We start from the raw sequence: 69,461 nt of genomic DNA, 5'->3' as shown, positions 1-69,461 counted from the left end.
CAGACCACACCATTCTTCTTTGTGCTTCCTCCTTCCCTCTCTCCCACTCCCCACTCGCAGTCCTGAAAGCCTCTTTCAGCCAAGGACACCTCTGTGCTGCGCCTCTTCCCCTCCTCCCATCTCAGCCGGTTCTGGTGATACAAGGTTCTGGTTCTCACCATCAGACGTTGGAAGTTCTAAGTTTTCACGTGAGGACCTAGGCAGCAGGGGTGAGGACAGAATGGCGCAGCAGCACCTGGGAAACATGCAGATCTGATTTCCTTGGGGTTTACCGAAGAAAGGTGACCTTCTGCTGCATACCAAAGTATCTCGGGGTGTATATGGCAGGGCTTTGTGCTGAACCACCTGCCCTGGGTACAGGGCGCATCTTTACACTTCTTCTTGAACTGGCATACATAGGGGAGTCTCTCTTTCTCTACCGGACCTTAGGAGGAATTGTGGAAGGCAAAGATCAGACAGGTGAGAGCCAGTACCCATCCAGGGGAGCATCCTCCTTGCCCATGTTGTTTATACAAAATAACTGATTTTATAATTGCTTTTGAAAGATTTTATTTATTTATTTTTAGAGAGGGGGAAGGAGAAACAGAGGGAGAGAAACATCAGCGTGTCATTGCCTCTCACGGGTCCTCTACTGGGGGCCTCGCCTACAACCCAGGTATGTGCCCTGACCAGGAATCAAATCTGCGACCCTTTGGTTTGAAGGCCTGCACTCAGGGCTCTGAGCTACACCAGCCAGGATAATAAGTGTTTTTATAATTGTTCAATTGTAATTGTCCTAATTAAAGTGATTATTTGAGGGATATACTGAATATGCTGATAGTGAAAATGTACCTCCACAAGCACCAGTGGTGTTTGTTCCCAACACCACTCACCACTCCCTTAAAGACCCAAATTTACCTCCCAAAGCAGCCCATATAGTGCTGGATAATTTAATAGAAAAATTAAGCAGGAAATAGGAAATGTTTTTTTCCAGATCTGACCAGCCCAAGAGGAAAGACTTGAAGGTGCCAACACCTGGAGTTCCCCAACAAACAGCCCAACCTGACCACCCTACAATGAAGCTACAAGTTGACAGACTCCATCCACTGTTCAGAACTTCCAATCAGCTTTTATTTTAGTCTTCCACTGTTAAACAAAGTTCTGTCCTATCTTGAACAGGACAGACCTGTATAACCAAAAAAATTCCCAAATTGACAGCCACTACATTAAGTAAAAGAGCAGAAGTTAAGTGACTTTGGACTTTATAAGAATAACATCTCCAAAATATTGATAAAAAAATTTCCAACCTAGAATTATATAACTGGCCAAACTATGAATCCAGTGTGAAGGATCCAGTGTGAAGAAGTAGACATGTATAGACATGAATTTATTAAACATTTTCTTTCCATGCATCTTTTATTAAGAAGCTATTAGAAGAATATGTTAGGGCTGGGACTAAGTAAAGTGCATGAAGTGCTTTTTTGCCTTGGGAGCACAATTTAAAGGGCAATAAAAAAATTAGTGATTAGGATAAAGAATATTTTTTAAAAGATTTTATTTATTTATTTATAGACAGAGGGGAAGGGAGGGAGAAAGAGAGGGAGAGAAATATCAATGTGTGGTTGCCTCCTGCACTCCCCCAACTGGGGACCCAGCCTGCAACCCAGGCATGTGTCCTGACTGGGAATTGAACTGGTGACCCTTTGGTTCACAGGCTGGTGCTCAATCCATTGAGCCACAGCAGCTAGGGCAGGATAGAGAATATTTTAATGCAATATTTTAAAAATAAAATTAATAGAAAAAGTTTATGATGAACAAAACATCAAAATGTTAAATACATGACCCAGTAGGGCTGGGCTGAGGTGAGGTAAGTGAGGCCAGCTCATGCAGGTGCAGGGGTGGATCCCATTTTTAACTGACCATTTTGATATTCTGTTGCTTGTACAGATCAGCCTTACTTAAAGTAGGATAGTACTGCATAAGGATAGATGTACAAAAAGATGTGTTATTGGGATCACCTTGGAGCCTGATTATCATAAGGACAAAATTATGTTACAGTTTTATTGGGTGGAAAGAGGTTATAGGAATGTGTGTGAATGGTATGTTGGGGGTGGATATGAGAATTAAACCCCCATTTTCCATGGTTGGTAGTTAATAGATTATACTGCTAAATGGAAGAGCCAAGAAGTACTATTAACATGCTATTGAAAGATATGGGGATAAATACTTAAAAATGGATAAAAGATATGAAAGTTATTCCTTTTGTGGAGGGGAAATAAGATAAGGGCAAAACAGGGACCTGGAGACTGCTATTTGTCTTAAATGTTGCTGAACCAGTTGACTTATGTGCATATATGACTAGTAGAAAAATTAAAATAAGTAAATCAATGTTTGACATTTCAAATAAAAGCCTCTGAAGTACTCATGGGGAAAGCAGAAGTTTATTGGACTTCTTACATGAAGTTATGATTCAGTATTATTTTTACTTTGGATTACATGTGGAGGTGGGTGCTAAACTCTCTCAGTGATAAGTAGGGCCTATAACAATCTTCCTGAGCTGGTACAGTTTTCAGGAGAGATAGGTGCTCCTTCTCATGTAACCCTCACTACATAACAGGGCATGAAATATCCCTAGGTGAGGGATACTGACAGATGAAAGAAACTGAGGCTCAGAAAGGGAAAGTAACCAGTCTGAGCTAGTCACTCCACAGTAAATGGCATTGGGGTAGACTGGCTGCCAGATCCTTCTGCCAATGAGACCAAGGATCATACCAGGAAACTGGTGTTAGCTCCCTAGACTGTAGTTGCACACTGGTCCCTTTTGGCCAGGTCCCCACATTTGCTGTCTAGTTCTGGTTTGACCTGCATCCCCATTACATGTTGGTGGCTGAAGCTGTTCCCTGACAGATGTGAAAACCCTCCATCTTGCTGGTTGCAATACCTACAAACTCTGTCCTTAAAGTCAGGCTTCCTGTCTCAACCATTCCATTGTTTTTGTGCTTGCCTTTTCATGGCTGAACTACAGACCCACACATCTATGTAGCCTGGGGTCTGGCCTTCAATGCTCTGATGTGCTGCACGGTACTTCAGAGAGGGTCAATACTATTAAATTTGGAAGGATCAGGGAGTTTTCTCTAGTTTGAGGCAAGAAGGAAACTTTTCATGAGGCTAGGAGAACCTGATGCAGCTAAAGGACTGTAGCAACTGGAATCTGCAATCGGGGCCACCATTTCTAGGCATTATGTCCCCCAACACAGCTTTGACTTCTGTGGCCTGCTTTCTTCTCTGCTTTTTCTGCTTTTTTTCCTTCTTTCCCACATATCCTCTTCCAGAGATGATTTAAAGGAACAAAGTCTTTACATAAAGCCTCTTTGGCTCCCCACTAGTCAGGACTGACCAGAGCGTATGGTTGTCCAATCCTCTGGCTTGAGTTGTCTCTGAGAGGGGCCAGTTTCTGGCCTAAGGTCCTCTTTAGTGCATGTTTACTATAATACCATCCCTTTCTGATTTGTCCCCATGTCAGCCAGAGTTTCTGAGACTTAGCCAAGAAACTTCCCTTTTTTGGAGCTATAGGTGATTGGATTCAATCTCCATTCCCTCTTTTGTCCTTGGAGGTCCGAGAGTGAGACTAAAGTTCCAACCCTCTAATCACTTGTTGGTTCCTTTGATGTCCAGCTGCCATTCTTAGGTGACCTAGAAGCTTTCCAAAGGATACCTCATTTATATAACTAAAGATGCTTTTGTGGTTATCCACACTTAGAAAAATTCCAAGGATTTAGGAGCTCTGTGCCAGGAAGGGGACAAGGGCAAAGACTGAATATATTTCTTATTATAAAAATTACAACATCACAGAAGTTAACGTAGTTAACTGCTTTACAACTGAGACTGAGCCTCACTGAAACAACTTGCAAAAAAATCACACAACTTTTAAGTGACAGGACCACTGGAACCTGTCCACATCTTTAAGGCTTGAATGAAGGCAATACAGCATAATGAAAAGAGAAAAAGATTTGGAAAATACTCCTTAGCTTAGTTCTTGCCTCTATTCCAGTTGTAGGGCCTAAATTTCTCAGGTTCACTTTCCTCTTCTAACAAATGAAATGTTCTGTAGAAGAGGTTTGAGAACAAAATGAATTGTGTATACAAAACACCTGTCATGTAGCACCGAGAAGCATATTTCACTTCCACGCCTTCCATCACCCTGCCATCTAGATCCAGGTTTAGTCATCTTCCTACTACATCATGCTCTTCCCAGCCCAATGCAGGAAACAGGCAGGGACATGAATAACTATGATGGAAGAGAGAAGGCAGTCAGTGCTGTATGAGCCCATGAGCTTTGCTAGGATAGCCAAGCAGCACTTCATGGAGGCTGAGATATTAAATCTGGACCTGAAATGTTTTGTCACATTTCAAGAGATGGAAAATAGATGGGAGGTTCCTGAGATTCCACATTTAGTAGCTAGATAAAGCACTGGGCAAATGATGGGTGTGTAAGTATTCAATAGACTAAAAGGCTGCACTGTGTGTGAAATGGGATTATTTAGGCCATGCCTACTGTACTAGATTCTAGGCTAGCCCTCTCCACAGTGCTTAAACTGACAATCCAGACTGAGGTGGGATAGTCAGTTTAAGCACTCCAAGGAGCCCTCCCCCTTGGACTCTCCACTCCATCTGGTGGTCATCAAGAGCACAGGCCCCAGTTGGAGGGGCTGACCCTCATCAAGGATGCATGTCTTTCAGAAGGGATGGTGGGAATAGGGGCAGTGGCGTGGGCTGTGAAGCCTATGAGCAACACTACTTCTCCCCTGCCCCCCAATCCAGGAAAAATTGGCAGGAGAGAGAAAGGCCCAATATCTTGCCTTCAGCTCCTCACACCAGCTGGGATTCTATTTTTAACTGGCACTGTCCTGGTTGACAGCTTGGAACGCCTTCTCCCTCTGTTTTTACTTTGTCCTGCCTCTTGCAGCCCGGAGCTCAGTAGAAACTGATGGATAGGAGCTGCCTTAGTGCTGGTAAGCAGAAAAACCACTCTCCCTTCTCGCTGTCCTTCGCTCCCCCCAGCCTTTGACCAGCATAGTTAGTGTGTAGACTACAGAGACATTATTAACTATGAAGCTAATGAGGCTTAAATTTCAGGACTCCTCACTCACACAGGCCTCTTCAAAGGTCCTGCTCAGTCTCCTAGTGATTTTGTATCTGTATTTTTGGTATTCTATTTCTTAAAAAAGGGCTCCCAATTTCATAAGTTCTGGGCACCACAAAAGTTGGGTCTGCCTCCTAATGAGTATGGCTTCTTTCCCATCTCCAACTCAGTGTCTGTTTTAAAAGGGTTATTTCTGTCTTGTACTTATTTACTGTATGACCTTGAGTGGTTTTCTTTCCTACTCTGGGTCTCAGTTCTCCCAACTGTTACAAGATGAAATGTCAAGGAAGCCCTCTCCCAACATACCATACCTGTGATTATCCATGTGTGTCCCCTTGGGGAGCTCTTCTGTTCCTCCCTGTTTGCCACTGTGTGTGTGAAGGGGAGGATGTTGCTGTCTCTGCCTCTCTGGGGCTGGATCAGTCTTATAGTCAAAAGGAAGGCTGGGCTCTGGGAATCCTATTCAGCCCCAGCCCTCCCCATCCCCCTTTGTTGTTGCTGGCCAGTAAGGGTGCTTCCATGGAGCAGAAGTTTGGCCAGGTTTTGCTGTCAGAGAAGAGTGCATTGAAAAGGCTTTACTCTTTAATTAGCTTCTGTACCCTTGTCATGGTCTGACCCTTGGTTTTTAAACACACATTGGATAAACTGAGTCTCATTATACAGTGTTTCCTCTTTTATCTTTTCATGAAGTATTTAATAAGTATCTATTAATATAATACCTTAACAATGACATGACTTTAGGAGAATGTGCTCAGAACTCATGATGTGCCATGGATATCCTACCTCCTACACTCATCCTATTCCCAGCTACTACCTGTGACATGGGTGTGTAGGTGGGTCCAGGAAGACAATCCAGAGAAAACACACAGCCTCGTCCAGCCTCAGACTATGGGCTTTTTGGCAGGGGGTCCTGCTGTGCATGACTTGACAAGGAAACCCGTGCTTCCTCATCTGACCCAAAAAAGGCCAGAATGGAAGTTTAGGAGGAAGTCAAGTCATTTATTGTTTCTTGAAGACATCAGGTGGGGAGCAGTGGGCAGGGACATAGTATTTAACTGGAAAGTAATAAAAGGACTTTTTAGTTCAAAACAGCCTATTGGTCAGGGATCTGTGAGATTAGGTTGGTGTTCCCAGGACTGACTGGGGGAAGGGTACTGTGAGGTCAAACTCAGCAGAGCCTGGAGCATCTCAGGAATCAGCCCAGTGTCAGGCTCCAGATCCCTAAGTGAATCTGTGTCATTACTATATGTGTGTAAGAGGCAGGTCTCCCTTGTCATAGGGGTCCCACAGTGGAAGGACAGTCCACAACTCGTGATGCTGTGTCTGGGTCATCAAGCGTGCCTCCTTTTCTGTGTGGGGGTCCGGCTTGCTTACTTTGTGTTGATAAGCCACTTTTCCCTGTGCACTGGGATTAGGCCATGACATTAGGTGTCTGTCTTTTGTGTCATTTGGTATGTTGGTCTGTGTCTCTTGTGTGTCCGGGTGGGTCAGTGATTGTAAAAGTAGGTCTGCCCTGCCTTAACCCCCCGCTTGACCTCTACCCCTCAGCCAGGCCCCAGGGTGCTGACAGTGGTGTAGCTCAGCCGGGACAGTGAAGCAATGGAGGGGGTGGGAGGGTCCTCCTCTGGAAGAGGCCTGGGGCGAGCTCGTGGAGGCCGAGGGCAGCAGCGGGCACATGTGTCGAGACAGGCCTGGCGAAAGCGGCGGTGCATGAAGCAGTAGACCAGGGGGTTGACACAAGCCGAGGCATAGCTCAGCAAATGGATGAAAGAAATGGGCGCACCTGAAAGTGCTCGGCGCGCTCCAGGGTCGTCGAAGGCCCGCCAGGTATTTGCGCTGTACACTGGCAACCAACACATGAAAAAAAGCACAACGATCACCAGCAACATTCGCACCACACGCTTCTTCGCCAAAAGCTTGGCTTGGGTGGGCCGGTGGCTGGAACCTGGCCCGGTAGTGGGTGCAGTCAGCGCAGACAGCTCCAGTGCAGGCCGGGAGCGTGGAAGCTGCACGTAACAGCCATCACCGTCCTCACCAGCCAGCCGGGTCTCAGTCCGGCAACGCCCGTTCGGTAGCGCAGCACCTGAGCACAAGAGAGTGGGCGCTCAGAGCAGAAGACAGTTCTCACAACCTCCAGACCAACCCACCTGAACCCCCCATTTCCAGCATCTTCATCCCTAGGCCCTGCCCCTTTCCAAAGCCCCGCCCCTTTTGGATTTTACCCACCAGGTCCTGCCGCACCAGGCAGCCCTCCTTGGCTTCGGACTTGGCTCTGGCTCTCGCTGTCACTGTCACCATCAAAACGAAGCCCTAAGTAGAGCTCGCGGGAAATAAGCCCGTAGGCCACGGCCATAACCACGCCCGGGATGAAGAACAAGAGCAGGAGCAGCAGCACCGACCTGGAGACAGAGCACAGACCAATCACGCGGGTCTCTGTCCAGCCATAATCACAGATAGAAGAAGAGCCAAGAACTGGTGTTTCTAGGATTTGGGAGTGCTGCTGGGAAGGCTTAGAGAACTTCAGAGAGGCCTGAAATGGGAGTCCCAGAGTGGTGGATGCAGAAACGGAATCGAAGTGGTAATTCTTGCAATAGCTGGAGGAAGATTCTGGAGAATGGTCCTAAGCATCTGATGGAGATAGAGAAGGGATTCCCAGGAACGGGCAAGGCACCCTCACCAGGTTTGGCGAACCCTTGCACTGGGCCAGCGATGCATGCATTGCAGCGCCCGGGGCCCCATGGGCTGCACAACGGTGTACACCGGGTAGGGCACCATGAGCAGTCCGGACAGCATCCACGTGGCTACAATCACACGAGCAGCGTGGGAGCGCGTCTGCCACACGCGCGCCTGCAGTGGTCGGCAGATGGCGCTGTACCGTTCCAATGCGATGGCCACGAGGCTGAGTGTGGACACACTCACGGACACCCCTAAGCAAGGGAAGAGGAAGAGGTCACCTCAGAAACCTGAACTACACATTCACCAATGTGACTTCCTCATCTATCTTCCGGAAACAGCCCGGACATCGGGTAAGGACTGGGGAAGAGGAAAGGGGAAAGGGGGCCAGGGTGGTTGTCTCACCTACCCATGAGGTAGGCAACCGCCTTGCAGACGACTGTGCCAAAGATGAATGTGCCCATGAGATTGGGCAGGAGGGTGAAGGGCATGCAGGCCACTGCCAGTAGGAGATCGCTGACCGCCAGTGAGAGCAGGAAGGTGTTGGTGACGGTCCTCAGGCGGCGGCTCAGTCCCAGGACCACAATGATGAGCACATTTCCTCCAACACTCATCAGGAAGATCGCTGCATAAAGGGTGACCCTAATGGCAAGCTCCAATTCTGAGTAAAAAAAGGAAGAGGTGGCAAAAAAGGTCTAGCCCAGACTTAGCCAGACCCTTCAATCTCATCCCCAACCTCCACTACCCACCCAGATCCCCTGTTTCCCAAGAATACTGCCACCCACTCAGTACATGGTGAACTTGAATCTTTTATCCTTCTAACCACTAGAGGCTTAATTACATTGGCCTAATTTTACCCTTCCTTAAGAAAGTCTATCTCTTCTCAAGCTTTACATCAAATCTCTTTGAGGCCAAACCTCTTGAAAGAATTATATTCATCTTTCTGTTCACTTCTCAGTCCATTATATTCAGTGCCCCATCTGTCTCCCCATCACTCTTTGGACACTTCTTCCCAAGGTCACTAAGCTTTAAGTCTTACAGGAGACCTTTAAATCCAAAGGTCTCCTGTAAGCCTATTCTACTTAACCTTCCTGAAGTATTTGACACATCAGGTCACATCCTCATTGTCTAAAAAAAAAAAAAGGCAACAAAAAACAAAACACCTTCACCTACTCTCTACTGTCTGCAACCTTTCAGCATGCGAAGATTCTCAGAGAACTGCCCTCTTCCTCCTTCCACCTCCTCTCTGCAACGCACCCACTGAAGCTACTGGATGACTCAGTTTCTTAAAGGCATCATGTGCACTCATGACTCCCTTCTTTGCTCACATTGGTTTCACAGCATGGAATGCTCTTTCAACAACCCCCATCTCTCATCACAAATTTGTTTTCTGTACCTGGTGAATTTCTATTTACCAATGTCCTTAACACTGAGATCAAGTACCCTGTTTTCTGTATGGCCTTTCTGAACACCTCATTTGGAATTAATCTCTCCTTCCTCTGACCAATGCATGTTCCTTACACATCTATTAGAACCCTTTTTACTTTCTGCCTTATATATTAGTCATCTCCAAACATTCATTTGCACTCAACAAACATTTACATGCCAGGCACTTGGGGTAGAGATGAACATGAAAACAGGGAGGGATACTTAGATATATAAACAGATAATTGCCACACAGTATAGTGAGGCATGGAGGTTGAGGTATACACAAAGCGCTGTGGGAACTCACAAGAGGGACACTAGAGTTGCTGGGTTAGGCAGAGGGCTGACTCCATTCAGTGCATCATTGAGTATTAGGAGATGGATTTATCTTTGGGGCTTCATATCAAAGCCAAGAAGATCCAGACAAAATTGGTTCTTGTCCATGTCACTCATGGCTTCAGCATGAGGGAGACCAGAGTTTAAAGGGAAAGAGGAGAGGGGCAGAGCCTTCTAGGTTGGGGAAGGGAAGGACTCAGAGCTGCTACTCTCTCTTCCTCAGCCCATACATTTGCTGATTTGCCTTAGCCACCAAATTAAGCTGTTTTCTTATCACAAATTCCAACTTATTCAGAAACTGTGGTAGAGGTTAAGTAAATGTTATTTACAACAGATCCCTGAACTAAACCCAGTAGTGACATTACTTGCTCAGAGCACACAGAAAGTAAGGGGCAGAACCAGAATAAAAGCCAAGTCTCCAGATCTCTAAAACACTTTGCCTCCTACTGCTCTTTGGCTCCTCTGTCATTCTTCATGCTGGCTTCTTTTTCCAATCAAACCTCAATCTCGGTGCTTCTTTCTCCCTCACTTTGTTTTGTCTCATGATACTTCTCACTGAATTGCAATGTTTAAATATCTGTCTCCTTCACTAGACTATGAGCTTCTTGTGTTCAGCAGCAATGTCCATCTCATTTTCCAGCATATCCCTAGCACTTGGCATAACGTCCCTTTCAGAGGAGGTGTCAACACTTGCTTGTTAGTGAATCTGGAATGAATCTCTGTCACTCTGCATACAAATGCACCTGCTTTGTCCTTCCTCATCCATCCTTCACCTCTGTGCCTCTAAAGCTCAATCATGCCCTCTCCTCTCTGCTTCTGTTTTCTTTGGAGACAGAACTAATATGCTGTCTCAAAAAAAAAAACCAAACAAACAAACCAGAGCAGACAATATTTAAGTGAGTGTAAATATGAGATGTTAACATGTTAAGATGTTAAGTGAGATGTCAATAGGATTGAGTCAATCTGATTTGAGTGTTTATGGATAATATCTGAATGTGTAAGGGTAGTATCTGGAGAAGGGTTACTTAAATGAGTACAGGTAATATCTAATTGTGTGTAGATAATGATAAAATAAAAGTGAGTGTGTTAATGGATGAGTGACATCTAAATGATTTGGGCAATAATAATGTGAATGTGGGTAACATCTGTTTTCCTGTGGGTAGCATCTAAGTGAACATGGGTACTACTCAAGTCTGTGTCTAGATGGATTACACCTGAATAGTGTGGGTAGTATCCAAATTTCTACTGGCAACACTGTTGTGAGCCTGGGTAACATGCACCTGTGGAGGTAATATCTGAGCAAATGTGGCTAACAGAGCCTTTGTGGTTAACTTCTGATGGCCTGTGTAACATCCAGCTGTGTGTGGGCAACAGCATCCAGATGAGTGAGGCCAATTCTTGCACCTGTGACCTGAATCACTTCACTGAAATAATTTCACAGAATCACTTCATATTCTGCTTTCTCAGGGTCATTTGCTCTATTCACTACCCCCATTATCTTCTGCACCTTCAGCCCTGATGGACTTTACTTTCTTTGCCTGCTTTTTCAAAGATTTTACTTATTTATTTTTAGAGAGAGAGGATGGGAAGGAGAAAGAGATGGAGAAAAACATGTGAGAGAGAAACATTGATCAGTTGCCTTTCACACACCCTCAACTGGGGACCTGGCCCACAACCCAGCATGTGCCCTGACTGGAAATCAAACTTACAACCTTCCAGTTCACAGGCTGGTACTCAATTCACTGAACAACACCAGCCAGGGCCTTTGCCTGGCTTTTTAACATTGGTCTTTTTCAGGGTTTTGTCCCAGTACCTCTTTTTTCATTCTACAGAAAATTTGATCTATTCTCATTGCTTCAGTTACCTCCTCTAGGCAAAGACCTTTGAAGTCTGTGTTTCCAGCTCATACCTCTCCCCCTAGGTAACAGACCCCTGGGTTCAGTAGTTTACTGGGCAACCCCATCTGAGTATCTCACCAGCATTTAAACTCATTGGGTTCCAAATGGAATAAATTATAATCTTCTCTTTTAAACCTGATTCTCTTCCTTTGTAACCCTTCTCATTATACAGCACTGATATCCATTCAATTGTCCAAGCCAAAAACCTGAATGTCATCCCTTGATTTCTTCCTCCATCTCCATTTCTCATAAAGCACTAAATTCTGTTTATTTTACTTCCAGAAGTGCCTCTCAGATTCATTCATTTCTTTCCATCTTCCTGCCAGTACTTTAGTCTAAGCCAGCATAATCTTTCACCAGGACTGGTATAACATAATAGCCTCCTAAAGTGTCCACCCACCTTCATTCTCTGCCTTCCATGTTTTGTCCTCCAATCCATCCCGGCAGTACTGCTGAAACTTTCAGTAGTTCCCAGTGCTCTTAAGATGCAATTGACACTCCTTAGCCAGGTCTGAAAAGCTCTCCATAAACCTTTTATGGTAGTCTTCATTCTGAATGTTCATTACTCCTCTTTTATGGTATATGTTTCAGGCTCCCAGAAACTATGCCACACCGAACAATAGTGCCATGGATTTCAACTTTGGGCTATGACATACATTGTTCCTCTGCTAGAGATGCTTTTTGTTTTTTCTGTTTGTTCACTTAGCTGGCTTTCCCCCATCTTTTAAAATTTTTATTCAGTTCATTCTTCACCTTCTCAGGAGGTCAACTTTGATTCCCAAGGCTAAGCTAAGCAAGAGGTTCTCCTCTCCTATGTTCCCACAGCTTCCTCAAGGCACTTCTCACTTTGTGCTGCAATCCCCTGCTTTCTTCTCTGTCTCTTCCACTAAACTGCGAGCTCAATGAAATAGGAATTGTGTCTGTTTTGGTGCCTCATGCATTCTCTGGCTTAATAAATAGTTGTTGAATGAAAAAAATTTAAGTGAGAATATGTAATAGCTGGTCTGAAAAAACATGCATTATTTTGCTGGGTAAAAAAAAATACTTGAATTATAATGTATTCCTACTTTCCTTTCTTGGGCTTGTAATAATTTCCTTCTGCTTAATTAACACTGTTTTCTCTCCTGAAATCCCATTCCTTCTTTTTCTGCCTAATAAATTCCAACTTCAAAACCCAGCTCCCAGGTTCCCTTTGTGAAGTTCTCAAACCCCATCTCCTTTGGGTGCTGATAATTTGGACCCTCTTGTGGGACTTCCCATGCTGACTGTGATTTTTTTTTCTGTTGGTTTTGTGTCCCTTTTGCACTTGACTATGGATCAATGAAGGTCCAGACTGAGTCTAGTTCATCCCTGTGTCCCCAGCATCTAATTCAGGAACTACAATGGCAGGTGCCCGAAAAACATTTAAGGAAAGGCACAAGAAATGGAAAATATATCTTGAGCCAGATCATCAAAAAAAATTAGGATGCTGACTGATGGGAAGAGTGAAAGTTATTTTGGGGACTGGGTGAATGGATATCATCTGAAGGGGAAAGGGTTGATGAGAGGGAGGGGGCAGCCAGGCTCTAGGAGGGTGAAACCTAAGGCAAGGCAGGTTGGAGAGGAGGCTTCGAAGGGACTTGGAGACAGAATAAAAAGAGAGGGTTCAGAGCCTTGAGAAGAATTTTAAGTTGGGAGGCAGAGGGATTTGAGGATGAGTGAAATGGAGACAGGCAGCCTAATTTCCAGCCTAATAATCCAAGCTTGAGGATCTCTTTAGGAAAGCTGGAGGTTGGGGTAGGGAGCACAGATTATAACTCTAATTTCCCACTCAGGTCTTGCAGAATGCTTTCTCCCCCAAACAATTCCCTTGTTTTCCCCAATCTTGCTTTTTTTCCACTTTCTTTCCTTCCCCATTGTGGCTCTCTGTATGAACTGTATGTAAAGGAAAAGAGAGACAGGAGGATTGGCAAGAGGTCCTTGCTTCCCCACCACCATCTGTGTCTAGGAGGGGGCTGTGTGTTGGCGGAGGGGGTTGTGTTCTGGGGTTTACCAGAAGCTCTGGGTGGGATCAGGGGACCAGGGTGTGAAGGGGCTCTGACAAGGTGTGTGAAGCTGGGATGGAGTTTTGTGAGCTGCAGGGGACAAATGTTTCAGGAGAACTGTTTTGGGCCTGAGGTAGTGTCCTGAGGGCACGGGTGTGGGTGTTTGAGGAGGCAGTGTGGGGGCAGTGGGGTCCCTCTATTTGTATTGTGGAGGGCAGTAAGAAGGAGCTTTTGGAGGGGGCTTAGGGAGGCACCCACCTCGTGTCCCGTTTCCACGGCCGCGAGGCAGCTCGCAGCTGAGGTTGCCGGTACCGCTGCTGTTGAGGAGGGGAGGCGCTGGGCGGCACAGGGAAGCTCCTGGCCCGGGTCCGGATCCTGGCATGCTCCGGTTCAGCTTCAGCAGCTCCATGGCCCTAGCCCAGCCGCCGCCTCCCCCAGCTCGGCCAGGCGGGCTCCAGACACTGCTCCACCTGCTCCAGCCGATTCCGCGGAGGCTGCAGCCCCGCCTGGTCCCGCCCCCAACCTTGGCCCCTGCCCACCACTCCTCCGCGGTGTTCCCCGCCCGGGCTCGAGTCCCCGGCTCGGATAGGCAGCTATCCCACCTCGCCAGCTCAGGACGTGCCCCCCTCGTGACCGTCCTTCAGGCTCTCCCCCTTTTTCTATCTCTCTGCTCTTAGACACTTCTTCCCCCCCCCCCCACCTCCCCGCAGCACGGTCCCCGGCTCCGGGGAATTGTGTGTGTTCGTGTGTGAGCGCGCGCGCGCGCGTGTTGGCAGGGTGCAGTTGGGGGGTGGATGGAGAGATTTCGAGGAGGGAGCTTTCGGGGTGGGGAGAGTAAGAGGCGTGGGTAAGAGAGTAAGGGACGGCTGAAGCGGGCTCTAGCATCTTTTCCTGGTGTTCGGGGGCCTGGTGTAGAGGTGGCAACCGAGGGCGCACATGCTTTAGCCCACGCGGAGCACCATGGTTACCGTACTCTACACCGCAGTGGCCGCGGTGACTCTCTACCGTAGTTTCCTGCAGCTTCTCGCTGCTGGGCTGGGGTAGGTAGTCCCTGCATCTGCCCCCGCACCCTGCACCTGCCACTTTCTACCGCGGGCCCAACACACAGGCTTCCAAGTAAAGCTCCCAAAAAACCCTCTGCAGCGGACGAAGATGGAGCTCCAGAGGCAGCATTTGACCCCGGGAACCCTGGCAGGGAAAGGGCTGTCTTGGAGGCAGAGTCTGACTTGGGTGTTGAGAGCAGCGGGGGTGGTGGTGAGAACTGCCTAGGAAAAACGGCGGTGAGATGGGGTGACGGTGCGGTAGGGTTGCAATCCAGCCCAGCACAAGCATATGTGGGGAGAGGGCGGCTGGCTTTCTCAGTGGTCGCCAGGCAGCACCCACCGTCCCCCGACACACTGACGCTCGGTGTTTGCTCCCCGCGCAGGTGGAACGGCCTGTGTAGGGCGGCAGGTTTCCACGGGAGGGGCTGGAAGGGTGCAGCGGGCACAAAGCTGATGGGGGCATGCGCGGGACTGAGGTGGGTTCAGCTCCCTGGGCAGGACTTGCCTCCTCTAATATTTTAGTGCAAAAAGCAGACTAGACTGCGGATGAGGTCCGAGTATGTGGAAAATTCACTGAATCCTATCCAGTCTTTTGGGGAAGACCTGGTCCAGCCAGCGCTGAGTTTAAAGGGGCTGGGCCTCTGGAGGATTTAAGCCTGAGGTGGGTGGGTATGTTCTCACCTGCACCATGTACTTTTCTCCTGGCACTGCCGGCCTTCCCCACCAGAGAGCCTGGCCAGAGGAGCCTGATTTGCTGTTTGTTCAGCTCCAGCACAGGTGGGGCCTCAGATAACCTGCTGGACTTTTCCCACGTTGTGTGAACGTAGGGTGTGGGCGTCAGGGAGCAAAGGAAATGTAGGGGTGAGAGGAGTGAAAACAGGAGAAGTAGACGAACATTCACTTATTCAGCTACATATGTGCCAGGTAGAAGGCTGTGTACTAGCTGTCCCATACAGTATGTGCCTGAGTGGGTTCCACTCTAGTGGGGTAAGGAAGTGGGTGGGGAAGAACAATAGGTAAGTCAATGATTACAAGGTGTGGCCCACCAAGATTATATTATACAACACACACCAAGATGCAAAAATCAGAACTGTAGGGGTCATTCTGAATTCCTGTTCCTTCATGCTTCTTCATCCTGGTGTGGATGCTGTGATGAAAAGCCCAGACTCCTCTCCAGAAATGAAGGCTTTATTCTCCAGCAGCTGAGAGGGCTGTTGGAAGAGAGCCCTCAACTGTCAGGCCCTTCAGGGATTGCCTGAGCTGAAGAAAGCCGCCTCATGGAAGGTCATGTTCACTTTCTGGGACATCTTGCATCCAATGACGGATGAGTAGAGAGGCATAAAAGTTCAGCCCCCTCACCCCAACATAGGACAACTGTTAAACACATTTTCAGCTCCTTGTTGGAGCTGACTGGGGCCTTTGTTGGGACAGAATTACTGCTCAGCTTCTCTGCCCAATTTTCCTTTCACCCTCTTTCTTACACAGGTGTTGACTCCAAGAGCACTCCTTAGTAAACATCCTGCACAGTATTTCTGTTTTAGAGTCCACTTCCTGGGAACATAACTTCCTTACTCCCATATTTAATCATTCATAAAGCCTTGTTGATTTTAGCTACTGAGTGTTTCTTGAATCGGCCTGCTTGTATCTTCACTGACATCACCCCACTATTTCTTGCTCATTCTCCTAACCTCATAAGTGGTCTACAACATTTTACTGATGCCTCCTTACATCCATCCTCCACCTTACAGCTAGAGTGATAGGTTCAGAATACAAATCTGATCATGCCAGTCTTCTGATCTCTGCTTTTGGTATAGATAACATCTTTTAACAGAGTCTATGAAGCTTGCATGCCTGGACTCCTTCTGACATCCCTAACCACTTTTCCAAGTCACCATGCTTCCCGTTCTGTCTACTGTAGACACAGTGGCCTTCCTTTAGTCCATTTTTTTGGATATATGTCCTCCAGTTATGTGGATTTTGCACAAGCTTTCCCTCCTTATCTAATTAACTCCCACTCATCCTTCCTATCTCAGCTCAAGGTCTCAGCATTTCTCAGGGATGTTTTCCTTCTGTGCTAGGCAGAATTATAAGAATGACCCTCAGTGACTCTCACTCTTGTATAATCTCCTTCCCTCGAGTGTGGCTAAAACCTGTGAATAAGATACTATTCCCAAGATTAAGTTATATCGCAAAAGGGATTTTGCAGATGTCATTAATGTTACTAATCAGTTGACTTCACAATAGAGAGATTATCCAAGTAGCCCTAACTAAATCACATGAATCTTTCACTCAAAATAAGCCAGCCTCCTACTTCATAGAGAAAATGGTAACTATCAGAAAGCAACTCCCACTAGCAAATCTATTCCATTTTAAACATGTTAAATTCCAGAGATTTATTAAACATCCAAGTAGGAATTCTGGTAGGAAGCTGAATATACAGGTTGCATAGGAAGTAATGCAAACTGCAGAATTAATGGAAATGTGTTGTACAAGAAGAAATGAGGAACCAGGTCAGAAGTCTGGAAAAGGCCATTATTTAAAGGCTAGATAGAGAAATACCCGCTTGCAAAAGAGACCAAGAGGAGCAGAGGAATGGAAGGAAAATAAGGGGGAAAAGGCATCATAAAAGTGAAAGGAGAAAGTGCTGAACTAATTCAAAAACTGTTCCTGCACCAGGACAATGAGGGCATAGAAATGTGCTCTGAATTTAGTGACCTGGAGACCTTTGACAGCTTTGGAAAAAAGTGCCGTTGTGGTGAGGTTGTAAGAGAGGTTAATTACTAGTGCAAAAATTCTGAGAAGGCAGGAAGCTATGGAACCCAGAGCACATGTGGAGGGTTCTAGATAGGAGTAGAGATTCAAATGTAAGTTAGTAGAAGAGAATAATTAGAGATGAAAATAAATCATGGCCAAACAGATAACAACTGTATTTCCTAGTTTTTTGGCAGCTAAGTGTGGCTTTATGACCATGTCCTGAACAGTGGTTGTGGGTGAAAGTAATAAATTCAGCTCCCAGATCAAGGTCTTGAAGGAGAGGAGTAGACTCTTTCTTCCTCATTGTCTTTTCTTGCAGATCTAATGTGGATGTGATGATAAGCCACCTTTCTTTAGTCATGCATTGAAGGTAATGCACTAAGGATGGCAGAGTGACAAGGTGGAAGGAACCTGGGTCTTCTATACTCTCAAGCCATTTTACCACCCTTGGTTCTCAAGTATGAAAAAGAAAGAAACTACAGTTTTAAGCCCCACAGTTCTTTTTGCCTCTTGTGTCATAGCAACTTGATCTGTATCCTAATTAAGATAGGACGTATGTAGATTTGGTGAGACAAAGCTGCAATCTGAGAGTTTCTATTTGGAGAGTTTCTCTGAGGTTGGAGATCTGGTTACATTGAATAGTGTGTGTGTATGTGTATAGTCTGTCCATAAAATATCCAGCCATGTACTATGAAAAATAGAGACATTTGTTGAAGAAGATACAAGATGCAAGAAACATTGTACATAGAACAAGGACACCTCAGTCTCCTTCAAAGCAGGCACCTTGGGAACTCACACAGTTCTCCCAACTGCAGCACATGTTCCTTTTGCTCTAGTAGTAGAAGCTGTGGAACAAATTTTGCCATGATGTGTTTCACGCCAACATCCTGCATCAAAATCTCAGACACAGTAGTTTTTATAATCTCCAAATCAACTTCCAGTTCTTCTACTGTGAGTCACTGATCTTTGTTGATTGCTGCTCATGCACATTCAATATTCTCAGATGTTCAGCTTGTTGTATGCCTTCTAAAACATGGATCACCTTCAAGATTCTCAAACATTTTTGAAGCATTTGTGTCATACTTTTATTTGTTTTGTATTCATTCTATCATCTCCAAAAACTTTCTGAATCATCCCAATAGTTTCTGTGGAGGAATATTCAAGCTTAATGCAAAATTTGATGCAGATTCATTGCTTTACTCACTCAGTAATTTTGAATGTGATGGCCACACAGTACACATGCTTATTCAACAGCATCTACTGCCTCCACTGACTAGTACAGTGAAGTCGTCATTGTTCACACATGCTCAATCCAGCCTAGTCTCCGTGGCTGCCAGGTTACATCAATGTCATGTAAACCATTCTCGTTATACTAACAATGGCTGGAATATAGATATGTGTATATATATATATGTATGTATATATATATATATATATATATATATATATATATGATTAAAAGTTTAGGAGTCAAGATAGTTTGAAACACTATATATAATGGGAAAGGGAGATGGAGACCAGAGGAAGGTAGTAAGATAATTAGGTAAATAAGAAGGTAGTAAGGTAATTAGGTGTTGAGGACCCACTGAAAAAGAATTTCTAGTGGTATGAGTTTTTCCAGCAGAGCTCAGATGGTCAGATGCAAGCATGGAGAATGTTGATGGTTCCAGTTCATCCAAAGTTGAGATTTTATTAGGTGGGTGGGATAGAAAAACAAAGGGACAAGGGTGAAATAATGGGCCATGAAATCTCAGCTGAACATGGAGAAGACAGAACAATGAAGTAGGTGACAAAGTCTAAAGTGAATTAATAAGTGGGCTTCAGAGGTGTGGAAGTTGCCAGCAGCAGGAAAGGGAAGAGTGAAGATCTGAGTGTCAAGGAGCAGGGGTCTATTGGGAGTGAAGAAGCAACACTGGTGAGTGCAGAGGGTCCTAGATCTATGTACACGGGCTGTGAGGGGATAAGAAGCCACTGCTCTCTGCACCATCTTTATAGGACTGCTGGTTATAGTCAACATGGGAGTTGGGAGAGTGTTTAAAGAAGTTGAAGATACAAGAGTTTGCTGATGTTAGAAAAGGAGTTTCAGAGGACAAACTCTTTTGAAAGGCTTTCCTTAACCCCACAGATCTAGGTTAGGTGCTTCTCCAGTACCTCACATGATGGTAATTCTTACAATTACAAGTTTTATACTTGTCCTTTTGCTGTTTATATTTCAAGGGCCTGCTTCTGGCCCTTTCTCCTACAGTTTCTCAAACCACTCTCACTACTTATTTTCTATCTTTTCTTTATGCTCAAGAAACCTTAAATTACTTATAGTTTCAAGGTGCATTCCATATTGTCCATTAGCCTTGTGCCTTGCTTATATTCTTCCCTCTAGCTAAAGGCAGATGGATGATAGGTGGTGAGGGCCAGGAGATGGTGGGCACAGATGGTTTCAAGAAGATGGTTTGTAAAGAGGGATCCCACCAAGTAATATAGGTACAGTGGAGAAATGGGATATACCATGAGCAGAGGAAGGAATGAAAATGCAGTGCTGACAAGGTCAGAATTTATTTCTCAAAATCAGGAAATCCTATCTATGCCAAGGATTAAGCCAGCATCCAGAGAGACTGGGATTGCTCAGGGCCAGGAAATGGGAACTATAGATCAAACTAAGGAGGGAACTGCAAAGTTAGTATGGGCAGCTAGAGGAGAGATGCCTGGACCCTTGTCTCAGAACAAGTTAGAGACCTAAGAGGTCAAGGAAGCAAGTGCAAGGTGTCCTGAAGCAGGGCCAGGCTCAGTCCTGCAGGAAGTTGCCTTTCTGACTCAAGACTTGACCTGCCAAGGTTGTCGGGTTTTTGTTTTTGTTTTGTTTTTGTGTTCCCTCCCTCCACCCCTCTGTTTTAGAAGTGGGTACCAGCCCACCTAGCTTGACAGCTTGACTCCTGTGGGTAGGACAATTTACCTTTTTCTCTGGAAGTCTCAATCACCCAGCTACTGCCCTACTGGCCCAACTGGCTCATGGTCCTTTCAATATTCTATATCACAACTGAGATAAGAGGGGAACATTTAAACAACACTTCAGTAAATGTTGAGCAGAAACAACTAAAGAGATGAGAATATAGTGCCTAATGCCCAACCAGATAACCTGCTTTACAAAGTACTGCTTATTCTAGGTAGCTTGCAGGTCCACAGAATAGCATTTTATGCAGGAACCCAGTGCTAACACATACAGTGGTGTGAAGGTCATGAAATAGGCTTTGTCTCCAGCATTCCTCATGCATGCGCACGTGCACACACACACACACACACACACACACTCATGTGCACACATAGTTGGGATCCAGTTTAGTAGGGAAACTAAGCCAGTTTAGTCCTTGAGGTGCTCACTCCTCCATTAGTTTAGCCCCTCACTCTGTGGCTGGTTAGGCTGCCTTCTCCCCACATCTTTCAAGGCCTTCTTTTCTTAGAATTTTTATGATGTGCAGATATCTTTCTGTGCTGAGCTCCTGCCCACGCACTCCTTGCCCACATGGGAGGCTTTTCTCTTGGGATAATTGAAAGAAGAAGGAGCATGCTGAGAAGACAGAAGGGGCTGAAGGAAGAGCAAGCAGGGATGTTGGGCAGAGAAAAAAAAACAGATGATAGCACAGGCTTTCCAGAGCCTGGAGCCTGTGCCGGGGAGAGCAGAGGGACATATACGGGCTGACCCCAATTAGATGGTTACAGTTGGCTTCAGATATAAGCTCTCACAGGTATGCCAAGAGATGCCTGGATCTTCCAGAGCAGGGCCTCACTTGTGGTCTAAAAAAGCCAGAGGGAGGCTCACTCAAGAAGTCATCCAGGGCTTCTGCAAACACATCCCTGTCATTAGCCTGTGGAGCGCTAGGGGACCCAGAACAGCAAGGCTGAAGACAACAGGCCAAGGTACTGAAACTGGAAAGGCAATGCCAGACACAAGGAAGGCCTGTGCCTTCTGGGTGAAAAACCACAAGGATTTTCAAGTCCTGAATGCTTGAGGCCATGAGATGGCGCTACCCCTAACAGGGCTGCCTCAGGCTCTGATTTGGCCAGACTTCCCCTGTAATGTCTCTTAGCACTACTACTGCTGCATTTTAGCCTTTCTTTAAAAATCTGAACAAGCCAAAACCACCATTTCCTCCTTAAGTTTCCTTTTTACCCTGGATAATTCTCCCAACTTTATAAGGCAATGCAATCCTGGGGCCTGGGAGTTAGCTGGGAGGAGAGAAGGAGGACCTGTGCACCCTCTGCCGGCCAGTTTTGGTGTTGCCAGAACTGCCCAGAAGCCTGAGGTCAAGTAGGGATAGACAACCTGTGCCAGGGCCCTCAAAGGCACAATTGCTGCTAGAGGGATACGAGTAATAACGGTCATAGCTACTATTCATCGTTAAGCAATTGCTATCTGCCTGGCACTCATACACAGTTTACATTTATTATCTTATTTGTATTTTAATTCTCCAAACATTTCTTTCAACAACACTGAAAGATTTTGTAGGAGACTGAGAATCCCCCAGCTAGTAAATGATATTTCAGAAAAAAAGCTGACTCTGATTGGCTCCCAGCACCCAATAGGCTCCAAGCTCTTTCCCATCCATTGTGCTTTTAGGCTAGCCTAATAGTCACCCTGACTTGGGCCATGACTGTGACTCCAGCTTGACTATTCATCTCTGATCCAAGCCTCGAGCCGAACCCCAGCTTCAGCCGGAAGCTAGAATCTACCCACTCTGCCTCCTGCTCCTGGCTCCTAGTATTTGCACCAGATCTCTCCTTTGGTTGAATAGCCCCTCTCCCTATGAATCAGATTTCTTCCAAGCTTGGTACTTTATTTTTATTTGTCTTGGAGGAAAGGAGGCTAGCAGTCAAAACCCCAGAAAAAAAGAATGAAGTGGGGAGGGCCCAAGAAGATCCTGTGGGGGAGTAGCTAATTGGGAACACAGAAGAGGAGTGTTCATCCTAATTCTTAGTTAGGCTGAGGTGTTGTGAGCTTTGTGACCCAAGGAGAAAAGTGGGTGAGATTCTAGGTCCTGTGGGAGGGAGAAGAGCTAGGCCAAAAGCAGCTGGGCTCTCAATAGGAGCTCCCTTGGACAGCTCTCGGTAACCCTGTAGGAATCTAGCACTGACTCCAAAACACCTCCTCCCACAACTGCACAAATGCAGTCAGGAGAGCAGGAATTGGCAGCTTTTGTCTAGAGCAGTGGGTGGTCCCTTGTCTTTGGCCGAAGCCCTGAGATCACACTTCAGCACACTGGGCAGGCTTGCTGGTGATTCACAAGCTTTGCTCTGCTTGACTGGCTCCTTCTCCCTGGTTACCACCGGTTACTGTCTGTAACAGTCATTCTCAAAAAGGAAGACAGCTTGCCTGGCTTGGCCTCAAGCTGAGGTAATCCCTTTCCTTATCTCCCTAAAAGAAACACTAAGACAGACCTAGGTTTCATTCCATGGCCTTTAAAATCCCTGTGATACTGGGCAAGGTATTTAATCGCTCAGAGCTGTGCTTTGATTTAAAAATGGGCTAATGATAGCATTTTTCTCACATAGTTGTAAGGATTGAGACAATACACTTAGACCAGGACCTAGCATAAAATGGACTCACAATAAATTGTACATAATATTTTTAGTTGCTCTATGAGCTTCAGTATTCTTATCTGGAAAAATGAGCATAATAATAATCATTTAAATTTCCTAATATTTTCTAAGAACCAAATGAGGTAATGTATGTATAGCAGTTATGAGTGATTCCATCCATAATAGTGTATAAAAAGTTTGTCTTTTTCTTTATTCTCTAAATCAACAATTCTCCTCTAAACTTTTAACCACTGATCTATAGAAGGTTTAATTCCATTTGTGCTTTGTGGCATTCTTTCCATTCTCTTTTTCCACATCTTAGTGTCTTGCAAAAGTCTCTGGGGGTTTTACTTTGGACAGACCATGGGGGTTATGCTGATGTGCATCTTATTCAAGCCTGCACTCCACCTGGGGGGTGCTGCTCTGAGGCCTCAGTGCCAGCTAGGACATGGTGACCTTTCTTCGGTTTCCAGAGACTCAACTCTTAGTGTTCCTTATTCTGGGATCCCTGTGGAAGTGGGGTCCAGGCTGCTTCCCTCTCCAGAAACCCCATGATAGGTACTAAAATTTTGGTTTCTAGTACCTTTGCCCTCTGGTGTTATTCCTGTGATTAAGCAACAAGAGATGTTGCTGATATAATTAAAGTTAATAACCAGCTTACTTTATAATTGGGATATTATCCTGGATTATCTAGATGGACCTAGTCATATAAGCCCTAAAAAGCAGAAATCCTTCTCAGCCTTCTAGTAGAAGAGAACAGAGATTTGGAAAATGAAAAAGATTTACTTGTCTTTGTTGTCTTGAGGGTGAAGGGAAGATGTGTCAAGGAAATCAATGACCTCGGTCCTGTATCCAAAAGGAATTGAATTCTTTCAACAGCTTGAGTGATCTTGGAAGAAGATTCTTTACCAGAGCCTCCAGAAAAGAGCCTGGCCCAGATGACACCTTGATTTTAGCCTTGGGAAGCCCTGAACAGAGGACCCAGTTGAGCCATACTGTGCAGGCTCACAGAACTGTGAGATAATAAATGGGTGATGTTTTAACCTGCTCAATTTGTGCCAATATATTACAGCAGCAAAGAAAACTAAATAATGCTCAAGAATCCCATTTCTTTTCTTAATCTTGGGGAGTCTATTGTCTCTGGGTTTAGAAGCTTCCGCTTCAATTCTAAGCCCTCATAGATAATTAGGTATAATTCAGTAAGTGAACTTTTGTGAAAACTTCAAATTCCTTTTAGCAAACAGAAGCTAGGGCATAGGAAATGCCTACTTATAATGCTGCAATTAAAAAAAAAAAACTAAGTCCAGGGCATATAAAGATTTAGGTACTTATAATGGGAAGAGTGATAAAATGAATCCAAATGAATATATCAGTCAAGTTTTCTGCCACATATATAAGTAATTAGCCTAGTGATTGATACATAGTAAGTAGTATTATTTGGAATAAAAATTTATTATTATTATTATTACTATTATTATTATCATTATCATTATTTTGGTTACTCCAGGAACTTAAACTTTGGGCTCCCTTTTACCCATCCTGACCTAACTCTATCCAGCTTAATCCCAAATGGTCAAAACATTGTTTTTCACACAGTGATGGAAATCTTTCCACAACTAGAAGACCCCAGCATGGAATTGCTGGTATTCAAGGTGACTTCTGGTATGGTGACTCTCAAATTATGAGGAACTTGGGACAGGTGTGCACCTTGTTGTATGTCAATGAAAGCTATTCTCAGCTTCCTAAATCCACCACCAAAATGGCCTTCATAACATACCCACCACATTCTAACTCAATGTGAGTTGAGGGCTAAGATGGTAGGAAAACCTTTTGAGAAATTGACACATATATTTCTCCAACATTGAGCCTCTATACACTTCGACTCTCCTCTCTTTGGCTACCAAATGTATATTTGTGTACCTACCATGTACCAGGTACAATTTTGGCCCTGAGGATCCATTGATGAACAAGATAGACCCAGTGCCAGCCCCTTGGAGCTCATATTTTGTGAGAAAGATATCACAAAGTGACCACATATGTTAAACTAATTTAATGGGCAATGCCCCTCATCATCTCTTCTGACATGCTGGCTTTAGTTACCTCCTCAGTCCCTATGGCTGTTTGAGAAAGTGTTGTTCTGCGTCCTTTGTGTCTGAGTGCATCTGTGTCACCTGCATCCACTACATCCAAAGGGTTGGTTAGCTTTGAAGACACCAACAGCTCTGGGGTGTTGTCCTCAGGACCACACATCAGCCCCTGTGCTACACACATCCTGCCCTCCCAGCACTGAGTGGTCCCCTCTACATTCTCTCGTATCACCTATAATAATCATTCTTGATATTTGGTAGTTGGTAGTTTGACATCTTGAAATCATGGGCCAAACTAATGACCAAAGTTATTTATATCTCTCCCCTAGTTTAGCTTTTATAGGTGCTTGAAAATCATATTATGAACCCTCCAACCACAAACCTCACGATCTGTGTTTTGCTTCCTGCCTAACAGGAGATATTCCCACCAAAAAACTTCATCAGTGTAGTAATGAAGATGTTTTTTGCCCATGATTTCCCTTCACACCTCCTGTCTCCTGACTAACCCTGATTCTTCAGTGTGTGGTCCTGCATGGTGCAGTGTGCCCCTCCTCTTGGGAATTGTAAGTAATAAATTTTTCTTTCAATGGCATTGACCATGCTGTGTCATTACTCGGTCATATTGATAAATTAAGTCCCAGGCACATGTCAGAATACCAACTGGCCCAGCTCAGACACAGACTGGCCAGGCCTTGGAGAAGCTACGGTTGTGACTAGGGTGAGTGTGATTCAGAGATGACATCAGACTCCTCCTCACAGACCCCATAACACCTTCTCTGCCCAAACCTGCAGACCTTCCAAGTATGACAAAACCCTCCAAACACTCATCTCCAGTTGTTTCCAACCATGACATTCCACTCCATCTAGTCTCTATTTTTCATCCTATGTTTTGGAACACTGTATAGAGAATTAGGGGTGGGTGTCTGCCAGCATCAAGGTCAGCTCCAGCAACTGGCATGGTAGGTCAGGGTCAGGTGAGTGGTCCTGGGAATTAGTTTCCCCTTGGCAATAGTCCTAAATGCAGGGTAGCCCTGACCCCAGGCTCCAGGGTGGGGTCAGAGGAGGGAGAAAGGAGCAGACATATCTGCTGGAGCCCACTAAGCTAGATCAAACCCCACATAGCTCAAAAGGTTGAGGATATACACTCTGCTATGAGATGTAGTGGTCAGTGTGTGTATGTGAATATACCTATGGATGCATGTACACACTACAGCAAGGTGCTGTACCAGCCTGCTTCACCTTGGCTCCGTACTGATTCTCAGTCCATCAGGTACCCCAGCCCCTTTGAGTCCAACCACCAGTTACTACACAGCCCATGCCCATTACCCTGTGACTCAGAATTCAGAGAGAACTCCTCCTGCCCACTATTAAAGCCAATAGCCTTTTCCAGTCAGCCCTGTAAATGCTTAGTGAGGAGGCAAATACTTTATTGAAGTGCAACTTGTAGGGTACACTTGTGACCCCATATGGGTGGCATTCAAAAGATATCTTGGAACAAGAGGGTTCTCGGTATACTTTTGTGTATTTACAAATGTGTGCACACCTGTGGAGGGTACCTGTGTGTTTACTGGTATATGGTTGTCTGTATACATTTATTTTTGAGGTACAGGACTGAATATGTACATATGTATATATATATATATATATGCATATATATGTACATATCATGTGGGTATAAAACATATCTATGTTTGTGAGAAAGCATGTATGCTCTGAGAATGGAAACTCCAGAGCATGTTATATGGAATGCACACTCTCAGTATGTGTAATTGTAGTATGTGTGCATGGGTGTGTGGGTGTGTTGGTGAGCAGGGGATGAACATGTACTATGCTCCTACATCTCCAAGTGGGCATCTGCAGACCTAGTTCACTCCCATCTCTGTAACCTAGCAGATAGGATGGCAGAGTTTCTATAGGCAGGCTTTCTTATAACTCTGGATTCACTTGGAGGTGGGGGTCCTAGGTATAGGGCTGGTATCACTCTGGGCCTGGGAGTCCCTCCTGGACAGCTCTGCTCTCCCCATCCTTAAAAGTGTCCCCCCGCCCAGGCTCGCCTTCATCATCTGCCTCAACCTGTTCCTCAGGCATTGGCCACTCTCGAGTATGCCACTCCAGCCGTTCGATGCGATAAGCGATCTTGAGTGCGCTGGACTCCAGCTCAGCCAGGAGGCGAGCGAACTTGGTCTGTAGATCATCAAGTTGTTGGTCAAGGCCTTGCAGCCGGGACTCTGTGGCCTCCTGTAGGGCGATCTCAGCTGCCTCAGCATTTACATCAAGCTTGTTCATTTTGAGCAGGATATCACGGCCCTTTTCCTCCATCACAGTCTGGGCCTTTGGATACTCGCTCAGCACTTCACGCAGGTCTTCCTTGCTCAGGCAAAATAGGTCTGAATAACCTAGACTCTTGATGTTGGCTGTGCGGCGGTTCCCAGACATATTTCCTGTGGCACAGGGGCAGACCGATGGGACGATAATTAGTCAGAGTGAATGTGAGGGGACATTTCACTCCTGAACAAGGACACCCACTCCATATTTGTGCTTCTGAGCCCCTCTTCTTTTTTAGCAATTCTTTCATTCAGTAATTTACTAGGGACTAAACCTATGCTGGGAGGGTATTAGTGACCTGCCTCCAAGAAGTCACAGTCTAGAAGAGACAGGCATTTAATTGGATAGTCGCATAACAGTATCACCGGTACAGTGTGGACATATGCATCTGGTTCAGTGAGACGACAGGAAAAGAGCTCCTAACTGTAAGGCAGAGAATTTAGGGAATCCTGGAGGAAGTGATGCCTGATTAAAGGGGAGGTAACTAGGGAAAAGGGGGTTGGAGCAGCTACATGGAGGGAGGAACATGAACTGAGGGATGGAGGTAGGAAAGAGTTCAATTGGAGCAGAAAACAGAATGCAGTCCAGAGTTGCTGAAGTGCAGGGTGTCTGGACAGTGGAAAGAGGAGGGGACAGCCAGGTCACACCAGGTCTTGTTAGCCATGGCAAGGCATTCAGGCCTTATGTTGAGGGCAGTGGAAAACTACTGAAATATTCTAAGTAGGAAAGCTGTATGGCATCATTAGCATTGGAAGATATTGGTGGGGGGCGGTTGGGTGGGAAGATAGGTTAGGCCAAGTAATCCAAAGTCTCAAAGCTAGAAGAGGCAAGAGAGCTGCATGCCAGGTACTACTTTGGGTGCCTAACCAATACAGCTCATTTAGTCCTCACAGAAATTTTTGGTTTTTTAAGAGGCCTAAGAAAGGGAGGTGACTTGTCCAACATCAGATGGACAGCAGCTGACTGCATACATGATGCATAGCTTGAGGGGGCCTTTGGAGGACACACATGAGGCCTTCAGGACAACTGAAGAATGGGACCCTCAGGCTGAGAAAGCATCTAGCCTCATCAGTGACAGTGCTCACTCCCTTTTCAGGTTCTCCCATCTTCCACCTCCTGTGGTCTCAGTGTCTGCCTGTGATTAGGCATAACAACTCCCACTGCACAGGTTGACAAGAGGAATAGATGAGCCAATATACAGCATGTAGCCTCGATTGGAGTTGATGTTCAGCAAATGGGAATTTCTCTGACTAATCCCATAGAAACAGACAACAGGGTGGTGATGGCCAGAAGGAAGGAGGTCAAAGGGGGGAGGGGGAGGGTGGGCAAAGGGGGAGAGAATGGGGACATCTGTAATAGTGTAAACAATAAAAGTAAAGTAAAAAAAATGGGAATTTCTTTGTTTCCATTTGACTGTGAGAAAGTTGTTCTTTGTACTGACCCCAAGTATGTATACTTAATACCTGTGTGACCTTAGACAAGTTCCTTAACCTCTCTGTGCTCTTATCTTTAAAATGCAGGTAATAGTACCTACCTTAGAGTTGCTGTGAAAATTGAATGAGTTGGTAAATGTGAGCACTTGAAACAGGGCATATAATCAGCATGCAGTAAGTATTGTTACTAGTGTTATTGTCATCATCTCTGCTGCTTCCTACTGGTGCTTCAGGTCAACATCCACAGAGCAACTCTCCTCTCTCTTTCAAGGACCCACTGTACTCACTGATCTTGGCTCAGCTGCTTCTCAGGGAACAGATTCTCTATGTTCTAATTCTGTCCTGAACCCTGTAGTGATTCAGGCAAAGGCCATGTGTCCTTAGATCTGTAGGATCTGAAGTACCATCTGGTCTCAGGACTGTGCTCTAATGTCTCCATCCCCCTCCCCTAGCCCTGTCTTAAGAACAAATGCTGGGGCACCCACCTTTGATGTTGATGATGCTGATCTCCCCAAAGTAGAGGCCTGCCCCAAGCACGGCATACTGTGTGACACCATCATCTGCCACCACAGCCAGCTGACCCTCACGGATGATGTACATCTCTCGACCAATGTCTCCCTTGCGGCACACATATTCTCCTGGTGAGTAGGTCTGGGGCTGCAGCTTCAGCACAAGCTCCTCCAGCAGGCTAGCCTCACAGTTCTGGAAGATCTGCACCCGGCTAAGAGTAGACAGGTGCACAGACACAGCCACTTCTGCTCGCAAGCGCTCTGGCAAGTGCTGTAAGATGGCCACCTCATTGGTCATCTTCTTGTTGATCTGCAGGTGTTGGTACCTGGAGACAAGGGAAGCACCAGTTCTTCACCAGCCTCTCATGTGCCACCCTCCATCCCTTCCTCCAGGGCTCAGCTCAGCTTCAGCCAAGAGCCCAATCACACTGAGATCTCCCAGGGGTCATGGGAATACTTGACAGTTGGCTGATGAATATCTTCAGTCTGCAGTCTCTTTTGTTGGTCACAGATATGTTTTGACCTTTTCTCCCTCACCCAGGGCCTGGAAGCCTCCACCACAGGCAATGAATGCGATGCCATTTACCTCCTGTCAGTTTATGCCCCACCCACCAGTCAGTGATGTCTTGTACCGTCCAACTGATATCCACTTCAATCACCAAGCCCCATCTTCTCTAGAGTTTTCTGCTTTAGTTGGTGACACTTCCCTTTGTTCAGTCCACAGTGTAGACACCATAACATAGTCAACCATGTTGTTTTTGGCCATCCCCTGGGGGGTTTTTCTCTTCTCCCTTACACTTCCCAGGGCCTTCTGAGCCATACCAGGCAGTGGCAGTTCCCATTGTCTAGATTATCTTTCCTTGTGCATAAGTTCTTCTCCTCATTAGCCTGACCACACCCCCCAATAAGTCCAGATCCAGTTAGTAGATGACACCCTCACCCCTGCCCCCCAGTGAATGCCACATCCGGATTGCCTTCCTGGCCCACCAGGTATTAAGAACTCAGCCACCTGCCTCAGATTCTATTCAGTACACCTCTCCCTCACCAGTCTGGATCCCCAGCATCCTCACCAGTCAATAACTCGCCGCTCCAGCCGGCGGTTGACATGCTGCAGCTTCATGTACTTCTTTACCAGAGCATGGTCAGGGTAGAAAGCTGCATCTGCAGTGTTCATGTTGTAGATGACAGAGCTCATGCTCCCCATGATGGTGGCAAAACCCATGACGGCCAGCAGGAAGTCACCCACCATAAAGAGGTACTCCTCCTCCTGCTCCGGCAGTGGTGTATCGCCCACAGTAGTCAGGATCAGTGTGGAGAAATAAAAGCTATAGAGGTACTGGCGCCTTAGGCGCTCAAAGCCAGGTTGTGCAGGGTCTGGGTACACCCAGGCATCACGCCCGAAGCCCAGGTATCGGGACAGGGCAAAGTAGAGGCAGCTGTTCCAGTGGATGACCACAAAAATGTAGAGCATTAGTTTGGCGATACGAAAGGCATTGGGGTAAGCTGTGCGGGTCTCAGTGCGGTCAAAGGCTTCAAAGAGGCGGGATACACGCAAAAACCGGTTCAGCCTCAAGGTGGGTGTGTGTGGGCCCAGTCGCACGTAAGCAATGTCCGTGGGCACCAGGGAAGCCAGGTCTAAGCAAAAGCTCCAGGTGCGAATGTAGCGACTCGAAATCCTACCCTTGTCCACCACTAGGATGCCCTGTTCCAAGAATCCTGGTGGGAGGAAGAGAAGGAGGAGGTGGGGTCAGGGGTGGGGGTGAGTCTGGACACTGGCCTGATCTAATAATAAGGGCAAGGGTAGGCACACCAGGGTAGGCCAGGGAGACAGTCACAGGAGAGGGTGGGAGCAGCTATTACCTTGCTCCAGGGTTTCTGGTATGCATAAGGGATACTGTCAAGCATAGAGGAATGTGAAGGTGCTATAAGAATGGGGTAATTTCCTTGGTACTAAGAAGCTTTAAGAAGGGAACTTAGAATAGAGGGTCAGTCCTGGGATTCACTAACCGGTGTGAAAGTGCACCACAATGTCCAGTAGGTATAGCAGGTCACTCGTGTAGTCCAGCACTAACCAGGCCACCAGATAACCATGTTGCAAGTCTGGAAAGCAGGCTCTGCATGGTGGAGACAGAAGGGATTGGCTTATGGGCACCCCTCGTGTGTGTCAGGTAGTCTCCCCAAGCCACTCAGCCCTCCCCACTGGGTTCTCACTTAGGCCCCACCCCTCCCAAAGATCCCACCCCTTTCATGACCCCTACTTTTTTGCCCTTGTCTCCGCTAAAGCCCTTCCCTTAGATTCCTGCCAAACCTGCACACGATGATGATGAGGTTATACATTACTGGGAAGACCATCGTGTTGAGCCACCAGTAGTAGTAATCCCCAGATGGGTCCAGGACAGGCAGCGTTTTCCTGTGGACAAGAGGGGAAGTCCTGTTTCATTTATTCATCATTCCATGTGAAGGTTGTAACTTGGGGCACCAAAAAGAATCAGGCTCCATCTAGTGATGCAAACAGATTTCACACAGGATAACAGGTTCTCTCACCTGGACTTGGATGGCGCAGAGGGGCTGGATTCTGTTGTCTTCACTTTGCTGTCTTGGCTCATGTTTCTGTGACCTGATGCCTAGGTGTGAGATATCCAGGGCCCCTGCTGGTAGGCAGCTTCAGGAGATGGGGGCTAGTGCCTGCCTGCCTGCCTGGAAGAGGCAGCCCTTAGTTTCCAGCTGATACTCCTCTGTCTTTGGCTTGTGGAGCTCTTAGCAACACAACCAGGGCTAGCTCTACTGAAGGGGTGGAGGCAGTGTGGCTCTAGCATCCCGCCCTGTCTCCCAGGGCCTGAGTTTATATCTGCTTAGCTAAACATCTCTAATGAGTTCCCTGGAGAAGGTGAGGGTACATGCCTCAGAGATAAGGCTGAGCCTTTTCTCTACCTACCACATCCCCCAAGCTGGACTACATAGGGGCCTTCTAGTCAGAAGACCTTGGTGATAGTATAGACTCAGGCATCCATTCTCTTTTACTTTGTGCAAGTTCCTTGTTTGGGCCTCATTAGTTGTTTATTCAACAACTATTTACGGAATGGCTCATTTGTGTTTGGTGCTGAATTCTCCAGGGACAAATGCCTGTCACATCAGATGTGAGCTCTGCTTTTATTATCTGTACCCTACCTTATAACCATACCCACCTTACCTAATTCCTGCTGGATGAGTGTGATGGGGGCCATCCGGTGGTGTTTTGCCCCATTCCCTTCTTGTTACCTCTAGTACCTGATCCCACCAGCTATTTCATGTGTTTTCTAGATCCTCCAGCTCTTTCATTTCCCTTTCTGTGAATATGCTTACATCTTTCCCATACCAAAACAAACAAAGAAAAACCTAAAACTTCTCCCTTAACTTGATGTCCCTTTCAACACTATGATCTTTTTTCAGTCAAAACAGGTCATAATGAAAACATCTGCTATGTGCCAGGTTAATATTAAACTAAGTATTGGGGACAAATGATGAATGAGAAGCACTCCTTGCTTCTAGAAACTCATAGTCTGGTAGGGGAGACAGTTGGGTAGGTAGGTAATGACACATCTATCTGTCTGATGGGTACTCTATTAGGTAGCTTTTAGAGGGCCATTGCAGTACATAGGAAGGCTCCCAACTGAGCCTGGGTGCTGCAGAATGAATAGGAGTTAGTTAGGTACAGAGATGGAAGGATGAAGAGCACGAGAGGCAAAGTGCATAGAGTGTGCAAAGGCACAGAAACTTCGAAAAGCTTGGGTGACTGGGGGAACATCAGTTGGTTTTTGTAGAGAACCTGAGGGGCCAGTAGTGAGAGATGAAGCTGAATGGTGAGTAGAGGCTAGCTCAGAGAGAGCTCTGTCAGCCATGTTATAAACCTAGGATTTCATCTAAAGTCATTGGGGAATCTGTGAAGTGTTCTCTACAGTTAAGTAATGTGATCAGGTCTGTGTTTTTGAAGTGTTTCTTGTAAGAAATATCTCTAGTTCCCCAACATTTTATTTTAGTTTTTTGAAATATCCTTTTCCCATGGCTTCTGTGACACCATAGTTTCTTGCTTTTCTTTATTTCTTCATAGTTTCTTCCATCAGCCTCTCTGCCAATTCTTGTGTTAGTATTTTTTTAGAACTCTTTCCCGGGCCTTTCTTCTTTTCATCCTCGCAACTCTCTCAGGCCCATCTTGGTCACCCATAAGATTTCCTTCACCACATAATGAGTTCCAAGAACTCTCTCTTAGCTGCAGACCTATCTATACCACTAACTGCTCATTGACTGTCCCTGCTGGGATAGACCACAGTCACCTTCCACACGTTGAATCTATAACTGAGTTCATTATCTTCTCCATTGGCTTTTTCTCTTATAATTTCTATCTCTGGTCTTTCAGCCAAAACACCTAGCACCAGTACTTATTATTACTATCATTGTTGTTATTGTATGATATTTTGGCAGTTTTTAAAAACTACCAAAAATCCTAGTTCTTTTGGAATGTTTGGAAGCTCCCTTTCAGGACGACTTCTCTTGGAAATTAGTTACGCTGTTGTGATTGTTTCCAAGCCACAAGGAGCAGTCAGTCATGTGTCTGTGCTTTGTTTGACACACCCAGCTGAGCTCAACCTTTGAGTTGTCTCAGCCCAGGTATCAAACATGTGAATGAAGAAGCCTCCATATGATTCCAGTCCCTAGCCTCAAGTCACCCCCAGGAATTTGAACTTCCTAGATATCGTAGAACAGACATGTCATTCCTGCTGTGTGACATATACAGACTGTCTGAGCATGATAAAATGGCTATTGTTTTATACCACTGAGTTTGCGATGGTTTGCTACATAGCATAGTAATCATAATGAATATGCATATAGAAAAGTACACATTTCCTAAGTATACAGTTTGATGAACTTGGCAAACATGAACACACCCATGTAACCAGCACTCAAATCAAGAGTCTCACTCTATTTCCAGTCAATGCTTTTCCAATGGTAATCACTCTCCTGACTTCGAATACCACAGTTTAGTTTTGGCTGTGTTTAAACTTATATAAATTAAGCATCAGTTTTTGATTCTTCCTTTTATTTTCCCTTTTCATCCAATCATCAAGTCCTAGTGACCTACCTTCTAATGTCCACATGTCTATTTCTCTGCATCCTTACTACTCAAATTTGGACGTTACCACTCTGACCATGGATAAAATTCTTTCACAGTTCTCTAACAAGGATAAAATCTAAACTTCTTAACATGGCCTACAAAGTTCTCTAGTATCTGACCTCTGTCCATGTCTTCAGCCTCATCTCACAGTGATTCCTTTACATGTTCCTTAGGCTCCAGACATGCTGTAACTGATTGTAATTCCTAGGGCACCCTTGACATGTTGTCCATTCTTCCTTGCCAAGGTATGTGCTGATTCTTTGAATTGAAACTTCCATTTCTTTAAAAATACTTTTTATTTTCAACCAATTTTAGGATTACAGAAAAGTTACAAAAATAGCACAAAAAAATCTTGTAAACTTCTTACGCACATTCCTGTTATCATCTTATATAACCAGAGTACAATGATCAAAACCAAGGAATTAACATTGATACAATACTTTCAACTAAACTACAGACCCTATCTGAAACTTTCATATCTCTTAGTTTATTTTAGTCTTGTTTTACAAGACTGCTCAGACATCATCTCCTTCTGGAAGGCTTCCCTAAGTCCCTGCGCCCTTCTTGTCTCTCAGCCTCTAGACACAAATCACACTACGTGCTATTCTTCCATAGCACTTAACTACATTATGTTGCAATTGTTTGGTTAAAGGGCTGAAGTCCTGGAGGGCCTAGGCCTGTCCTAATCAATCTGGAATCTCACTTGACATAGAGGCGTTTATTCCAGTTTTTTTTTTTTCTAAAGATTTTATTTATTTTTAGAGAGGGAAGGGGAGGAGATAGAGAGAGAGAAATATCAATGTGCGGTTGCTGGGGGTTATAGCCTGCAACCCAGGCATGTACCCTGGCTGGGAATCGAACCTACAACAGTTTGGTTCGCAGCCTGCGCTCAATCCACTGAGCTACGCCAGCCAGGGCCTTTTTTTTTAAAAAAAAAAAATTATTTTAATCATTGTTCAAGTACAGTTTTCTCCCTTTTACTCCCAAATTCCAGGTTCTTGAGTGCAGGTGTTGAGTAGCTGAAAGGAGCGGTCAGAGTCCAGAGGTACTACCCAAGCCATACACACAGTTGGAACAAAGCTGACCTGAACTGTTAGCAATCAGCCCTCTCAGGGACCCCGCTTTACAACAGGCACCGCTCACCTGCTGACACCTCTACTCTGACCTACCCTTTCGCGCTAGCCCCGCCCCTTCCACGCCCACCCTGCCAGTCCAAACAAGGCCCAGGGTCCGTGGCACAGTCCCTTCCGTGTTAGCCCCTAGTTCTCTGCTAAGCCCCGGCTCTCCCGTCTTTCCAGGGTTCTTAAAGTCGGGTCCCTTCTTTGGTCCCGCCTCCTGCCTTCGGGTCAACCTTTCCTTCCCAAGCTCCACCTCTAGCCCGCGGGCCTCCGCCTCCCTGCAGGTATTTCCCCGACTGGATAGAGTCCTTCGGGGGGCGGGGTGTACCACACGAAGAGGCGGGATCTGGGGGAAGCGGCTGCACACCGCTCACGCCGAGCAGTCGGCCACCCCGCCCCTGCGCTCGGCCGTTGCCGGGAAACAGGCAACGACGCTCTGGCTGAGGCCTGGTCCAGCCAATGAGCTGGCACGCCATTGCCCAGTAGTGCGTCTCTGGGCGGTTACGTGTATTGCGCGGGGGTGCGGATTGCGTGGGGCGCGGGGCTCGGGGCGGGGCGCGGCTGGTGCGTCTGAGGAGTGATGGCGGCGGCCTGAACTCACCTAGCGGTGCCGCGGCAGTCGGGCCTGGGTAGGATCGGAGTTCCGTGAGTGAGTGGTGAGTGTGGGCCGGAGGGCTCCGAGAGCACGCGGGGGGATGAGAGAGAGGGGTATGACGGCCCCAGTTTTGGTGACTGTACGGGTTGTGGGGGGACAGGGCGAGGGGCTGGCGTGTGGTGAGGGGCCGAGTCTCAGGTAGAGCAGCAAGGTTAGAGTCTAGGAGTGGGTGGGCAAGTAAGGAGCTGGCTTGTAAGAGGGGTTGTGCGATGCTTTCCGAAGGGCCAAGTGAAAGGGACTTGTGAACAGGAGGGGCTGGGGCTCCTGTGGGTGGGGGTGAGGGACAGCCCCGGGACCCGAGTGTGGGGGTGAGGCCCGTGCAGGGTGGGGGAGAGAAAAGGGCCGAGGCTGGAGTGTGCAGGCTTCTAGTAAATTGGTGAGGGGGTTGAGGACAGGGCATGGGAGGAAGGACTGAGGGTACTGAGACTTGGATAAGAGTGAGAGCTTGGTTCTGAGATCTCATTCAGTGGACTGTCCTGGCCATTGAGAGTAGTAGTTGTAGACTGAGTAGGACAGCTTGGGTAGAAATGAGCACGTGGCCCTTCAACTCCTGTGAGTCCTATATATTTTGGAGGACAAAAAAAAAAAAAATGAAGGCATCATGGGCGAGACTAACTATGATACAATTTTTGAGGCTTAGTGTTCAACAGAGTAATCACGGGGACCCCCGTTCCCTCAGGTTCCTCTTTGGGACTGCAAACTGGAAGCTGGTCTCTCTCATGGAGGTTTTTGGGCTACGACTGCCTATTTTTGTTTTCTTTCCACCTGATTTTGGGCAGCCTTACTCTTCTGCTGCCCCTCACCTATGCTGAGCTGTGGGGCTTTCATGGTTGTCATATACATTGGATTAACCACGTTCAGTTGCTAATTCTATTTTCATGAAAGTCACATGGTTTGTTAGATACAACATTATATTTAGGTTCCCAAACAGGAAGGCTTTGCTCTCATATGTTTACAGTTAAAAAAAAGAAAAAAACTTGAGGTAAATTTATGTACAGTAAACTGCTTGTATTTAAAATGTACACGTTTGACGTTTTGACATGTTTATATCTGTGAAACCACTTTCAAGATACTGAACATTTCTGTTACCCCCAGAAGTTTTGTCCTGTACCTTTGTAATTTATCCCTTCCTCCATGACCTGTTACTGGCATCACTTTATTAGCATTTACAGGTTCCTATCTTCCTGTCAATCAACATGCACATGAAAATTTTGAAAGTTCTGCAAAACACTCAGTGATAGCCAGTTTCACACCAATATATTTTCATCTCTGCTGACAGTCTACCACAAAGCCTAGACCCCTTCCTCAACATGAGGAAGAGCTAGACCTTTCCTACCTAGCCTCCTCCCTGAGAATTGGGGGCAGCTGAAGTTCCCATTCTGTTTCAGATACTCAACATCAGAACCAACTACTATTCTGTTCCATGATATGTTTTCATTGCTTCTCTCTGGAGGCCAAAAAAGTTTTCATGCTGGTGGAACTCTTGGCAACCTGTCCAGACTGTCAGAACCCTGTAGAACCTATATGTATCATAACAGGGTTTAGAGCAGTGATTCTTCAACACTGGGCAAAGGATTTTGTCAGTCAGTGATAAAGTTTTCATCCACCCAAGGAGAAGGTGGAAAATGAGAGAGACAACATACAGAGCATGGGTTTTTCATAAAAAATTTATTCTGAGATTATTATTTCTATTTTGGTGTTAAAGTGCTCCCCCACTAATGAATTAATGGTAATAAAAGATGGAGGGTTTAAAAAAATGGCCTTATTTGTCAACATTAAAAGTAACACTCGGCCCCGGCTGGTGTGGCTCAGTGGATTGAGCACTGGCCTGCAAACCAAAGGGTCGCTGGTTCGATTCCCAGTCAGGGCACATGCCTGGGTTGCGGTGGGCCAGGTCCCCGGTAGGGGGTACTTGAGAGGCAAGCACACGTTGATGTTTCCTCCTCTTCCTCCGTCCCTTCCCCTCTGTCTAAAAATAAATAAATAAAACCTAAAAAAAAAGGAAAAGTAACACTCCTACATTTTAATATTTAAAAATATTTCTACTGGTTAATAAATTCCAGAAATTTAGAGTGATGATCATGTGGTTGTTTTATGGTGAGGAAGCATGTCTTTATACAGTAATTCTAAATAACTTCTATCTCTGAACAGCATTATGTTTATAAAGCAATCTCACATTTTACTGGATTTACATTGATACCTTGTGAAATAGGCAAGGGCAAGAGTTCTTATTTTATAGATGAGGAATCAAATTCAGAAGCCAGAGGCCACATAGTAAAAAAGTGCCAAAGCTGAATCCAAAGTTTGGTCTCCTGAGACTGAGAGTGACTTGGAGAAAGAAAGTTTGTAATAGAGAGTGTAGGTGATGTGGACTAAAAAGGCACATGATATATCTAGGAAGGGTTATGATGATGTGGAGGACATCATAGTGGCAGGGAGCATTTTTTATGATTTGCAATTGGTGAAAGATGAAAGGTAGTCGGAGGGTGACATAGGGATGAGGGTTCTGCTTAGTATGGTGGTGGTGACACAGGAACAGGTATGCATAATACCTGGATCACATCATGATAGTGATAGGATGCTATGTCAGAGGGTTCTCTGGGACCCTTTCAAATTCTTGGTTATTTTGGAGAAATCACTGGGTTTTGTAAGCCTGTTGTTTGCTGCACTGAACTCTCTGTCGAATAGTACATTAAATATAATGGACATATAGCTCCGTGGTAGATCTGAGAAGATGAAACAGATGAGGATGATAATGTAGAGATGGAAATGTGTGTAACCATCTATTCCACATCTGCTAGTGCCAGGCATTCTTCCAAGCGTTGGGAGAACAAATTCATACATTCATATATTAATTCCTTTTATTCAGCAAATACTTTAACAAATAGTCTGCCCTTGTGATGCTCACATTTTATGAGGTAACAAGATAAATAAGACATGGTCTTCTGAGGTCTCAAGGAATTCTCAATCTGGTTAGGAAAGATAGACACATGAAAAAAATAATTTAAATTTAGGGGAAGAATAAAATATGAAAATATATGATAATGAGGTGATTACATCTCTGTATCTATCTCAGTCTCTCCCTATGTTCCAATTATATATGTTCAGTGATCTGTTATATATCTCCAGATGTATCTCAAATTTGACATGTCCAAAACAGAACTCATTGTCTTTGCTCTGAAAGACTGCTTTTGCACCTTATGCCCCATCTTAGTCCAGGCGAGGACTTCCGTGTCATCTTCCATTCTTTCTGCTCCTTCACCCCTTGCATTTAATCAATCATTAATCTTAATATATTTTCTGTTCTTTTATCTCCCTTTTTATTTCCATTGCTACAGCTTCATTGCTGAAGCTTTAATTTCTTCATCTCTCATCTGTACTTTTTGTCCCCAACAGCCTCCTGCCTTCAAACTTGTTTTTTTGTTTTCTTGTTCATCCCTGGAATGATCTTTCTAAAAATACAAATCTGATTGTGGAATTCCTCAGTTTAAAAAGTTTTGGCTCTTTGTGTTTTGTAGGACAACATCCAAATTCTTTAATGTGGCATCATTTGGCCTCAACTCACCTCTCCAGCCTCATCTCCTGCCACTCCTTACTCTGTTCTAGCTTGAATAAATTGTTCCCAGTTCCTTAACAAACTTGTTACTTTTTTTGAGCCTTGAAATCACAAACTGCTTCCTCTACTAGGAATGTTTTTTCTTCTATGCTCATTGAATTTTCCTCATCTTTAAGACTTAGTTCAGCCTCACTCCTTTTTGACATCTTCTTTGTCACCCTTACCCAACAGGTATAGAGATAACCATGTGTATGTGACATGGGGATTCACTGTTGTAAAGGGGGAGTTACAGTGTGATTCACGTTGTGAGTTACAAGGGCTCTGCTGGAGTCAGATGAGAGGATTCCCTGTAAGAAGCATGGCTGGTACTGGGGAGAGGTGAAGTAGTGAGTTGGGACCACACACTGATAGGCCATTTGTCTTACACCTATAGACTGAGGGCCAGGCAAGTTATGTAAGCTGAGCTCTAGGACATTAGGCTTCTTTGAGGTAGTCCCTCCCCCCACTCCCTGCCCCCTTTGTTTCCTATGAGGTTTTAATCCAGTTTTTCTGCTTTCACTACTTAAGGTCACAGCCCATCCATACCTCTTATATAAATATCAGTCATCTTGTCTAGGAAGAGAAGCCTTAGGATTTTACTGACCTGTTCTTAGAAGGTCATTCTGGTACCTTTTTGTCTGCTGTACATATTGGCAGGTATATCCCTACCCCCACCTCCCTTTTTTTTCTTTGCCTCTCCCAGGGCAAAGGTTCAGAAGTGAGCTTGACGCACTTCCTGCCTTGTGGTTACTGTTCCAAGGTTGGTGAACACTGGCTGAGTGTGTCTGTGAGGCTGTATTTTGGGCTCTAGGTGAGTGCCTAATCTTGGCTTTTTGTGAGTCTCAAAGATCATCTCCTTCACCTTTTTTCCCCCTGTGCTGGAGCCTGAAGGTAAATCTGTATAGGAGGTGGGGGATCCACTTTTTTCCTAGCCTTTGCTATGGGAGAAAGAGGCACAGTAATAGGGTGGTGATTCCATAATCTTTTTTGTCTTGTTCTGAACTTTATAGAGTTAACAGGGAGTGAGGAAGTCTAACTAGGTGATGAGGGGCACCAGACCATGATTTCATATATTTCTGTAGTATGTGAACAGATTTAAGTGTTGTCTTTTAGGTTCTGAGACACTGATTCCAGCCTGGCTCTTGTCCTTGAGGTCTTTGTAAAGAGAGTGGGTGGGGGTGAGGAAAGGTACTGGAGGCTAGTCCCCCTTGGGTCTGTGAGCAATGCTCTTTGTTGGTCAAGCAGTGGAACAGAAGGGGGCACCCAGGTATGTTGCAGTGCAGGTTGGCTAATCTTTGGGACTGAGTTCTAGTAGCTGGGGGCAGTTTAGTTTTGGACACTTTAATGCCTTGCTTTGCTAAGATTGGATGCTTGGCCTTCCTTCAGCTGACTGGTGTGTGAGTATGGGGTGGTGAGGAGTGACTGGTTAGGGCAGGTTAGGTCTTTCCTCTCAGTCAGAGGTGAGGGCATCTAAGTCAAACAGGATCAGGAGTGGGAAGTGGGGAAAGGTAAATGTCATTTACAGAGCACGTGCCTTTGTGCCTGGCGTGCTACATAGGTTATCTTTTTTAATTCCTGAAACAGTAACAATACTTATTTCATCAGAAATTTATAGATGAGGGAACTGAGGCTCTGGTGTGTGAAGTGATTATTTAAGGTCTCATAGCTGGAAAGTGGTGGACTGAGATTCAAGCCTTTGTTTGAGGGACTCCAGAACTCATGCTTTACCTACTTCTTTGTGTTTCTCCTGCTTGACCTTAGGGTGTCTATTTGTTTTCAGTCCTCAAATGAGATGTGATTGAGAAAGTGGTCTCTAAACAGTAATACTTTTGTCTCAGTCAGGGTCTCTGCAGGTAAGAGATGGCATAAATTGAGCTTGGGACAATTTAATAAAGCGTCGATGTTTACAGAGATGTGGGCAGAGTTTAAGGAATCCAGCAGGGATGATCCAGTATCTCAGGGCTAATAACAGTGAGTGGGCTAGTAAGCCTAGTGAAATAAGACTTCTTACTAAGATTTTCAGCTGTTGGCTTTGTTTTCTTCATGCCATGCCTGCTTGGGACTAAGAAGTATTTGGGCAGATGATGGGTAAGTACCTTTTCTGGTGTATTTCTGCTACTGATAGTAGTTTGAGTGACTGTTTTTGACGGTTTATAGGAAACCATGTGTGAAAGACTGAGCTTCCATTCTTTGGCTCTGCCACCTTCTCACCCCTTCTCATTTCCCTCACCCTCACTGTCTTGGGTGAATGATAGATGGAAGGTTGGCCAGGGCTGGTAGTGGTAGATATTTGCTTCCCTCTTTCCGATTTTGGATTCATCTGAAGTGGCACCCATCCTCCATTTATTTCTGTTAACCTCCTTTCTTAGAGAAAGTGGTATACCTGTTTTTTCTCTGACTAATCCCTTATCTTATTTTTTGTCAGTTATTTCCACCTTATTTACCCATCACCTGTTATTTTCTGAAGATTTCTTTTCCTCACTTGACAAATACCTTTGAGGCTCCCCATTCTACAACAAAACCAAACCAAACAATAAAAATTCTCTAGACTCCCCACCACCCCTCCCAGCTTCTTTAAACTGTTGCCCTCTTTTCCTGCTCTAATTACTGAATTTCCTGAAAGTGCACCTTACTCGTCTTTGGCCTATAGTCATTCTTTAACCAGTTACTTTCCTAAGGTTATCTAAAACTTGATTGCTAAAACGGACTGACCATTTTCTATCTTCGTTCTCCTTAATCTCTCTGTAGACTATTCACTATGGGCAACCTCCAGTTTCTTGAAATGTTTTTCCCCTTGATTTCTAGATTACCACTATTTCTTGGATTTCTCTGTCCATTTCTGGCTAACTTCATAGTTTTCTTTGAGCCCTCTTCCTTTGCTTTCCTAAATCCTGGTTTTCCTAAGGATGTCACCCTTAGCTCTTTTTATGATCTGCTGACCTTTGGATGATTCCATCTACTTTCATAGCTTTACCTACCAAGGTGATGACTCCTGGATTTATATCTCTAGTCTTGATTTCACTCTTGACCTCAAATGTAACATTTTTACTTGTTTTCTGGACATCATAGATATTCTGTATGTGTGTCAAAACTTAACATGTCTAAAACTGTACTCATTCTCTTTTCTAAAACACAATTCCCTTTGTTATTTATTCCTGGTCTGTTAATGGCATTATGTTTTGCTGAGTCTCCTGTACTTCATATTAGGGTCTTCTCTTATCCTCCATTCATTTACCATGTCTTGTTGCTTCTATTTTATGAGTAAGTTAAATCTGGAAGCAGATTTTCTGCATATGCATCCCAGTTGCACTTACTGGCTGGCTAGCTTTGATAGTTTATTTAACCTTTCTAGGCTTCCTTATGTGTAAAATGGAGACATTAGTATATCTAGTGTTTTTATGAAGTTTAAGTGAGTTATTATATGTAGTACTTAGAATAGAGCCTGGCACATAGTAAGTACTCAGCATATGTTAGGTGTTATAATTATTTTAAAGTCATCATTCAGTTCCACGGGCATTTTTGAATGCCAGGCACTGTGTTGCCACTGGATTTCAAAGATGAATGAATGATATGGTCACTCTGTTAAGGAACTTGCTATTAATGGCAGAGATATTATAGATGTAAATAATTTCATGCTAAGATAGAGGTGAATCTCAGATTTACCTTTTCTTTTCTAATCTTGACCATACCAGTATAATCTTAGTTCATACCGTCTTTTAAAAAAACAACACATTGTTGAAACAGATGCTCATAAATTGTCCACTGCCATCTGTCTCTCTGCTCCACCTTATACTTCTATTTGACGTATTTGTAAAGGCAAATTTGATCTTGTCATTTCCTTGTTTAAAACCCCCCTCTGTCTCCCGGGTGTCCTTAGGTAAAACCCAGACTCCTTAGCATGGTATTCAATGATATTATAACTTTCACCCATATTTACCCTTTAACTCAATATTACATCTTACTTCTCTATATAGTCTGTAAGCCACACCAAATTTGCAACTGTTCTTCCGATTTGTTGTGCTCTTTCATGGTGCCATGTTTTTGTACATACCATTTTCAGTATGAACAAGGCCTTTCCCTTTGCTCTCTTTGTTACCAGTGTCTATCATTAAAGATTTAAGTCAGATACAACCTTTCTGAAATCCTCTTATAATCTCCCAGGCAGAATTAGTTGCTTTCTTTCATGCCCCCATGACACTTTTATAAATACCGTATTTTTGGACTATAAGACTCATGTTCCCTCCCCCTCCTCCCCCAAATTTGGGAGGAAAATGGGGGTGTGTCTTATAGTCCGAATGTAGCTTTACATTTACACTGGTGAAATATTATGTTATTTATGTTATTATTAAATATTTTACCACATTTTTTGCTTCAAAAATTTTTTTCCTATTTTCCTCTAAAACCTAGGTGCGTCTTATGGTCTGACAAATATGGTATTTGCATTTATAATATTTACTAGAATTTTTTAAATGCTTCCCAGCAGTTTTTAATTCATCTCCATATTTCTAGTGCTTGTGTAGCAAAGTGCCCAGTACTTTGTCAGTGAGGCAAATCTGCTATTTAGGACTGGCTCCACCCTTTATAAGATTGTCTACTGTCTCATAGAGGGTTTCATTAAGCACAGTTGCTGCATTCCTTTGGTTGTGAGCTGGTAATGATGAGGGAGAGGATCTGGGTTGAAGGGGATGGCAGTGTGGGGCTGTTGCCAGGTCCCTGGGTTTCTTCAGCTCTTGTTGAGTATAAAGAGGAAGGACAACTAGACCACACCTTTCCTCTGAAGCTTTTGCTTTTATGAGAGACAACACTGCTGAGGGGTGTGGTGGGTGTAAAAGAGGAGGAACTGTGAGCCAACAGCTATTTTGCTACTTTTCCCCTTTCTTTAGTGAGGGTGTCTTGTCATGTCCCCAGGAGTGAGTATGGGGATCTGACAGAAGTGGGGAATATGTGTGTACATAGGAGTGTGTCCATTGTTCTGTTCTTTTATTGGTTCTGCATTTTCACCTTTTAAGAGTATTCAGACAATTAAGGGTCTGTTTGCCCATTTCCTACTGGGCAGGTTTCTAAGGAGAGAACTGTGATAGGCAGAATAAAATTTATTCCTCAACAGTACAAGAGGGCTGGAGTCAGATCAGGACTGGGTTTCTTGATTGTTTATTTGTTCATTCATCTGTTTGTTCATTCATTCACTCATTCACTTAAGTATTCATACATTCAACAAATATTGAGTCTTTAGGCACAATGGTAAATAAAACATAAACCACACCCTCTATGAGCTTACTTTCTAGTGGGGAATATAGACAAATAAATAATTTCAGGTAGTGAAAACTGCTAAGAAGAAAATAGGATTAGGGAGCTAGAGAGTGAAGATGGGAAGATGTGCTATTTAGATAGAATTGTTGAGTAAGGGCTCCCCTAGGAGATGGCATTTGAAAAGACCTGTGAGATGAGAGTAATGTGAAGATCAGAAGAGCATTCCAGGCAGAGGGAATGGGGAAGTATTCACAAAGGCCTGTGTGTGTAAAGTATGAGTGAGGAAGAGGATGGTAGGAGGTTACACAGATTAGATTATATAGGGCTCTAGAGGCCAAGGTAAGGGATTTGGATAATGACTAGTGTGATAGGAAATCATTGGAAGGTATTCAGCAGAAGAGATACATAATTTAGGTTTTAAAAATATCACTCTGTTTGCTGTGTGAGGAATAAACTCTCAGGGAAGAATACTGGAAACATGGATGCCAAATTGGAAGCTATTGCAATAGTGAGACCTGTTTTGAGGGTAGAGATGATAAGAGCTTGCTGATGAACTGGATATTAGAAGTAAGGAAAAGAAATGATGACATCCAGGATTTTGGCCTCAGTGTGTAGGTGAATCTTGATTATTATGGAGATAGAGAAGACTGAGGGTGTAATAGGTTTAGTGGTAGAAATGAGTTCTACTTTAGATATGTTAAGTTTAAGCTGCTCATTGTGTATGTGTGTATGTGTGGAGTTTTCAGTGGACTAGTGGTTCTGAGTTCTTTCTGCTGGGTAGTGGAGAGTGGCAAACTTCCGTTGACCTCTTCCATTCTCTCTTTTTGAAGTAGATTTGCAAGTCTGGACTGGTCAGTAACCTCTGGGCTTGCCACTCCAGCCTGGGTCTTCTGGCTCCATGGCCAGCTGCTGGCTCCTACAGACCGGATGAAGCTGACTGGAAACACAAGTGGAGAAAGCCCCCAGCTGGCAAAGTCTCAGAGTGTGGTCCTCTGGCCGCTGGCCCTGCCCAGCCTTCCTCATGGAGAGGATGAACTGGCTGAGCAGACTGGCCTCCCGGGGCCCTGGGCACCGTGTACCTCAAGGGGCCAGTCTGCAGACTCCTGTCATGGCTGACCCTGAGACTTGTCTTATGGTCTTCAAGAATCACTGGTCCCAGGTAGGGGACTATATGCCAGAAGGCCTAATTTGCTGGCTTCCTGAGTCCTCCTAACCTCTGCATTCTGTCATTGTCTCATTTAGTCACCTTAGTCATCTTAGATTCCTTCTTTCTTCTGTCTTGTTGTCCAGGTGGTACGAATCCTGGAGCGGCAAGGCCCCCGGGTAGCTCCTGGGGGTGCAGATGATCTCAGTGCTGTGCGCAACCATACTTACCAGATGTTGACGCTGCTGGCAGAGGATCGTGCAGTCCCTTCAGCCCCCACTGCCCCTGGGCCCCTTCTGGAGTTTGCTCTGCGCGAGGATCTGCTAACTCGTGTGCTGGCATGGCAACTTCAATGGGATGGGCTTGGGGATGGGGTTGAAGAACGGCGGGCTGAGCAACTGAAACTATTTGAGATGCTGGTGAGCGAAGCTCGCCAGCCACTGTTGCGCCATGGTCCAGTTCGTGAGGCTCTGCTGACCTTGCTGGATGCCTGTGGCCGCCCTGTGCCCAGTAGTCCAGCACTGGATGAAGGCCTGGTGCTACTTCTCAGCCAGCTGTGTGTGTGTCTGGCCCGGGAGCCTTCATTGCTTGAGTTCTTCCTGCAGCCACCTCCTGAGCCTGGAGCTGCTCCCCGTCTCCTCCTCTTTTCTCTCCTTGTTCCCTTCGTCCATCGAGAGGGCACCCTGGGCCAGCAGGCCCGTGATGCCTTACTCCTGCTTATGGCTCTGTCAGCTGGGAGCCCCACCGTGGGCCGCTACATTGCAGATCACTCTTACTTCTGCCCGGTTAGCACCCCCTGGAATGGTGGGTGGTGGTAGGGTATGGTGTGTGGGCATTGGATAGGAGATGGAGAGGGTCTCTGTATCAGGGCTCTCTCCTCAGGAACTAGTCCCATGGGTTTGAAAGCAGTGCCTGGAGGTGGGATGGGGATGAAACATGGGCTTAGGTGGATAGACCGAATACTAAGGTTCTTCCTAGATGACTCTGAAACATTGGGTAATTAAATACCTGCTCTGGTAATAGCTCTTCCCCTGCTCCAATCAAAACTCTAGTAGCTCCCCTGTTCCTCTGTTTTATGTTGTCTGAGCCTTCATAACCTATCTTTGGGGATGGCCAACAGGTGCTGGCCACAGGGCTGAGTGCCCTGTACTCCTCACTGCCCCGAAAGATTGAAGTTCCAGGGGATGATTGGCACTGCCTGCGACGGGAGGACTGGCTGGGAGTGCCAGCCCTTGCGCTCTTCATGAGTTCCCTAGAGTTCTGCAATGCAGTCATTCAGGTGGGACTGGGGCACCCAATTGGTCTAGCCTGGGGACATGGTGTGGGAGGGGGTGCTTTTTCTGGAGTTCTGCTATTCTGTCATCTTGGGGGTAGGGTGCCTACTTGTACCATTTTTGTACTTTCATCCAGACAGTTGTTCCCCTCACAATCCTCCCACCTCCTTCTTGCACCCCTACAGGTGGCTCACCCTCTGGTGCAGAAGCAGCTGGTTGATTATATCCATAATGGGTTCCTGGTACCTGTCATGGGCCCTGCCCTGCACAAGGTGAGAGTCATGGGTAGCAAGACAGAATAGGGGAATAGGCCGACAGGTGGCAACTTCAATGTCAAGACCAATGTGGGAGACAGTGGGCTAGGTTCTCCTTCCTTCTTTCCCTGTATACTCCTGGTTTCTCCTTAAAACTCAGGGAAAACAGCTCAGTGTATGTTCAGGGAAACCCTAAATTTCCAAACTTTCCCTTCCCTTCACCCAGACCTCTGTGGAGGAGATGATTGCCAGTACCGCCTATCTGGAACTTTTCCTACGGAGTATCTCAGAGCCTGCCTTGCTCCGTACCTTCCTGCGATTCCTGCTGTTACACCGGCATGACACCCACACCATCCTTGACACCCTCGTTGCCCGTATTGGCAGCAACTCCCGGGTATGGCCTTTACCTCTGTCCTGGCTTAGTTGGATGAGCCATCTCTCTCTAACCTTTATTCTGGAACGGTGTTACTGTCCTTCTTTGCCCATTGTCTCCAGCAATTGACTTTAAAGTTGACAGCATTTACTTTCTAGTTATCTAACTTTTAACCATTTTGGGTACAGATTTTAATCTACTCCCCTGCTTTTATAGTTTACGACTCTAGAACACAATTTCCTTTTGTGGATGACTGTGGCTGCTCATTATGGGTATATGTTTTGCCATTGTCCCTACACTTGTGGTGTAGCATTGATATGAGGTTGTTTTTAGCTGTGTAGTGCTCTGTGGTCTGTTGGGGGTGACTCAGGATTACTTTTTTAGGTTTTGTGTCTGCTTTGATAGCTGACCCAGCTGCTGCTGGTATGCTTACCTTTTTTTCCCTTTGAATTTGATGCATTTGAACCGCTGTATTTTGGGGCACCCATCCACCTCCACCTCCCTACTTACATTCCTTCTTCTTGAACATTTCTGTTGAATGTTCACTATGTGCCATAATGTTGTCTAGTACTGAGTATATAATGGTAAACAAGGTAAACAGGGTTGATGACTTCATGAAGCCTTCTGTATAGCTTAATTATGTTGGCCTGACTTTGTAACTTCTGTAGCCTCTTTTGTGACTTAAAGTAAGTCATACTGACTATCCAGTCTGTGTGCCTGACTATTTGTATTAGTTTCCTGTTGCTGTAATGACAGATTACCACAAACATAGTGACTTAAAACAACACAAATTTATTATCTTTATTAGCAAACACATTACTAAAATAATTGAAAATTGTGGTCATTGTAATGAAAAACCAAAACATGGTAGAAAAACAGTCTCTCTGAGGAGTGACATTGAGCTTAGACTTAAAGGTCATGAGGGAGTTAGCTTATTGAAGAGCAAGTGGAAGAACAGTCTAGCCAGATGGAGCAGCACGGAAGGTCAACAAATAGGGGGGAGATTAATGTATTTGAGGAAATGAAAGACCTGTGTGACAGGAGGTGTAGTGAACAAGGGGGAGGAGGGAATGAGATGAAAGTAGAGAAGTAGGTAGGGTTCAGATCATGCATGGCCTTGTAGACCATGGTAAGAAGTTTGGATTTAAACTATCAGAAATATATATAAAATAGGAGTAAATAGTTTCCATATAATAAGGATCTAAAACATTTCTGGGGGAATAAAGCATTAATTTAGCCATGGACTTTCTGGCATTTATTTTGGCTCTAGATCCATTTTTGGTTCCTTCTTTTATTGCAAATAATTGGCGTTCCAGAGGTCCTTGTGTTTAAAACAGAAGTTCTTGGATCACTAAGTGTTCTAGAAAACTGTTCTACATAATTGAGGTACTTGGTAGTAGGTTCCAGGTAGGTGAGCTTCCCAGATGTGTTTTGTATAAGTGAGGTTTCTGAATAGCTAAGTTAGGGTATATATGAGATATTCTTGTCTCCAGTCAGACAAGTGTTTCTGAATCAAGATGTACACTTCCAAATTTGAAAGTGACAATAACTATAAAATAGATTCAAAGCTCTTCCTTAGATCTCTTGAGTTATAATCTTTGGGAATAGGCCTATGACATGCATATTTTTAAAAAATATCCAGAAAGTTATGGTAAATGTCATGGTTAAGTATTTTTGGTTTAAACCAATAGAGAATAGATGTGAAAGCTTGAATTTTACAAAGATATAAAACAATTTTATTTCTCATTATGTTGACATTAGACCATGGTCTTATATCTGTTTGACCTCAAGGAATACCTGTTTATGTTTCAGGACAGTTGATAGTTGATTTCCTTCTTGGGGTTGATTTTCTTTTTTCTGTTCTGGCCTCTTTCCATCTTGCTTTTGTCTTAATCTTATTCTAACTTCTTTGATTCTCCCTCACCGTCTTTAGTCTTTAACATATATTTCAGTGTCACATTTGGTCCCCTGGTCTCAGGAACCTTTTATGTTCTTAAGGTATTTCTTCTTGGTTCCAGGTTCTTGGCGGAACTACATCTTTTCTGATTTCAGGATGCCATGCTGATCATGCAGATGCTTTCCTTTCCACTGTGTTGCCTTTTTAAGCTTGAATATGTTGGCCTGAATTTGCAACTTTTGTAGCCTCTTTTGTGACTTAAAGTAAATCATACTGACTGTCCAGTCTATGTGCCTGACTATTTGATTTAGTTTCCTATTGCTGTAATAACAGATTACCACAAACATAGTGACTTAAATCAACACAGATTTATTATCTTAGAGTTCTGTAGGTCATATGTCTGACACGATCTCTGTGGGCTAAGATCAGTGTTGGTGGGGCTGTTTTCCTTTTTGGGAGCTCTAGGAGAGAAGATCCATTTCTTTGCTCATGCAGGTTTTGGTAGAATTTATTTCATTGTAGTTATAGGACTGAGATGCCTGTTTTTTTTGTTGTTTGTTTGTTTGTTTTTTTTGCTGGCTGTCAGTTGAGGACCATTTCTAGCTTCTAAAGGCTAACCAGTTTTTGGTATATGACCCCCTTCTATCTTCAAAGCCATCAGTGATGGATTGAGTTCCTCTCATTATTAAAATCTCTCTTCCTTTTTTTTGACCCAGCTGGAAAAGGTTCTTTTAAAAAAATTTTATTTATTTATTTTTAGAGAGAGCAGCAGGGAAGGAGAAAGAGAGGGAGAGAAACATCAATGCCTCCCCCACCGCCCCCGACTGGTCCCTAGCCTACAACCCAGGCATGTGCCCTGACTGGGAATCAAACCTGTGATCCTTTGGTTCTCAGGCCGTTGCTCAGTCCACTGAGCTATACCAGCCAGGGCTGGAAAAGTTTCTTTGCTTTTAAGGACTCTTGTAATTTGGTTGGGCCCACCTTGATAAGCCAGGATTATCTTTCCATATCAAATTCCTTAACCTTAATCATCTCTTCAAAGTCCCTTCTGCTATGTAAGTTAAAATTTACAGGTTCTGGACATCTTGATGGGGAGGCATTCACCTTTCAGTGAGTCTGAGTGTTTTCATTGCTAGTTAAAATAGTCATTTAGAGTAAACCTCTTTAACATCTCTGCTGTCTAAAATGTGAACTGCTGTCTCATGTTTCCTACTATGGCTGGCTTTTAATTATTAGTTAGTAAATGTTGAGCACCTGGACTGTGTAGATAGTGCCCTAGACTAAGACCCAAAAGTTGTCTTCAGGGAGCTCAAGGTGTCTGACATACTTACCATAAGGGGAGTTTATAGAATGTGCTATGGGGATTCAGAAGAGTGAGGGAGAGCTTACACGTGTCTATTCTCTTTGCCTATCCAGGGGCTAACCACCCTTCTTCCTTTTCTAAAACAAAAGGTTTCCCCTATTGTGGACCCACTTATTTTTTCCTTTTCCTGTCAGCTGCCCTTGAGCTTTCTTTATCCTACCTTCTGAGAGATAACACTGGTGTTGGTGAAGTGACTCCTGTTCATAGCCCTTCCCATTTCCCAGCTGGTATTCTAGGTTCCCTGTCTCCCAGGTTCGGTAGGCATTCCATTATGGTGCTGCTCCAGTCTCTGATGACAGGCTATTTATCATATTGCTGTTGTCTCCCATCATTTATTCAGTCCTACTATTTCCTTGGGTCTCTTTTCATGGATATTCATTCCATTTAAGCATTGCTGGAATCTCTGCTGACCAGTGAATATAGCGAGAAAGTCTGCTGATGTGTATGGTCTATAGAAATACATTGAATTTGCCACATGGTGTATTCTTCTCTATTAATAGTGAAGTCTTGCCCACAAACATGTGATTATTTATTGAGAGGTTATTATATGCTAGACCTTGTGCATATGGTTCCTTTAGGAGTGGTTGGTTGGGCCTAGGGCTGGGGGGTTTCCCATTTGGTAAACATCTTGGAGGGTAGAGTGCTGTTATGGTGACTCCCTCCTGCCTCCCCCCACCAGCTCTGCATGGTCTCTCTGAGTCTCTTCAGGACCCTACTGAACCTCAGCTGTGAGGATGTCCTGCTGCAGCTGGTTCTCAGGTACTTGTTGGGGCAGGGCTGAGGGGTGGCAGATCATGAATCCTCAGGGCCTTGTGATTGCTGGGGTGATGGGTTGTATTGGGGTTGCTCATGTGTTTCCTATTGGAGCCAGTTCCGTTGGCCTGATGTTCCCCAGACCCTGTCCCTCTTTCCTGATTCAGCCTGTGTCCCTTTTCTGCTATATTTCCCAGGTATCTTGTCCCGTGTAACCATGTGATGCTGAGTCAGAAGCCAGCTGTGCGTGATGTGGATCTATATGGACGAGCAGCAGACAAGTTTCTCTCCCTAATCCCACGCTGTTGTCGGCACCGTGCCCCCAGCCCACCCCGTCCAGAGCATGCCTCGTGGGCACGAGGTGGGCTTAGCAGAGAGTCAGGGAGAAGGGAGGATACCACGGGTATGGCCTGGATTCTGGGGGAGCCTAATAGGAACGGGTGGGGGGAGAGCGGTGGCCATGAGTGGCATTCCATCTTTGCAGAAATCATGAGGGGTCTTGTGAGATGGATCCTTAACTCTACCAAAGAAATTTAGCTTCTGGGCAAAGTTGTTCTTCTCTAATCCAGTCTTTTTCCTGTTTCCATTGTTCCTTTGGTGCTGGTGGTGGCGAGATGGGGTGGTGGATGAGGAAAAGCTTCATTTGGAGGATGGAGAGTCCGTTCTGCTGCCATATTTCCTTCTCTCTCAGTTTCACTGTCTTACCCCTCCTTGTGGACCTCTGTTTCTTTGATCCCACTTATGCTTTTCTCCCATCTGCAGGCCCTGGAAGCCCAAGTGTTGACTCCTCTTCTGTGGTGACAGTGTCCCGGCCCTCCACACCATCTCGTTTGGCCCTCTTCCTGCGACAGCAGAGCTTAGGTGGCTCTGAGTCTCCAGCCCCAGCCCCTCGCTCACCAGGGCTTGCTGCATCCCCAGCTTCCAGCCCTAGTCGACGGCCCAGCCCTGCAGAGGAGCCTGGTGAGCTGGAAGACAATTACCTGGAGTATCTGCGTGAGGCGCGCCGTGGTGTGGACCGCTGTGTCCGAGCCTGCCGTACCTGGTCTGCTCCCTATGATGGCGAGCGGCCACCTCCTGAGCCCAGTCCTCTTGGCTCCCGGACTAAGAAACGTAGCCTACTGCCTGAGGAGGACAGGGACAATGTAGGGGAAGGGGAGGAGGAGGAGCTGGGGAGTGGTGGACTGGCTGGGGGTACAGTGGAGGGCCCCGGCCACCTGCCTCCTCCTCAGCTCAATGGGATGGCAGGACCATGGCCTGAGGGGGCCAAGAAAGTTCGTCGGGTGCCACAGGAGGGAGCTGGGGAACTGCTAGAGGGCACCTCTGAGGGCATGGCAGGACTAGAAGGCTTTGGGCAGGAACTCCGGGATCTGGAGGTGGCATTGAGCAATGGGGGGGCTGGCTCAGAGTCTCCCCTAGAGCCTCCACTACCTCTTGAGGAGGAGGAGGCCTATGAGAGCTTCACTTGTCCCCCTGAGCCCCCTGGCCCCTTCCTCAGCAGCCCTTTGCGGACTCTCAACCAGCTGCCAAGCCAGCCCTTCACTGGTAAGCTACTTACCCTAGGCCTTTTCGTTTGTGTACTCTTTGCATGTTTTCAACATTGTTTGTGCTGGTTTCTGAGACTTCTTGGCCATGTCATTTCTGTGCACTTGCCTAGCTCCTCATCCATTTTGCTTGGGTTCCTTCCAGATACATACCATGTTGTACTTGTGTCTCTGTGTCTGTGTGTACATCTTCCATGCTTGTGCTTTTTTGAGTATTGAATTATGTTTGAGCCTTGTATGTCCATTTTATGAGCATGTTCCTCCTCTTCCCTGCTCTGGCCACTTCCTGGGTTTTGTGATCAGGTTATTCTCTGTTTGGTGTTTCTTTATGATTCACAGCAATATATCTGAACCCTGTGGAAGACATACCTTCCGACCTGTGTATGAGGCATCTCTCTGTAAACCATGCTGTTCCCACCAGTTGTTTGGCTGGGTCTTAGCTGTCCTGTCAGCTCTTCTGTCACCCAGCTCTTCTGATGTTCTCCCACTACTCAGCCCTGGCCTCCTTTCTCCCATCCTCCTCATAGAAGGACTCAATTTCAGGTTTTTCCTGTTCCCTGTCCTTGTATCTTGTTGGTTGCCATGACTGTCCAGTAAAACTTTTTAAAGGATTTGTGGTTAATAGTAAAGGAGTAGATAGAGTGAAATACTTCTTTAGGGCAAATGACAAAGAGTGGCCCTGAGCTCATCAGTTGAGTTCTTTTGGTCTTTTCAGGAGGCCCTTGGAGCTAGACCTGATCTGAGTGGTTGGGCTAACTCCTCTTTTTTTTTTTTTTTTTGTTTTTTTTGTTTGAGAGACACTTCTATCCAGCCCAGCCTCAGCTGGTTCTCATTCTTATTTCACACCCTGTGTGAGGGCGAAGAAAAATGAACAAAAGTACCAGCTGTGGGAAGGAGTATAGTGCTTTGGACTAGGCCTACCTTGAGTTAAGATCCCATCTGTGCCACTGATGCATGTAAATCACTTACTACAGTGCTGGTACATTGTGAGAACTTAGCACATGGTAGCTTTTTCTGAGGATGATTATCTCTGAGTGCATGGCAGATACTAGTTGACCAAGGCAACCACCTACCTTTCTGGTTGTTTGTAGTCAAGTTGTCATGCTTTCATCAGTACCATCCTGCTTGCACAGCATTAGGGATTCTGCTCTAGAGTCCTGATGACTCCCTTTTGCAGACTACAGAAAATATATCTCATGTATTTGTTTTATGTTTGCTTTGCTCCTTCCTGCTCAGTACTACTACAAGGTGGTACACGGTTTTTACCACATTCTTGAGGCATTAATTGAAGTTCTGTCCTTTTACTTCTTTGTGGGCTCATCTGAGCTCTTTGAATTTTCTGTTGGAAAAGTGCCAGGAAATGAGAGGAACAGAAGGACAAAGCTATGAGGTATATTAGGACCCTGTTAACCTAGAGTTGTTTTGGAGCTAAGGCTAGTTGTGTGCATCTGGACTGGAGAATATTCTAGAATCTTTTCCAGGATTCACTGCTTCTTGTTCTTCATTGTCTCCTGTCCCAATTCATAGGGAAGTTCTTAGGTACACTTCCTTTCCTCCATAGATCCCTGATTGGATAGACTGTGATGGTCTGGGGTGCTAGTGCTGGGGCTCTGGCCTTTTTGACCCCGGTTCTCCCAGTGTACTGTTCTAATCCTTTCTGTTATCATCTCCCCCACCACAGTGTCTGCTCTGAATTGTTTTTTTCTGGCTCTGAACTAAGCTCTTTTTCCCCCTACCAATTCTCTTCCGCCTTCTTGATTCCCAGCTCCTGAACAGAGCTGTTATTTTCTTTGGTTCTCTAAAGGTTTCTCCCCAGACTTTCAGTTGGCCCATATAGTCACCTTCTTTGCCTTTGCTACACTTTTTTCTTGCTTTCTTCTTGACCCAAGTCTAATGTTATCCTCTGTTTCTTGTGTAACCTGATTTACCTTTTGGTCCTAATCATTGTCTCACTTGTTCTTTCTTCTGTTGTGCCTCTTGGATGAAGCTTTTTTTAAAAAAAAAAAAAAAACTGGAAAATTTTATGTAGCTTATAGTTATTGAATACTTACAATTTGCTAGATTTTGGGCTAAATGCTTTATGTTAGTCTCTCTTTCATCCTTTCAATAACCTTATAAGGTGGGTATATTTTCTTATTTTACTAGGTAGGAAATTATGCTTGGAGAATTTTGGTTCATCCAATAACTAGTAAAGAGTAAAGCTGAAATTTGAAACCAGGTCAGTCTAACTCCAGAGCCTATGATCTTCATTGGCTCTTCAGCTCACGTGTGTGTAAAGTTAGTATCTGGACTCTTCTTGTGGGTCCATGTGGTGCTTGTCATTTTATAGTCTCCAGAATAGGTGGTCACAGGGTATTTAAACATACCCAGATACTTGACATACAAATAATTTTTATCTAGTTGGGGGGGTCTCTTGTTTTTGGAAGGAATGAGTGCGATGTGCATTGTGTTCAGGCCTTGTATCCTTGTGCCCACCTCCCCCAGGCCCCTTCATGGCTGTGCTCTTTACCAAACTCGAGAACATGCTGCAGAACTCCGTCTATGTCAACTTCCTGCTGACAGGGCTGGTGGCCCAGCTGGCCTGTCACCCCCAGCCCCTGCTCCGCTCTTTCCTGCTCAACACCAACATGGTCTTCCAGCCCAGTGTCAAGTCCCTGCTGCAGGTGTGCGATGCATGCATGCATGGGTGCGTCCAAGGTCCATGGTGGGCCAGGCCCGCAGCTGGAGTGACCCTGGGGGGCTGGGAACAGTCCCAGTGGGACTAGAAAGGACTGTGTCAGTCCAGAGTTACCCAGAAATTTCATGAAGTTGTGCTTCCTAGGTGTTGGGCTCTGTGAAGAATAAGATTGAGAGCTTTGCAGCCTCCCAGGAGGACTTCCCAGCACTGCTCTCCAAAGCCAAGAAGTACCTCATTGCTCGTGGCAAGTTGGACTGGGCTGAGGGCCCTGCAGCTGGACCTGCTCCTCGCCGCTCTGATCCTCTAGGTGAGGCCTGCCCCACTTCCCTCTCCTGACCCTCCCTACTAGTTAATTAGCCTAGATTAACTGAACACTTATTAAGGGTGAAGCCTTATACTGGGTACTGGGAACTTGAGTCTTGGTGTTTGTTCTCAGGCTCTGGTCAGAAGATGATATTACTTCTATCTACCAAGAGCCAAATCAGCAGAACTGCTTTAATAGTTGGAGACAGGCAAGAGGACAGCATAGTCTCTAGGTTACATATTGTTACAGCTTGGTAAAGGACGTGGCATTTGACATGGACCTTGATAGATGGGTAGGACTTGGATAAGAGTAGGATGGCCTTATTCTTTTGTTTAGGGGGCAGCATGAACTATTTGGTTGGAGCAGGGGATTTGGAAGGTAGTGGCACACTTAGTTGGTAGAAAGTCTGGAAAGATTTGTCCAGAGCAGAAGGTTCTCAGAGTGGTGTTTGGGCTGGGTAGTTGTGACCTTCCTAGGCAGTGAGAACCTGTTGGAGGCTCTTAGATCTGGGAGTGCAGAGATTATTATATTCATGTACTAGGTGAATTGGAGCTAAGGAAAAAGATGGTTAGGTCGAGCAGTCAGGATGTGACCTTTAAGGCTTGAATTAGAATAGTAGAAATAAAAAGGAAGAATTTGATAAGGTGCAAATGGGATGGAAGTATTGGCAAAATTTGGTGAGTGGTTGTGGGGTACAAGGAAGAAGGACTAGTTAAATACGACTGTGAAATTTTAAATCTAGATCTTTCATCAGCAAATATCTGAACACTGCCGTATGTGCTATGTATTGTCCTTGGTATAGGGGACTCAGGGAGGTATAAGATGAGATTCCTGCCTTCAAAGAGCTGACAGTCTAGAGACTAGAGGAATGTCATAATCAGGGAAGCAAGGTCTCTAAGGTGGTGTGATCCAGAGCAGCAGGAAAGGATTAACTTTGGATAGGAAAAGATTTTTTCCTTTTTTGAGTCAAATGAGGAGAGATCAAAGAAGGAAATGATATGTACCAAAGGAGTTGTGAGGTATGGAAGGGAAAGTTAGGGAATTGAAATTGTCCTTTGTTAATCAAAATAGGAGGCAAAATAATATGTCAAGAGTGAGAGAGCAGATGTAAGATGGAGCTTAAGGAAAAAAGTGCATGGGTTGGTAAGAGAGTGCCAGAAGGGCTATTATGCAGCTGTGAAGACCCCGTGAAGTTCCTTAGCATGATTTTCTGATGGTCTAGTACTGTGACTATTTCTTGTTTCCACATTCCCGGTACTGTGTTTTCTGTGAAGAGTCCAGGGATACAAACGTAAATGACACAGAGCCCAAGCCCTTAAGCTCACAGATTAGTACATAATGAGGTAGATGACCTGTAAATGAATTATTGATACAGTATGATTAGGGCAGTGAAATAGGAAGTCAGTGGAGATTTCTTAGAGAGGTGGGGATAGTGAAATGAAGCCAAGACTGAAAACAGTAGAGAACAAAATCAAGGCAGAGGGGATTACAGAAGCATGTCTAGAGCTTGAAGGGTTCCAGGAAGAGCAGATAGGTGGGGCCTAGAGTTTTGAGAAGAGATTGGAGTAATGTGAGTCTAGTTTTGAAGGGTTCTGAATGCCAAATTTAATAGATCTGACTAGCATCATTCTGCAGTCAGTATCAGAGGTAGAGAATGGGGACCATATCATGATCTAGACTCGAGACTAGATTCCTACAGTGTAGGGTCTAGATATGAATGTTGATCCAGAGCCAGGGATTTAGAGAATTAGAGAAGAGAGGTCAATATTTTAAGTGGCTCATTTGAGGCCAAGCTGACATGAAGTTGTTTGGCCACAACCAGTGGGAAAGTGGCTTTGGTGAATATAGGAGAGGGACTGGTAGAAGGCGAAGTTGCACAGGAGAGCAGATCTTGGAGACAGTGGAGGATGACAGAAATGATAAAGTGTCTGAAATATATGATTGCATATATAGCCTCTGTGGGTATTGAAGGAGCAGAGGATGTGGGTCATACAGATGATAGAGAGGAGGTGATACAGATAGGCAGGGCAAAGGTGGAAGTGGTTGACTCTAATTCAGGAGAGTGGTAGGAAGCATGAAGTAAAAGCATGTTATGGACTAAGGAGAAATAAGGTTATGGAAGAATAGTGACTGGAAAGAGGAGAGGTAACAGAATCCCTCAGGGTGAAAAGGAAGGGATCTTGGTTGGGAATGAAGTGGCTGAGGTGTTGACTTATTGAGAAGACTGAGGATGGTTTGCTGGGTGTGGAGGCTGGATAGAGGGCAGGAGGCTGGGCAGTCAAGAAGTCCATGCACTTAGCAGGTGGGGAAGTTTTTTCTCTTAGATCAAGGGGCAGTTTGCCTGACCTCCACACCTTCATGATATCCGTTTATTTGCAGTGAAGAGCCGGAGGCCATCCTTGGGGGAGTTGCTTCTGCGTCATGCACACAGTCCAACCAGGGCCCGACAGGCAGCACAGCTGGTTCATCAGCCTGGGAGAGACGGCACAGGACTTGGCCTAGGTGGGGGTTCCCCTGGGGCTTCAACTCCGGCTGTACCCCCCCGGGGTGGAGCCACTGAGCGCCAAGGTGAGGCTCTGCGAGTCAAGAATGCTGTCTACTGTGCAGTCATTTTCCCTGAGTTTCTCAAGGAGTTGGCTGCCATCTCCCAGGCCCATGCTGTCACCTCACCTTTCTTGTTGGATACTTCAGAGGAGGGAAATATCCTTCCTGTCTCAGACTTTGGGTCCCTGGATCCTTAACTTTCTTCCATGCACAATCAGGGCCTTGAGTGGCCTGGGTTGGGGCCAGGGTACAGGCTCCTTTTTATGTTTGGAGGGAGTGGCAAGAGGACTTTTTAATTTATTTCAGATGAATGTTTTATGGAGAACTTGTTGCAATATGTATAAAAGGGAAATCTCTATTCTGTGTTCATTCTTCTTTCCCACCCTTTTTCTATGGGGCTGGGCCTCAAAAAGATTGTACGCAGATGGGGAGGTGGTCAGTCAGGGATATTTTCTTTCTGGTGAGAAGGTTGATGCCAAGGTTTCAAGGTATTCTAGGCTGGCACGCAATCCACTGAGCCAAACAAGTCAGGGCTGTCAAGGTTATTCCTTATTCCCTCAGAGGGTGAGGGAACTCAAAGCCTAGGGAAGAAAGTAGAGACTCTCTCCCTTGACTAAGCCCCAGAAAGAAGAAGCAGCAAGGGCCCAGGATGGTTTGGGGGAGCAGCAGCTGATGTTTATTGGGGACCAATATCCCTATGCCAGATCTTGGGGGCCTTGCCCCCTGCATCTCTCGCTGCAGCTTCAGTCGTCGCTGTCGAACTCCGAGGACAGACCCTGCAGCAGGGGCAGGGACATGGAGTGCCGGTCGGGGTCCCCGGGGCCCCCACCCTGGGCTCCTGGTGGGGGGCTGCGGGGGCTGAAGAGCCAGTTTTCTGCCAGGGTTGGGGATAGTCACAGATTGACTCATGCCCTGGTCTTTTTGCCTCCCTGTTCCCTCCCTGTGGTTCTCTGTGCTGTGCCCACCCCCACATCAAGACCATGCTTCCATTTCACTGTCCCCTGGTTCCCTCCATGTCCCTCACCAAGGTTATGGGCGTCCCACACATTCCTAGGCTATATTCCTCATGGTTTCTTCCCTACCTTGCATGGTCTCTCCCTCCCCCAATGCATGTCCCATCCATTTCATCTTCATTTTCCCCAGTAGTACCTGACAGCATCTGGGGTCCCCTTCGGAATGGGTTTCGGCCCTTGTAGGAGACTCTGGTGAGTCTGCCCTCTGGCCCTTCCTGGGGAGGTGGTGTAGAAGGGGCTGGGACAGGTGGGGGCACATCAGCAGCTTCAGGGATGTTGTCAGGGATTGATGGGGGCGCCTGAGGTGGCATGATGTTGAGGTTGGGTCTGACCCAGTTAGTCCCATGGAGCAGTGGGTCTTTGGCCAGGGCCTTTTGTGGTCCTAGCACTCCCTTGGGATGCAGTGAAAACTTGAGGCATGAGAAGGCAATAGGCAGTGACCGTTGTAACCGGAGCATCTGGGGCTCATGGCCTGTAGGCCATAACCCCAGCTGCATCCAGGAACAGGAGAAGACCTGGTAGATGATATAGATGCTGTGGGTGCTTCGGAGCCAGGGAAGAGTCTTCTGTAGGCTCACCTGGCCAGGTGGCAGCAACAGGAAGGCCACCTTCTTGCGTAGGCCACCCATATGTAGGCGGATCCGGCAGGGCTGTCCATCTAAGAGTCGCATTTCTTCATAGGCTGTCTCTGCCCCTGTGTTTGGTGAGTATTCCCGAGTGCAGTGGGAAAAGGCACCCTCAGACCCTGCCTGCTCCAGGAGGCTCGGTAGTGGTCCAACTGGTTGCAGTGCCCGACGGCCCTGCCGACCTGTCAAAGCCAGGCGGGTGTGGCCTGGACGGGACTGCTTTACTAGCACTCCCAGTAGGTCATAACAGGTTGCATCCGACAGGAAAGGTACTGCCACTACATTGGGCCCAAAGCGCTCTTCGATAACCTGCAGGTAACCAGTTTATGGGACTGGGTTAGGATCAGGAGTTCACCTGGTAGCCTTTTCTAGATTGACCCTCCTACTGTCACTGTTCAATTACATCTCCACAGTGTGCTCAGACTGTCCTACTTCTGCTTACTTCACAGTTCTTTCCTGTAGCAAAACCTTGAATGTTTACTATGTGCCAAACTCTGCTAGATACAGGGGATACATAAAAGAATGAAACTTTGTCCTTGTCCTAATATAGCTCAGTCTAATAAAGGAGACAAAAATTTAAACAGTAGTCAGCTAAGTAAACTAATAGCAAGATGTGGAGATTAGAAGTGATTTAACAGCCTTTGTCTTTGATAGAAGGGAATCAAAGAAGGTTTCTACATGATAATACTTGAGCCAGGTAGGAGAATGGTCAGTCCAGGAAAAGGGAACAGCCATTGAAAAAAACCTGTGCTTACAAACTAAGATGGGCACATTCAGGAACATGTAATTTCCTGTTGTGTAAATGTAGGGTGTGAGGATGGACAAATATACAGGAACTTGATTATGAAAGGCCTGTGTGTATGCTAAGTGATGGGAATTTTATCTTGAGGACAATGGGAAGCCACTTGAAGGGCTCGAGTTAGGGACAGAATCAGATAAGCATTTTAAAAAAGCTAATTTTGAATAGGATGGCATAAAATAAGGATAGATAGAAAAATCAGTTGAGTATTATAATGTGCCAGGCAAGACATGGTGAGCCCGTTAACTAAAATATGGGGGAAGTTATTTAGGTTATAGAATTACAAATTGGTCTCTTAATGGGTGTGGAAAAAGGCTTCCTCAAGGATTATTCTCAGGTGATTAGTTGGATGGGTGATGTCATTAACCAAGAATGGGTGTACAAAAATAGGTGTGGAATGTCCATTCTTATTCTCTCTGTCATTTCTTAATATACACCTGTCCAAGCGGCAGAGGGTAGTTCTTTTAGGGACTTGAGGCCTAATCTTTGTCACACTAGTTCTAGTGTGCTTTTAGGGATTCCAGTTCCTTTTAGTTTTGTCCTTTTTGTCTTGGCTTTTTTGGGTTTGGTAACCTAATTCTGGAAAGTTTAGCATCATTACCAACTGGGGAACCCTGTGAGATCCTCTCTAGTAATTGTACTTAGGTATGATAACTCAAACAGGATATTTTGGCTGAGACTTCTGGCTCCAGGTTCTGCTAGGAAGCATACAAAATTCCTTCTTTGGCCCCCTTTCATGTTAGACCCTACTCTTCAAAAGCTGTGTGCTCTACTCTCTTCCAGCCCCCCAAATCCACATGTCTGTCCCTGCTAATGGCACTGTCTACTTGACTGGCCTTGTGGAATTCACCAATGGTCTCTTAAGTCTGATCCGCTTTTTACCACATAGTCACTTTGGCAGTGCTGCCCCCTAGCATAAGAGGGGAGGGTAGCTATAACTTGTGTCTACTTTGGACAAGCTGAGGTAACTTGAAGGCTACTGTGTTTTGTCATCCAGCTAAGGAAGTAACTGGTGCTCTTTCTTGGTGGAAATTGTACATGGAAGAATTTCCCAACATTTCTTCTCCTTTGCCTCACTAAGACATGGAATGCTTATTTTTGGGTAAGGGTATCAGGTAGGAAAACAGGACTCTGAGAAATGCCAGTTGGGTTTCCAGGGGTGGGAGCAGAGTACTGATAGGTTGGCATGTCTGTATAGAATGCTCTGCCCCATGACAACGAGAGCATAGTCTCCAAGCATAACTTAGGAATCTTACCCTGCAGAGGTGTCCAACCCATGGCCCATAGGCTGCACGTGGCCCAGGATGGCTATAAATGTGGCCCATCACAAAATCATAAATTTACTTAAAAAACTTTTTTTTTTTTTTTGCCCATTAGTTCTCATTAGTGTTTGTGTATTTAATGTGTGGTCCAAGACAACTCTTCTTCCATTGTTGCCCAGAGATGCCAAAAGGTTGGATTCCCCTGCCTAGCATTTCTCCAGAAGAGGTCCCTCTCACAACTAGAGTGACATTTAAACACCTGGTTCTTAAGGTCCTGGTGTTTGCTAAAAGGTGAAGTTAGCTGGAGACTCCCTGAGTTAGCTGGAGACTCTCAGAATATAGACATGAATTTGCCATGGAAGTCTATTAGGTCCTTTTTCTTACCCTTGAGGGCCAAAGTGGTTATCCTAAAACAAGAATAATGGGTTGCTCAGTTCTATGCTAGGGTGACCGTGTTCTTGGTAGAATCACCATTTGGGATCACCACCTGTTCCCACTGCAGTTTTATTTCTAGGTGGAAGTTACATGGAACTTAGAGGCCTGTAAATTTAGCTCTCCCAGGGGCAGCTCAGGAGAGTAATGGTGGGCAACTATCTTCTTGAATGCACTTTGAGAGGCTTGAATTCTGAATGGTTAGCTCTTAAGGCACACTGTGTTTAGCTAATGTTGTACAGAGTGCCCAATAAACTTAGCGGTTCTGGAGAGAGGAAACCGGGTCACTCAAAGGTGCCCTAGTCCTTGAATTTGTCCCACCACAAGTGATTTGTCCTACATACCTCTACCGTGACTTTCCAGCAGTTTTCTGTTTAAATAGGATTGGAAGTTTTTCTGATACTCAGAGATGGTGTAGCTTTCTAACAGTGAAAGATTTCATTTACTTTCACCCTAATTTTGATTGATATAGTTTGAGACTAATTCTGTACTCTAATACCAGGGAGGACCCTGACTCATGTTTCTGCTTCTCTGGCAAGCTGACCTTTGTGGTGAGCAGCTAGTTCATTTTGAATGGGAGCTATGTGACCTTAAGGCTGCTTTGAATATGGTTGTTTTAAACTTGGTGATCTGACTTCTATAAGTGCTTTAAATTTATTCTCCTTCAGATCACAGAACCTGATCCCTATATTCTCATCTCAGAATGTGTGGTCTACATTTGTTGAGATTTGTTGGCTACCTGCAACTTAGATACAGTTAAGATCTGCCTGCTCCTTGAAATCTACATATTTGGCTCAAAACCCAAATTGCTCATTCTGTGGACAGAATATCCATGAAGAGGTCAAAGGTAAAGTTCAGGTTCTTTAGAAAGCTTAAAACGCCTTTCATAACCCCTTTGACCTTATTTTTATCACTAGTCCTTTGAATTCTGCTTTATAGGTCTATTGTACTTCATAAATCCTCATTTTTCATTTTCCTCTCCTGTCTTTGCATATGCTCTGCCTGTAATTAGTACACTGTTAGTGTAATTAGTACACTGTTAGTGTACTAATTAGTTCACTCACCCACCCACTGCTCATGAACTCATTCAGGTGTTTATTAAGCACTGTTGACATGCCAGGTATTCCTCTCTTGTATGTATGAATAACTCATACTTGCCCAGCTAGAATGCCCATTCTCTTCAGGAAGCCTCCTGACCTCCTATGTCCTGCCCCTGACTTAGTGCTTCTTCTCTTTGCTCACATAGGTCTCTATACATTCAAGGAACTTTTCTTACTGCTTTCCCAATTGTGATTCAATCAGACAGTCTGTGCAAAGCCCTTAGCGCAGTGGCTGGCCTATAAGAAAGCACTGATTGTTAGTTATTATTATCTTTAGTCTTCCTTACTCAGAAGCTACTCAGTCCCATCCAGGCCACACTTTAGCCCTCTTACTTGACCTACCTTATCTTTGATGAGGGTCCATGTGGCATCGGCTTCATCAAGTGTTAGCAGGTGAGGGGTACCAACCAACATGGTGGGATATGGGAGGGGTTAGGCAGGGCAGTGGCTGCTGCAGGAACCCCAAGGCACCCAGGGAGGTGAGGCCTGGCCTTAGGCTCTGACCTACTACAGCATGAGGTCATAGAGATCCTGCTGGGTGATGGGGCCTTGGGTGGGGAGAGGGCAGTCACTTTCCTAGCCTCTCTGTTCTCACAGCCTGAGTCCATTCTCTTGTCACCTATATATTCTTCTGCTTTAGGAGAGGAAAATTCAGGTACCTGTTAGATTGTCTGTATGTCTGCCTCTGTGTGTGTTCTTTAAGGAAATAGGATCAGTTCTCTCCTTCCTTCAGCAGCCTCCTTGAAATAATTTGATACGCTATCTTGTCACCTGGAGATGACTTCTTTGTGAGGTTGCATTGGGATCCTAAAGCACATTGGGGTCCTGAGAAGGACGGATCAGAACTTAAACTGAGAATCAGGTAGTGGTTCTCAATCTTGACCCTACTTTGGAATTACCCAAGAGCTTTAAAAATTACTTATGCCTGCATCCTAGCCCCAGAAATTCTGATTTAATTGGTCTGAGGTGTGCCTGGGCATGAAGATTTCTAAAAGCTCCTCAGGCAATTTTAATGTGCCTCCTGGGTTGAAACCTATTACTGAGTGGGCTACAATTCCAGTGAAAACCAAGTGTGTGTGTAGGAGGGTGGCATGCTGGGGGTTGGCATGCTGAACAGTGACAATGTGGAGGATAAGAATCTGATTGGGATACTGCTACCTTAGTAATTGGAGAGAAGTTTAGGGAAGCCAGGATTACCCAAGTAAATTTGTGGACATTTTTCTTTGTGTTCCACTCCCTGTGCTAGGTTGATATGTGTCTAGAATGTACTCTTCCACTATAGCCCTAATCTATGTGTGATTTCCCCTTGTGTCTCTGTCTAGAGATTTCAACCTGCTCTTTTGCTGGGAAATAGTGGTTTTCCCCAAGAAGATCCACTCTAGAGAGCCTTTCTGGTGGCTACACTTCCATTCTGCCTCTTATCTATCCAAAGAGTTCTCTAGTGAGTCCCTCTGCAGAGTCTCCTGTGTGCTGAGGAAGACCTGTTGTGTGTGGGGTCTTCCCTGTCCTGTCTCAGCAGGTGGAGCCATCCCCCAGAGTCAGCCATCATCTGAGCTGGCCGAGCTAGTATGAATATGGGGCACAGGAAAGGGTCCTACATTGGTAGGAGAGAGTGTTGCCAAGAAAAGTTTCCTAAAAGATGTTCCTGGGCAGGTCTCCCTAGACAGAGCTAGGGGTGTGGGTACCAGGTACTTGAGCAAAGGGATGACAGTGGGCATGAGCCTATGATCCAGGAGAAGAATTAGTATCAAATATTTGTTGAACTCTTATGTATAAGGGCTGTGCCAAACACTTCGAACATATTGTCTTAGATAATCCTTTTAGTAACCTCTTGAAGTAGGACCTATTATTTCCCCATTTTACAAGTGAAGGAACAGTTAACCACTTTGAAGTGGTTAAATAAATTAGTACAAGTCTACCTGATTCCAGCTCTTAACTATTAAGCAGCAAGTCATTCCTTTGGGTGAAGGGATAAACCAACATGTTCCTTCTTGCCTGAGTGTGTGGTGGGAGGGGTGCATGCTAGATGGAAGTGCAAAGTTGTGGAATGAAGAGGAAATGGGTAGGATGGGAGAACAACTGCGATAGACCAAATCAGAAACCCCATTTCCTGTTGAGACAAGTGAAACCAAATCTCTTCCTCCAAAGACCCCATTTTTTTTTATTATGGTTGACAGGGAGAGGCCACCTGGTATAGTATGGTTAGTACCTCTGTTCTTTGCAGAAAGGAATTCTGAGTGAGGGAGACAGAGGTAGAGACCGAGACACACAAGGACAAGAGACACAGACATGGGGCAAAACATGGAGACAGAGATGCAGAAGTACAGAGGTGATGAGAGTAATTGATACATGGGGGCAGAGGATGGTGCACACCCATATGTTGAAGAGGTTCCGGAATGAGAAGGGCCTGGATGAGGTAGGTACAGGGATGATGAGCTCTTGGTAAAATCAATTGAGGACCTCTTTTGGATTTTTGTTCATAGAGGGGGCGGAAGGGAAATTGATGAACTCTGCACCCCGAAACCCATACCTCTGTCTTGTCTTTTGCTGTCTGATTACCATGACCCTTTAGGTTTCCTAAATTCCACACTGTCCTATTCTGACATTAAATAAGTCTTTGTTTTTGGCTTAGAGTCAGACGAAAGTTGAAGGAAAACATACCAGCTGAGTTCTGGATGCAGATGATGAGCCCCATGGCTGGGCTTTGTGGGCCATATTCTGCTTATGGGGTCTACCTTCAGGGTGGCATGTTCTGGGGCTTCCTTGGGGAGAAAACATCATCTGCAGCACATGGGGTGACAAGAGTGGAGAGCATGAGGGCAGCCAACTGGTGGAGACTGATTATCCAGAGAACATGAAGTTCTCTACAGGCAGCCTGTAGGACAGGATGTAATAGTGTGGACAGCAGAGACTTCAGAGTGATAAAGAACCTTGAGTGAAGAGTGATAACACAACTCTTCACTTCTTTCAGGTTGCAGGGATAATTGTATATGTTTCTAATTCATCTCTATTTGAAAACTTTAGGGGTAGATGTGTTTTGCAATTCAGAAATTTGTAGATTTTAGAAAGTGAATATAGTGCTCTCATGTAAGAGACACAGACATGGGCAAAACTGATGGACAGAGCAAGGAGGAGGCAGAGATGCAGAGGTACAGAGATGCTGAACCAGTGAGGTTCAGGGCAGTGCCCTATAATCAAACACATCAGTATATCTGAAGCTAAATGTGAATAGTCATGCTTAGATAAATGTAAGTATGATTGTGAACGATTCAGGTGAGGTTCTGGGCCAGTTATGAACAAACTTGTTTCTTCACAGATTTTTAAATTTTGGAATTACAGATAAGGGATTATGGTTTTATAATTGTTCTCAGGTTTTAAGGAGCACGAGAGTGCTGGTAAAGCCATCTGAACACATCACATAGTGGGTATGTATACAATCTCAATCCAAAACAAAATAATCAGTGTCCAAGGGGGTGGATATTTGGCTTGTAAGGAAGAAAGTTCTTACCATGAGTAATAACACACCTTTGGAATCAGCTGCCTTGGGAGTTGTGTACAACCAGGGGGCAAAAGTGCCTTAGAAGAGAGGCTTCCTCTGCTGGGAGGGTGATAGAATTCATTGCTTATGAACATTGGCTGCCTGTGATGTCCCTTTTTATGCACCAGAGGGGGGAGGCAAAAAATGGTGTGCGTGTGTGTATGTGTGACAAAGGACTGTCACATTTTTTATAATAAATATCTTATTGCATACATCTTTGTTCACATCTCTAATTATTTTGTCAGAATAAATTTATTGAAGAGGAATTCTTCAAGAGAAGGGTATGGACATCTTAAAGACCTGTGACCCATTGGAATTAGAATTTTGTCACAATTATCCACAAAAATTGTCTGTAGGGTTTCTTAACTCTGAACTTCATGAGAATGACTGAGCTCACACTTGGATTGAGGAAAAGTGTAGATTTCTTCCTTTTCCTCTTCGTTTCAATGGGACAGCATCTCTGAAAAATCATAGCTTCTGGGCTATCCAGTTCCTTGAAGTGAGGACCTCATGAGACCCCATGCAGCCGTGTAGATGGCATTCACCTGCTTTTGCAGATCTGCGGCCTTGTGTCATATATCCCATGGCATGTGGTCCAGCTATCTGCTGAGTGGTCAGGGTTGCACCTGGCTTCATTAGGTCTTCATGGTTAACTCCAATACTTGTGGTTATGATAGTTTCCCTGGAGTGCTTGGTCTGCTTCTGCAGCCTGCAGCCTTCTATGACCTCATAAGAGTGACTCCCTGCTTTATGTCTGAGACTATACTTGTTCTGGACTCCATGCTGGAGTGAAAGATATTTTGTGCAGTTTCCTTCTTAGTGTGGAGTGGAAAGTGAATCTCCTGTTGGGCAACATTGTGACACTTCCTGTTAATATATCTAATTCTCTGGCAGCCAAAGCCATGTGACATATTCCTATTTCATCATATTGCACCAACATTGCTCCTGATGATGTTGGCCAGGACAAATGGGGTTGCTGATGAGGATTTTATCTGGGATTTCTACATTCTTGGCTCAGGACGCGCAAAAGGGCAGATAGGTAAGGGACCATAGGGGCCTCAGGCAAATAGGTGAAGTGGTTTCAGTGGTTTTCTGGGATATCAAAATTTATTTCAGTTGGACTCTTGACCCCTGAATCTACCTACAAGCCCAGGGACAGAAATTCTAGCCATTAAATCTTGAGACTTTGGCAGTGGAGTGGGGAGTAGCAGAGGTAGAGATTACACACGAGACCAAGAAGATTCTGAATGGGAGTATCTTTAAAGATCAGTGTTCTGTTGAAACTGGGGCCCCAGGACACATTACCCAGATTCTGAGAGGATGGGGGATAAGCCTGTATGACTCCTTCCCTAAGGACTGGCTGAAACAATCTGGCTCCAGGAATAGAGAGGGCTGTGATGCCTGATAAGTACTAGTCTCTAGAGGCAATGTCCCTCTTCCCAGACCCCTAGATTTAGAGTCTGCAGAACTTTTGAGAGGGAACATGGGCACACTTAGTTAAAATGATGTAGAGAGGCATGAAGGGGAGTTGAAGTTAAATCTTGTGTGTCTGATCCTGCAATAATTTCTGATCTTATTTTTTCTGCATGGCAACACACAGTCC

At 45.3% G+C, this 69,461-nt stretch overlaps 4 protein-coding genes across 11 annotated transcripts; 1 reads left to right on the top strand and 3 right to left on the bottom strand.

Annotated features, from left to right (window-relative positions):
* Positions 1-6,100: 6,100 nt before the first annotated feature.
* Positions 6,101-14,033, bottom strand: CCKBR (cholecystokinin B receptor). Its single transcript, XM_045839632.1, has 5 exons — positions 13,737-14,033; positions 8,205-8,456; positions 7,800-8,049; positions 7,349-7,521; positions 6,101-7,205 (listed from the first exon to the last, which is right to left on the bottom strand). Exons 1-5 carry the CDS (start codon positions 13,885-13,887, stop codon positions 6,667-6,669), a joined length of 1,365 nt encoding a protein of 454 aa, XP_045695588.1. The 5' UTR covers positions 13,888-14,033; the 3' UTR covers positions 6,101-6,666.
* A 12,874-nt stretch (positions 14,034-26,907) lies between these two features.
* CNGA4 (cyclic nucleotide gated channel subunit alpha 4) lies at positions 26,908-31,803 on the bottom strand. Its single transcript, XM_045839631.1, has 6 exons — positions 31,742-31,803; positions 31,506-31,607; positions 31,205-31,311; positions 30,268-30,913; positions 29,174-29,523; positions 26,908-27,371 (listed from the first exon to the last, which is right to left on the bottom strand). Exons 1-6 carry the CDS (start codon positions 31,801-31,803, stop codon positions 26,908-26,910), a joined length of 1,731 nt encoding a protein of 576 aa, XP_045695587.1.
* A 4,207-nt stretch (positions 31,804-36,010) lies between these two features.
* FHIP1B (FHF complex subunit HOOK interacting protein 1B) lies at positions 36,011-59,446 on the top strand. Of its 8 annotated transcripts, none has more exons than XM_045839516.1 (12): positions 36,011-36,120; positions 45,798-46,123; positions 46,255-46,893; positions 47,229-47,387; positions 47,568-47,654; positions 47,863-48,030; positions 51,949-52,028; positions 52,220-52,383; positions 52,785-53,564; positions 56,048-56,226; positions 56,385-56,547; positions 58,924-59,446. In XM_045839516.1, exons 2-12 carry the CDS (start codon positions 45,986-45,988, stop codon positions 59,283-59,285), a joined length of 2,919 nt encoding a protein of 972 aa, XP_045695472.1. In that variant the 5' UTR covers positions 36,011-36,120; positions 45,798-45,985; the 3' UTR covers positions 59,286-59,446. The 8 variants fall into 8 exon arrangements, with proteins under 8 accessions (XP_045695472.1, XP_045695475.1, XP_045695468.1 ...); XM_045839519.1 differs by having other exon boundaries at positions 52,220-52,425; positions 52,785-52,982; XM_045839512.1 differs by having other exon boundaries at positions 52,220-52,425.
* A 150-nt stretch (positions 59,447-59,596) lies between these two features.
* CUNH11orf42 (chromosome unknown C11orf42 homolog) lies at positions 59,597-68,063 on the bottom strand. The gene is made up of 3 exons (XM_045839520.1): positions 64,663-68,063; positions 60,238-61,036; positions 59,597-59,962 (listed from the first exon to the last, which is right to left on the bottom strand). Exons 1-3 carry the CDS (start codon positions 64,732-64,734, stop codon positions 59,832-59,834), a joined length of 1,002 nt encoding a protein of 333 aa, XP_045695476.1. The 5' UTR covers positions 64,735-68,063; the 3' UTR covers positions 59,597-59,831.
* Between the last annotated feature and the right edge of the window lie 1,398 nt (positions 68,064-69,461).

This window comes from Phyllostomus hastatus, unplaced genomic scaffold (genome assembly GCF_019186645.2).
Source record: "Phyllostomus hastatus isolate PE091 unplaced genomic scaffold, TTU_PhHast_1.1 phas_contig_304, whole genome shotgun sequence".
NCBI classification, from domain to species: Eukaryota; Metazoa; Chordata; class Mammalia; order Chiroptera; family Phyllostomidae; genus Phyllostomus; species Phyllostomus hastatus.
This window is presented reverse-complemented; position numbering and strand designations above follow the sequence as displayed.

Bases quoted from the DNA above. Each gene is read 5' to 3' on its own strand.
- CCKBR (XM_045839632.1), bottom strand. From the start codon at position 13,887: ATGGAGCTGCTGAAGCTGAACCGGAGCATGCCAGGATCCGGACCCGGG. The intron at 8,457-13,736 runs GTGGGTGCCTCC...TTTTTTACTCAG, and splicing joins CCGTGGAAACGGGACACGAG to AATTGGAGCTTGCCATTAGG. The intron at 7,206-7,348 runs GTGGGTAAAATC...TCTTGTGCTCAG, and splicing joins GCCTGGTGCGGCAGGACCTG to GTGCTGCGCTACCGAACGGG.
- CNGA4 (XM_045839631.1), bottom strand. From the start codon at position 31,803: ATGAGCCAAGACAGCAAAGTGAAGACAACAGAATCCAGCCCCTCTGCG. The intron at 30,914-31,204 runs GTTAGTGAATCC...TCCTCCCACCAG, and splicing joins TGTGGTGCACTTTCACACCG to GATTCTTGGAACAGGGCATC. The intron at 27,372-29,173 runs GTGGGTGCCCCA...CCTGTGCCACAG, and splicing joins CAGCATCATCAACATCAAAG to GAAATATGTCTGGGAACCGC.
- FHIP1B (XM_045839512.1), top strand. From the start codon at position 45,986: ATGGAGAGGATGAACTGGCTGAGCAGACTGGCCTCCCGGGGCCCTGGG. The intron at 46,894-47,228 runs GTTAGCACCCCC...GATGGCCAACAG, and splicing joins ATCACTCTTACTTCTGCCCG to GTGCTGGCCACAGGGCTGAG. The intron at 48,031-51,948 runs GTATGGCCTTTA...TCCCCCCACCAG, and splicing joins GTATTGGCAGCAACTCCCGG to CTCTGCATGGTCTCTCTGAG.
- CUNH11orf42 (XM_045839520.1), bottom strand. From the start codon at position 64,734: ATGTTGGTTGGTACCCCTCACCTGCTAACACTTGATGAAGCCGATGCC. The intron at 61,037-64,662 runs GTAGGTCAAGTA...GGTTACCTGCAG, and splicing joins GGACCCTCATCAAAGATAAG to GTTATCGAAGAGCGCTTTGG. The intron at 59,963-60,237 runs GTACTACTGGGG...CAACCCTGGCAG, and splicing joins GGGACCCCAGATGCTGTCAG to AAAACTGGCTCTTCAGCCCC.